The following is a 69,960-nucleotide window of genomic DNA, read 5'->3' as shown; positions in this document are numbered from 1 at the left end:
GGCCGGCCCCCCCTGCACCCCCCACGCTACGCCACTGACCAAAGGTGTCATGGGCTTTGAAGACACTCGAACTCAGGACGCAAGGGAGAAACGTGCTAAGAGGAAGACGCACTTGTCAAATCCACACCGTGATCAACTCCTGTCCGGAAACCTATGTCCCCACTGTGAAAGGACGTGTGGATCCAGAATTGGCCTCCGCAGTCACTTACGGACTCATTGTTAAAACTGTGTTTATGGAAGACAATCTTACTTGGCCTCGAGTGATCACCAAAGAAGAAAGAAGCTTCAAGCACCAGTGATGAGAGTGTGCCCAGAGCTGGAGCAAACAGTAATGTGTACACAATTGCAGTTTTACAACCACATTGGACAATCCACCATCCCAACAGGTGCACTGAGGTGGGTGGGAAGGTTAGCAGAATGGGGGGGTGGCTGCATTTTTCCAGCAACAGAATGCTGAAAGGAAAATGCTTTTTTTTGCATAACAACGAAGGCAAAGACATTTGGACCACCTTGCAGCAACAGAATAACTATGACACATTTCTCATGCTATAAAACGATCAATACGAAAACTCATATATTGTGCACCTGGGAAATGTCCTTCTGTGAGTTCACACATTCAATTTGATCATGACTGATGTATGGGATGCAGTTGTGGCAAGTTGGATATTGTCTGTGACAAGAGTCTCTCTGTCTGGGTAAAAATGAAGGATACATGCTTTATTTAAACAGTAGTGATGAATGATGCAACTTTCTACACATCTTTACCATACTGTGATTCCATCCCACCCCATAAGAAATCTTCATTAGGAATGTATGTATATTCTTGCATTATAAGGTAACTCCAGCAGAAGAACACACACACACACACACACACACACACACACACACACACACACGAGAAACAGGTGTTGCGTTGGGGCTGCCAATCAATGATTGGTTAATCATCTGCATTTTTAAACCAACTAATTGATTAAAACTTAATTTGCACATTAAAAATACTTGGATACAGGTGCCTTTTTTGAGATATTGTGTAAGAGAACATACAATGTAATAGATTATTAATTTTGTGAGTTGGGAAGTCAATTAATCAATGAATGATTAATTAATCGACTAAATCTCATATAATTAATCAATTATCATTATAATAATAATTAATCTATTGATTAAATTTGCACAGGGGCTAAAACCAATATTTCTGAAGCACCTTTTTATTTTTACAACACAAGCGGTGTAGCAGAAATAGTCCTTGAAGATCCATTTCCTCTGTTAAGATGGGGCTTGCCACCTGCAGTTTCATAAATGTGTGTATTGCAGTGAGATTAATCAGGGGCACTTTCTTAGTCCTTTAAAAGGTTTGCTCATCAGTAAATCGACCGATCATAAACAGTTGATCATAACACCTAAAGATAAAAATATGCGATAGAATATTTACATCCCACAATTTATCTGCACTGCAATTATTTCATAACAAGCAAAGTCGGATTCGTCAAGACCAGGGTGTTATGGGGGAGCAGTCCATTCTGTTCCTGTGAATTTGCATAAATGTGCTTTAAGACATACCTACTGTCTGGATAGGCAGGTGTGGGTGACGGCAGAGGGAAAGCAATGCTCTGTTTATTTGTGGATGTGGGTGCACATTTAAATGCATGCGTAAGAAGAGTCAAGATGCAGCCCCAGAGAGTTAAATCAGAGATTTAGACCTGAAAAAAACACACTGTGCACCCCCCCCAAAAAAAAAAACACATTTCCCCAAAAGAACAGTGTACAGTGATTTACCAGGGACAGGCACTAGAAAATAGAGACTATCTTTGGTAAATAGTTATGCTATATCCCTCTCACAGATCAATCCTATGTAGGTCATTCTTAGGGGAATATGCATAGGATTGCACCCTCAGAGATCTAGACTATGAGAGAGGGCTGTGAAACCTGAAGAACTCTACTGCACGTGAAAACAACTGTCTTGTAGTAGTTCAAAGACTGATTCATTAATTGTAGCAGGGACTTCCATAGGCAGGAGTCTATTTCTGCCGGTCTGAGAACTGGACAGTGAAGTCATTGCAGATGATGTGTGCAAAAGTGCAGCCAACACTATGACAAATGAAGGATACAGTACAGTGGTACCTCAGGTTAAGAAGTTGATTTGTTCCGGAGGTCCATTCTTAACCTGAAGCTGTTCTTAACCTGAGGTACCACTTTAGCTAATCGGGCCTCCCGCTGCTGCTGCGTGATTTCTGTTCTCATCCTGAAGCAAAGTTCTTAACCCGAGGTACTATTTCTGGGTTAGCTGAGTCTGTAACCTGAAGCGTCTGTAACCTGAGGTACCACTGTATAAGGAGATGCTGGGAACTTGATCTCCTTATGTTCAGACCATTATTATGTATGTCTTCTTTGCAAAGAAACGCCATAAGAGGTTGGGACGCGGGTGGCGCTCTGGGTAAAACCTCAGCACCTAGGACTTGCCGATCGTCAGGTCGGCAGTTCAAATCCCGGCGGCGGGGTGAGCTCCCGTCGTTCGGTCCCAGCACCTGCCAACCTAGCAGTTCGAAAGCACCCCCGGGTGCAAGTAGATAAATAGGGACCGCTTACTAGCGGGAAGGTAAACAGCCTTTCCGTGTGCTGCGCTGGCTCGCCAGATGCAGCTTGTCATGCTGGCCACGTGACCCGGAAGTGTCTGCGGACAGCACTGGCCCCCGGCCTCTTAAGTGAGATGGGCGCACAAGCCTAGAGTCGGACACGACTGGCCCATACGGGCAGGGGTACCTTTACCCTTTACCTTTACCATAAGAGGTCACCAAGATGGCCTGTTTGGACTTTCTAAAGACAGTGATTCTTCCTTCGTTTTTGTATTAAAATTTCTTTAAACAGCTGCCTAGATTTTTGGACTCTACTTTGGAGTAGTTAATGGGGTGCGCCTGCACTTCCAAGCTGACTGGCTCACCTCTGATCAAACCATGGAGAATTAGGCTATTGATGGCCACTAGCCATGGTGGTTGTGTTCTGCCTCCAGTGTTGGAAAGCAGTATGCCAGGTGTTAACCCATGGACTGCAAGAAGATCAAACCTCTCCATTCTTAAGGAAATCAGCCCTGAGTGCTCACTGGAAGGACAGATCCTGAAGCTGAGGCTCCAATATTTTGACCACCTCATGAGAAGAGAAGACTCCCTGGAAAAGACCCTGATGTTGGGAAAGATGGAGGGCACGAGGAGAAGGGGAAGACAGAGGACGAGATGGTGGGACAGTGTTCTCGAAGCTAGCAGCATGAGTTTGACCAAACTGCGGGAGGCAGTGGAAGACAGGAGGGCCTGGCGTTCTCTGGTCCAGGGGGTCACGAAGAGTCGGACATGACTAAACGACTAAACAACAACAACATGCCAGGTGTTGGGAATCACAGCTGGGGAGATGTTCTGGTGCTCTGTTCCTGCTTTCTGGGTTTCCTGCAAACAGGAAGCTTTCATTCATCTTGCACGAGACCTTTGCAGAATCAGATTTCCTCCCTGCACGCAGAAATTGGGATTCCCCTTATACCACTCACATACTGCTAAGAATCATGCTTTTAACTGCACAGCACAGAGGAAAGGAAGGTCAGCTGCTGTAGCAGAACATTCGGGAATAGCTTGGTTGGTAGAGCGTGAGGCTCTTAATCTCAGGGTTGTGGGTTTGAGCCCCGCGTTGGGAGAAAGATTCTTGCATTGTGGGGGGTTGGACTAGATGATCCTCGTGGTCGCTTCCAGCTCTATGATTCTACACAGGTAGTTCCTGTGGGAGGAGAGCTGTGCACCAATGCCTCCTTGGGACAAGGATTCAAGTCCCTCTGGCAGCAAAACACATCTGAGGAGCAGAAGGAGCCCTTTGCAAGGCAGAGAAAGAGATGCATTTGGTTAAGCAACAAGGGAAGCCTCAATTGCAGTCTTACTACAACCAGCTCCATTAACTCTCTTAGCTTTATGTTGGGTTTACCTAGGACCCCCGGTTTGAGTATCTATTACTCAACTGGAGGGGGCACTACAAATTGTGGGGTTCGCGCTACAAAACCCTACAAAACGACTAGGAAACATTGGCATAGGTTTGGAGTGAATTGGACAACATTGGATTTCTGGGTGTTAATTACAAATCCTGATTTGATGCATCAATTACTCAGTTTGGAAAGCCCTACAAAACATAGTGTTTGCCCAACGATGCTCTACAAAACGACTACAAAACCCTACAAAAGTTATGGAGGGGATCCCAAGTGTTGGAGTTCGTAGCACGAGTATGGGAAACATAAAGGTAAAAGTAAAGGTCCCCTGACAGTTAAGTCCAGTCGTGAACAACTCTGGGATTGCGGCAGTCATCTCGCTTTACTGGCCGAGGGAGCCGATGTTTGTCCGCATACAGTTTTTCCAGGTCATGTGGCCAGCATGACTAAGCTGCTTCTGGTGAAACCAGAGCAGCGCACAGAAACACCGTTTACCTTTCCACCGGAGCGGTACCTATTTATCTACTTGCACTTTGACGTGCTTTCGAACTGCTAGGTTGGTGGGAGCAGGGACCGAGCAACGGGAGTTCACCCCACCGCGGGGATTCGAACCGCCAACCTTCCGATCTTCAAGCCCTATTCTCAGTGGTTTAGACCACAGCGCCACCCGCATCCCAATGGGAAACATAGAAGGCAGCTTTGAACCCCAAGGGTATCTCGTGGGGCATTTGTTCTCCACCAGCAGCCAGACCCAGCCCTATATCTCAGAACCAAGAGTCCCATGCCGTGCTAGCCCAGTGGGGTGGGGAGAAATCCCTAGATAACAAAGAACAATAGGCAAAGAACAATACCAGATAAGAAAGTAGAAGCTTTTATTGAACAGAGAGGGAGATAGCTCTCAAAGCAGGACAGATTAACAGGTTTGCCCAAGAGTTGCCTGTCCCCTAGATGTGGTCCCCATGCCCTTTCTCAATCAACCTCCCTTCTCCTGTTAGGCAAGAGAATATAGGCAGGACTGCTGAACCCTTTCCTAGCGGGTGTTACAGGGGACTTGTGCAGTAACCTGTCTGCTCCTTGGAGCTGGACTGTGCTCCTGCAAAGCAAAAAGGATCATGAGCTTATGGGAAGCAGTAGCAATGGTTGGAGTAAAGTGCCTGGCATTTGGCAACAGAAATGGTGCCTGCATGTGAAGGTGGCCCCTAGTCCTCTTTTCTGTGTGCAGGACACAGCTACTAGTTGTAGAAGGAAGGCGTGGTACAGGAGCTATCATACACAGCACTCCTACTCCTTTGCCCATTTGCAGAGGTTGCTTCATTCTAGAGCACCCTCCACTCTGGGAGGCAAGCTGCGAGTTGTTCGTGAGTGCTTTTGTACGGAGTCCCAAAGCAGATAACTTGTAAGACTTCTGAGAAAGCAACGGTTAGCTATTTGCTCTTCCTATAATTGTCCTGGGGCTTTGTGCAAAGTGCTCCTTTCTTGTGCAAAGGGCTCTTTCTCCATTAGTTCCCATCACCCAAATCTTCCCCTGGTGTACTCTAGGTGTGCAAAACATGAGGTCAGATGTAGCCCCATCAAGCACACTCTTTCATTTAACTAATGAGCTCCCTGGCAGGGTTTTATATGCTGATGTGTTGCGTTAGGATGAATCCTGCATTTCATTGCAAAGCAGGAAGATGTGAGGGGGCAGCTTATTTTTGCTTCCCAATTGGTTCAGCAGGACTGCTTTGGCTTACATCACCTTTTTTTCTGCTAGCGCGATGGCAAGAGAGCATGGTCAGAGAGACGTGAAGGCTGCATGTACTTGTTTATTTTTTTATTTTTTTTAAAAAAAAGCTGTTTTCATTAAAGCTTGAAAAAGAATGGCAGGTTAAGTTGACGGACTATGCCGAAATGGCAAAAATGACCGGAAGAATTAGAAATCAGGAAGACCAAAACTTTAATAAGGAATGGGGAAAATATTTAATTTACCTTAAAAATCATTGTAAACAATTAAAATTATTAGGGTGAATTGCCTGCTTGGTGTACAGATGGGGACTGTTGCTCTTTGTTTAGATAGCGTGCTAGACAGTGCTGGGGAGGACCCAGTAGCTGTGGTGCAAATTGGCACCAAAGATATGGGAAAATGTGGTTGTGAGGTCCCGAAAGCCAGATTTAGGCTGCTGAAAGCTGGGACATCCAAGGTAGCTTCCTCTGAAATGCTACTGGTTCCAGGCACTGGGTTGGTCAGCCAGGAGCAGCTTTGTGGTCTCAATATGCGGATGAGACAGTGGTATTGGGAGGTAGGGTTTGGATTTGTTAGGTGCCAGAGCACAATCTGGGGTAAGCCAGGCCTGTAGAAAAGGGATAGGCGCCAATCGAACTAGGATGGAACCAGATTGTGGACCAGGCATCCCCAAACTTGGCCCTCCAGCTGTTTTGGAACTACAACTCCCATCATCCCTAGCTAACAGGACCAGTAGTCAGGGATGATGGGAATTGCAGTCCCAAAACAGCTGGAGGGTCGAGTTCGGGGGTGCCTCTTGTAGACCCTTGGAAAGGGGGCAGAACAGCTTTTAAACTGAGCCGGGGGCGGGAAGAACACTGGCAGCAGCTGAGGAGAATCCAGTTCGGAACAAAACTCCCCTCTCCTTGGATGAAGATGATAAAATTGAAGAAAATTTAAATGGGGGACATGTTAAACGGTCAGGGGCACAGGACAGCAATTCAGAGAGGTCGACACATCACAAGTTAAAATAGTAAAGGTAAAGGTACCCCTGACCGTTTAGTCCAATCGCAGACGACTCTGAAGTTGCACGCTCATCTTGCTCTATAGGCCAAGGGAGCCAGCATTTGTCCGCAGACAGCTTCCGGGTCATGTGGCCAGCATGACTCAGCCGCTTCTGGCGAACCACAGCAGCGCACGGAAATGCTGTTTACCTTCCCGCCGGAGCGGTACCTATTTATCTACTTGCACTTGGACGTGCTTTCATACTGCTAGGTTGGCAGGAGCAGGGACTGAGGAACGGGAGCTCATCCCGTCGCGGGGATTCAAACCGCCAACCTTCTGATCGGCAAGCCCTAGGCTCTGTGGTTTAGACCACAGCCCCACCTGCGTCCCTCAAATTAAAATAAGACTGTATAAAGCCATTATACCAGGGCTGGTGCAACCATTAAGTGGTGTGAGGGTGCCACCTCAAGCAGCAGAAGCCCTAATCAATCAATCAATCAATCAATCACCTCCACTGGTGGAGAAGCTGTGCCAGCATCAGTAATGATTTCGGGCAAGATCTTGCCAAAATCACCTGAGATATTGTGGAGCGCAAGAGAGCTGTCCTGAAATCATTTCTTGACTGAAATTGGTGCCACCACTGCTTCTCTGCTGGTGGCGAAGGCAATGTGGTGGGCAGCACAGGTGGTGTGGCAGCGGCAGGGCGGCACTTCCTGTTTCACCTTGAGCAGTGAAATGGGACATGCCGCCCGATTGTAATTCTGTGAGGGATAAACTACAGTTCCCAGAAATCTCTGAGTGAACGAATGAGATTCAGATGCTCTTTTATGGTGTGGAGTAAAATCTGCAACAAGCTGCTATTTTTATAATGAAACCAGTTTCTCAAGAACTGGCTTTCAGGAGCAGAAAATATGCAATAGATGCGGTATGTATATGTACCATTTAGCAAAAAAACAACAACCAAGTAGTCACTTTCCTTTCATGCTAGGATAAAATGTCATGCGTACACAGCTTTTATTTTTTGAATGAATCGAGTTCCTCAGTAAGTGCTTTTCAGGAGGAGCAAAAGTAGGCAATCAAACAGGGCTCCTTTTGGAGGAAGGGCTGGACATAAATGTTATGCTAAATAAATAGTGTGTAAGCTACATGGGGGGGGGGGGAGAAGCAAATACTCAGCCTTGAATGAGTCCAGAATAAAACATTGTGTATACATTGTGTATACAGAGTGTCTGTGTGAAAACTGATGTATAGGGACCTGGCAATGGGAGTTGTATCCAATGAGGGGTGGATTTCAAGCGTGGATTTCATGCTCTTTATTCAGCTCATAGTAGTGAGGAATGAAAGTTCCCCCAAAATATCTGATTTATATACATTATTTACACAATGGGCCGCATGTGATTGGCTAATTCTGGGATTCTTCTGCAGGCCAATCAGGTTGCGGATTCACTTCCACCTGAAGCTGGATTGGGTGGCTCCTGCAGACCAATCATATTGCTGCATTCTGAATCCTATTGTTCTAGGACCAATCAGACTGCTGCCTTTTGGATCCTATTCAACTCAGTACACAACAAATACAGTGACTACTTCCTTCTTCCTTCACTTGGGGCATGTGCAGGGAGGAAAAGGCATGGATAACCTAATCAAAGAGGGCGCTTTTAGAACACGTATCAAGTGAGCACACCCACCTTTGTGCATGCCAGAAGCTGGAATCAATAGAGATTGAAAGCAGCATGTTGAGAATGAGCATGAACAATTACGTTGGAGAAAAACTATCTTTTTGTGCTATAAACCCGTGAGTGTGAGCCTAGACCATGCGTAGGCAACCTAAGGCCCAGGGGCCGGATCCGGCCTAATCGCCTTCTCAATCCGGCCCGCGGACTGTCCGGGAATCAGCGTGTTTTTACATGAGTAGAATGTGTGCTTTTATTTAAAACGCATCTCTGGGTTATTCATGGGGCATAGGAATTCATTCTTTGTTTTTCTCCTTTCAAAATATAGTCCGGCCCCCCACAAGGTCTGAGGGACATTAGACCGGCCCCCTGCTGAAAAAGTTTGCTGACCCCTGCCCTAGACAATATCTGCTACTCCCTGACACACCCCTCATGCCATACTTTCCCTATCCTTCTAACGTTGTCGTTCCATCAGTGACAGGGATACAGCAGCATGTTGGGTCCCTAGTGGGAGGCATGACGGCAAGATTATTATTTTTTTGTATATAATTTTTTATTAGTTTAACGTATCATTTTCAACAGTAATTAAACATACTTTTACATCTTATTCAAATTTTTGACTTCCATCAATCATGTTGGCAAGATCTAAACAAATCCTAGGAAACCTAAACGAATCCTAAACCTCTCCCATCAGCATAACTTAAGCGTACAAATAAAATTAGATGTGCAAATTTACAGTTAGGATAGCAGCTTGAAAACATGCAGTCCAAAACTCTGGAGATCTCAGGAGAAAACAGAGGTTTTTGTCATTTTTACACAGGCAATAGTGTGCATATATAACAGGTAGTCTGTTATAGTAAATACATAGCCGTAATAGTGAAGCTGTCTCTGATCTCATAAACACCTTTGGTATTAATGGAATTCTCAAGCTCCAAGTGATATCAAGATTATGGCCTTATTTATATAGATGTTTTGATTTGCGCTTGTAAAGTTTGTTACAGGAGGGCGACCTTGTCTCTGATACTTGGCAATTCCTCTCCCTTTCCTTCCCTTGCCCTCTGTGTACGTTGTGTTTAAATGTAGCATGCTGCTTACATTGATTCTTATGTCTGTGAGCCATGACAAATGTAATGAATGGAAATTCCCTTTTTCTAAGAGATTTTCACAACGATTTTTCTAAGAGACACCCACAGTTACTACTGAATTGTCTGTTGTTGTTGGGTTTTTTTAAAAAAAATACAGTTTTTTTCTGTTTTCACTGCCATATCTCTGTTTTTATGTTGCATTTCTGTATACCGCTGCTTAGAAATGTTAAAGCGTTAAGCAGTTTGGAAATGCTTTTTAATAAATAAATAAAATAATAAATACGCATCTTATGAGATGCGTATATTGCCGGTAGTTTGTGTATTCAAAAAGAAAAACATTGTCAATCATAATAACGGAGGAAGAAAAACGTGCACCGTTAAATTAGGGGATGGACGGATGCAATCGTCATAGATGCAATTCACTAAGCCCTGCTGCTAAACGGTCTCCATTTATTTCAATGCAGCTTGCACAGCAATAGAGGAAACATTGGCGAGTCGCTTGCTCCCTGTGCATATTAAGGACCACATTAGGATAAGGAATATTATGGCGAATGGTCAGTATGCTGATAGCATTACGGAGCATCCGCCAGACCTTTTTTAAATCGCAGAACTGCACAATTGCAGGGAAGATCCCTTTATGGAATGTGGGTTCAGACGCGGCTTTTCCTGCATCATCAGGTGGTTGGACTAGATGACCGTGGAGGTCCCTTCCAGTTCTATGAATCTATGAGATTTTTACTGGTAACTGAGAACAAGTGAGATGGTGTCATGTGTAAAAAGGATGCTACAGTAGCATTATGAGATAGGCCCGTCGCAACTTTTAACATCATGATCCGCATTCCCAAACTGAAGTGCTCTGAATTTTCAGAGGGCGGTCGAAAAAGAGGCAAGACTATTTGCTAAGGAGAAGTTTGCGCATGAATCGATCCCCAAAGTTTGCATTGGTGAGCCGGTTTGCGCCTCAGAAGGTTACCTTCTTCTGCCTACCTGGGAATGCCAGGTCACCTCAATAACCCTGGTGCTGTGCGAATGGCAGAGAGGGGAAGGCTGCCTTGGAGGCCTTGCAGCCAGACCTGTCAGGGTCGGACTTCCCAACGCCTGTGCATGGAAGATTATGGGATGTGCAGCGTCTGCATCATCTGAAGGAAGAACAGAGAACCCTGGCAGGCTTGGCGAGAGTATTATGGGATGTGCCATTGGCCCTGTGCCCCCAGTGGTTATTATGGTCTGTGCACTTTGAAGGCGGGGGCGTTGTGGGGAAGTGGGGCGCATTGGGAACAGGCGCGCCAAATGCTTTCTTAGGGGGCAGCTGGAAGGAGACCCCTGGAGGGGCGTTGGGCGCTGCGCACTCTTTTAGCAGGGCTCCTTCCCTTCTGTTTGGGGAGGAATAGTGCGCCGGTGATTATTATGGGCTGTGTGAAGGCAGGCGGGAGGGGGGGCGGGAGGGAGGGAGTGGAGAGAAGATGCAGTAAGTGCAAGCATTGTCGGCTGTGGCTAAGAGTTGCTGACAGTATTATGGGATGTCTCGCTGGACGAGGACTATTATGGGATGCTTGCCTGAGGAGGGGGGGAGGGGGGAAAGAGGTGGAAGCGGCTGGTATTATGGGATGTCTCTGGTGCGGACTATTATGGGATGCCAGGGGGGGCTTCTGGTGGAATATTTCAGGGAGGAGTGCGCCTGCTCTGGGATGCCAGACTTGGCAACAGTGGAGTGTGTGTGATTATTATGGGATATGTCAGGGAGTGAGTGAGTGATGGGGGGGGGGGAGATTGTTGTGGGTTGGCTGGAAGAGCCAGGGAAGGAGATGAGGCTAAGGTAGTGACTATTATGGGATGCTCAGGGCAGGGACACAGCGCCTGTGGGAGGAAAGTGGAGGGAGGAGGAGGGGGGGTGAGTGAGCAAGGAGAGAATGTGATTATTATGGGATACCTCGGGTGGGGGGAAGGGTGGCTACTGTGGTATGTATGAGTAAGGGCGAGTATTATGGGATGTTTCCGCATGGTGTGTGTGTGTGGGGGGGAGAGCGGATTACTGGACGGTGCCCCGCAAGGACTATTATGGGATGCTTTGGTGAGGGCGATTATTATGGGATGCAGGGCTGGGCTCCCGAGTTTTGTGGACAGGGGAGTATTATGGGATGGCTCGGTCGAGGGGTGGCCTGTGTGTGTGTGTGTGTTACTGAGGTGACGGGGGTGGGACCCGTCGCCAAGGCGCCGTGTGGTGGCGGGGGGGGGCCGGGCAAGGGAGCGGGATTATTATGGGATGGAGGCGGGAGCGCTGAGGAGGGGAGGGGCTTGGCCGGGGCTTTTTTTTCCCCCTTTAAGAGGCGGCGCTGGAGCCGGAGCCATTTTCCCTTCAGCGGCGTCGAGAAATAAGAAGCCGGGGCGCCCGGAGTCGGGTGAGGGGCAGAAGCCCAGAGAGGGGGGGGCGGCGGGGGGCTTCTTTTTTGTGGGGTGGGGGGAAGAAGGAGGGGAAAGCGCCCTTGATATTGGGGGGGGGGACGACGAGGCAGGAGAGGCGCCGGATTTCCCGGCTGCACCGCCGCCCTGCAACCCGGGCGACCCGCCGCCGCCTGAGGGAAGCGGAGCGACCTCCCCCCCCTTCGCCAAACGCCCCCCTCTCTCCCCCCCCTCACACAACTCCCCCCCACAGCCTCTCACGGTGGGGGGGTGGGGGTGGGGAAGAAGGGGGTGGGGTGCCCTCGTCTTCCTTCTTGGGGGCGGGCTGGAGAATATTAGCCCCCCCCCAGACACGTGTTAGGGGGGGGTGCCTTGTATGTGGGGATATTATCTCTTCAGTTTCCCCCCCCCAACCCGTGGCAAGAGGAACACCCCCCCCCGTCCCAAACCTTCCTTGCCATAGCGCCCCCCCCCACACACCCTCAACCTTCAATAACTGCTTTTCTCAGCCAGCCCCCCCCAAAATAAATGTTCTGGTTTGGGTCTTTTATTTTATTTTAGTTTTCCCCCCCCCGCCCCCCCAGTTTGGGTCTTTCCCTCTCCCCCCCCCCCATAGCTAGGAGGAGTGGGACGGGTCCGACAAGTTTCTAAAGCCGCCTTTTTGTTTTACAGCCTCTGGTCCCAAAACTTTAATTCCCTTAGCCTGTTTATGTCAGAAGGAAAACGGGGGAGTTAAGCTTTTTTATTTTATTTTTCTCAAGCCCAACTGCCCATCAGGGGACGCCAGGACGTCCATTCTCGGCCAGAGAAGAACGAGTGGGCTTTGTAAAAAAAATAAAATAAAAAAATCAGCCCCTCATTTCTTTTAGCATTTCCATTGCAAGTGAGTGGGCGTTTTTCCCCCCTTCTTTTTTTTTTGTCCAGGAGCTGAAACAAACTCTCTGGGTGGTGGTGATGGCGGCTTTGAATTATGGTAGCTTTGACCACAGAGGCGCCACCAAGAGGCATTTCTTGACCCATGGGAGGTGGGTCGCTCCAGGCTTTTGTTTCCCACCCCCAGGTTTGGTCTGTCCAAAATACAGGTGGAACCAAACTGGGAAACCCCAAGTCGGTGGTGCCTGTCAAGATCCTCATAACAAGGAGACGGTGACTCGGATTAATTTGGCATTGGCCTGAAGGTCTTCTGAGATGAGGGCTTGGACCAAGCTGATCTGGCCCTCCCTGCCGCTGCCACCTTTCTCCAGAGATCCAGAGGCTGGTTTTTTGGCTGTTTCTTATAAAAAGGCTGCGACTTTTAAGCTTTCTTTTCCTTCTCTCTCCCTTATAGCCCGTTGCTGGCCTTAGCAGTAAGGAGGCGCCGAGATAGCAGGAGCTTCTTGAGCCCTCGGATTGTCCTCCGAAACAGAGGACATGGCGTCGGGTATAGGATCCCCATCGCCATGCTCGGCGGGCAGCGACGAGGAGGAGATGGAGATCCTTCTGAACAACAGCATCCATCAACACCAAGGTACACATATCAGCTAGCAGAAGAGCGTTGACTCCCTTAGTTTTGGGGGTGCTATGGTGGCTTTTTCGTGAACTAAGGAACAAAAAGAGTTTTCTCCTGTTTTGCATGCTTTAGACCAGTAATGACAAGGTCATTACTTCCTGCTTAATCCATGCCCTTGCTTAATGGGGTTTTTGGGGGGGGAGGGGAGGCATCTTGCCCTGTGCTTCTGATAACTCTGCTACAGAGACAAGATGGGAGAACTTGATAGTTTGGATCGGAGGCTGAGGGAAATTTAAAAAATTGTTCTGAACTTCTTTTCACCGGGGCTGCAAGATTAATCATTGACTGCTATAGCTGCTAATGTTTTAGATGTCTTATTTGGTTGCCTCTTTCCATGGCTTCCTGCTGAGTCCTCTGCCTGCTGCCTGGAGAGGGCTTCTTGTAGATCCCGCTCAATCATTCCGAATATACTCTGAATACGTAGCTTGTCATGCTAGCTTTGCTTTTGAATGAACATGAATGGTGGCTGCGAAAAGATAGGGCTCAGGTGAAAGTTCTGTTTACTAGGAACTTCTCTGTGTGTGATAGAAAGTATCTCATTCCTTGTTATTGTGTCCCTTTTCCTAAAGGTGTGATGGAGTTCATTGTGGGGAGGGCTTGTGGGGGAGGGGGGAACCTTTCAAGTGGATTGACTGAAGTGAGGGTGGATGACAGGTTCTTACGCACATTTCAAACTGCTTTGAAGGGAAATACGAAGTGGAAGGCTTTCTTTCTCTTGCCCACTTGAGAGCTCAACTATGTCTTGTGTCCAAAAAGGATCTGTGCCCTGGGCTGTTGCATGACCCACTTTCCTGCCTAGCCACACCCTGTGGAGCTTACTTCACAGCTGCTCACCTTAGTCCTGCATTTTGGGTTGAATGTGGCCTGCACCATGTGGCGGGGACATGGGAGCAATGCGTTTTGTTGTGTATCTTTTTGCCTTGGTACCTTTCAGAAGAATTGTAGTTTAGCTCAGTTGTATGGAGTGGCCACCTATTGATTTGGGTTGAGTGCAAGAATATCCCTAGGAAGAGGGTGAAAGCCTCCTGGGCTTTTAGCGCTTGGCCCAGCTGGGAGTTCAGGGGGGCAGACATGGATTGGGTGTTTCTGAGCTCACAGGCCAAAGAGGGAGTCCGCTCTCTTTTACCATTGCTGGATGCTAGAAGGCCTAGAGAAGAGGTGCAGATGATGCTTGAGGAGCGGAGCCTGCCTGAAGTTCACAGGGAGGGAGAAAGTCTTGCTGAAGGAAAATACTTCTGGCACAGGATACATTCGCTGGTTTGGGAAAGCAGGGCTCCACCCTGTGCCGTTTCCCCTCTGCTCCTTGTCCTTTGGTTGCAGCAACTGCTGTGACCTGTAGCTTCCCCCATCCTGCCCAGTGCCTGTGGTTAGGAGGCCATTTTCCCTTGGAGGGAGAGCTTGTGACTCTGGCTGCGTGTAATGGGCGGGGGTGGCTGCTGAGGGGGGAGGGGAGGGAGAATGGCTGGTTACTGTGGATCTTGTCACAAAGGAAGCTGCCGGCTGGCTGTGCCCCTCTGGGCTGTTGGGGGTTGGAGAACAGATGGGAGTGTGGTCTGTCGGGTTAAGGAGTAACATGTTTCTCTCTGTGTGTGTGTACGCGTGCTCGTGCTTGTGCATGCATGCGCGTGCACCCACATGAGAGGGGGAGAGGGAAGAGTTAAAGCTTGCATTTGCATAGCGAGGAGGTGGAGTTGTGAGAGGGGCTGGTACCTGAGTTAGTACCTGGTGATTGTTAGTACTCAGAACCTCCATTTCAGTCTAGGTAGGATGGGAGAGTTGAAGCAGCGTCCCCGTTGAGTTTGCTGTTAGCTTTGAAGGTTTCTTCAGGGGGATTTTGAGGCAAGTGGGAGAGAATGTTTGTTGTACCCTGATCATTCTCTAGCAGGTGTATCTTCAGAAGCTCTTGCTTGCAGTCTCATATTTTTAATTTGAAACAACATGGTAAGGGATGAAGGGGCAGTGCTTTGCTATTCAGTTTCATTAAAAGCCAGCACTGTTCCTAGTCTGTATTTTGCTCTGGTGCTGGACTAAACAAATGTCTTCCATATGGAATAACTTCACTAAGCAAGAGGTAGAGGAAGATGCATGAAGACCCTTAGTCTTTGTTGGTGCATTGGAAGAATCTTGAGGCAGGTGGCACCATCCTCATTCACTAGGTGAGACCTAAGATGGGTTGAATGCCCCTGGGCAAAGGACCCCCTCCCTCTCTTTGAGTTGCATTAGGTTTGTGAGGATACAGGAGAAAGCTAGTATAGGAAGAGCTTCCAATTTCTTTCAATGAAGCCTCCCTGTATACGATTTTTGGGAGGAGATCAGAGATGCCTTGTTCTCTTTAATCTGTTAACACCAGTTTTGGACTAGTACTCCAGTCTGCAGTTACTTCAGTGCAATAGCAGGAGGTTGGAACACTGGAATCACACCCATGGGAAAGACAATGGGGCAGTGAAAGGTAGTTCAGAAAGGGGCCCAGTTTTTTTTTTAAAAAGTGAGTGACCCAATTGCATATGGTCTAACTTGGGAGTGTGGGAAAGCAACAATGGACCAAGTACAAGTGGGGTGTAGTCTGTGGCAATGTGAAGGAACACCTAGGCATTGGAAAATGATTAGTTACCCCTGCTGCCTTCATAATTTCCCTCAGAGCCAGAAGAGGAGCCAGAGGAAGAGCTGTTATCAGAGGCGGAACTGCCAAAAATCAAGAAGAAGAAGAAACCCAAGAAGCTGAAGGAACCTAAAGTGCCCAAGCTTAGTAAGCGCCAGAAAAAAGAGGTAAGAAATAGAGTAGGACTTGTGGCTGAGAGGGGGGATGAGGGAGAGAAAAGCAGCTTAATGTACAGATGGGTCTGCATGTTGATTACATTACAGTCTTGCTTCCGTTTAGAAAGAATATTTTTTGGGTGCTGATTTATGTGCTTTAATTCTTCCCTCCCCCTCCAGCTTGGAGACAGTTCTGGTGAAGGAAATGAATTTGTGGAGGAGGAGGAGGAGGTGCTGCTGCGCTCCGACAGTGAGGGAAGTGACTATACCCCTGGGAAGAAGAAGAAGAAGAAACTTGGGGCTAAGAAGGAAAAGAAGAGCAAAGCCAAGCGCAAGGAGGAGGAAGAAGAGGAGGATGAAGATGATGACTCCAAGGTGAGAAGATCCAGAATGGCTCATTAAATCACATGAACACGTGATTCCACTGCTGCTCCCCTTGCTTATCTTACTTGTTTTTGTACTTTAGGTTTGGGAGGGAAGGGTGGGCACAACACAAGGTGCTGCTAAAAGAGGGTGATGTTTTCCTTCTTGGGGGTCTGAGGGAATTCTCTGTCCTGCTTTTGTAGGGTAGGTGTGTGTGTCTTGGGTTCTTCGTCCTTTTGGCCTAGTCCTCTATATAATTTCCTGCTGATCCTGCCTTTCTTTGACAAGCTTCCTGCTCATGGCAGGAAAGTGTCTCCTTGTTGAAACTAGTATCTTTTTAACTAGCAACTTTTCCCTGTCTCTTTCCCCAGGAACCTAAGTCTTCTGCCCAGCTTCTAGAGGATTGGGGCATGGAGGATATTGATCATGTTTTCACAGAGGAGGATTATCGCACTCTTACCAATTACAAGGCTTTTAGCCAATTTGTCAGGTGCGTCATTCAGTCTTTTCATATCTTGGGAATGCAGGGCAAGAAAGACTTAATAATCCAGCAGACGGTGTGATATTGAAGTGTATTATCTGTAAGTCTCTGGTTTAGTTTTTTGTTGAATGGCAAATAGGCATGCTACTTTTTCTGTGCCTTGACACCTCATCTAAAGCAGGGGATAATACTACTTGGCTTACAAGGCAGTTGTAAGAATTATTGAGATAATTTATGTGAATTTGCATGAATGTTTTTATATAGAAAATGCTATATAAATTATCACAGTGTTCCAGGCTTGGGCACTTGGTGTTACAGAATTGTTGGATTACTGTAGGAAATGGGTTAGGCTGCAATCCTAACCCTCATTGGATTCAATATGGCTTACTTCTGAATACGCATGTTTAGATTTGCATGCTAACTATTACCCATAGAAGGATGGAAGACAAAAATGGAGAGCCTAAGTAATTAGTCTCAAAAATCTTCGGTTTGTGGCAGAGTTGGGGACTTAGGAACATACCTAGCTTTTCTAGGAATACTAGAAAATATTCTTCTCCCATGTGTTAGTTGGCTTCAGGGGCAATGGGAGGGGCTAACAGTCTTAAGAATAGGTTGTAAAGTTTGAGCTTCCCAAAGTCCAGACCATCCAGCAGTTCTCTTTTCTTTTTCTTCCCCCATGTAGGCCACTTATTGCTGCTAAGAATCCCAAAATTGCTGTCTCAAAAATGATGATGGTGCTTGGGGCCAAGTGGAGAGAGTTTAGCACAAACAACCCCTTTAAAGGGAGCTCTGGGGCATCTGTGGCAGCTGCGGCAGCTGCTGCTGTGGCTGTGGTGGAGAGCATGGTGGCTAATGTGGATACAGTTGTTCCTCAGCCCCCAGTTGAAGTCCCGCTTCGGAAGGCTAAGACCAAGGAAGGCAAAGGTGAGGTGACCATATGGGGACTGTTGTGATCATGAGTGGTGGGGAGGTAAGGGTTCATAATCTCTGTACCTTCTTCTAGTAACTTTGAGCAACTGTACTGCAGGGCACCCATTAATTCACTTCTGGAAATCTCTCATAAGATTTTACATTTCCCTTTAAAGCACAGCTCAGCTGGGATCTAGGTACCACTTAATAATGGGGTGGTGATGGTCTGTTTTCTAGGTCCCAATGCCCGAAAAAAACCCAAGGCTAGTCCTCGCGTTCCTGAGATCAAAAAACCCAAAACCAAGAAGGTGGCACCCTTGAAAATCAAACTGGGAGGATTTGGCTCCAAGCGTAAAAGATCATCTGTGAGTTTTTCTTTTTCTGGTAAGAGGGTGGGACTTTTCTCTTGGCCACATTGTCTCTTGCAGGATATGGGTGTGTGGGTTTGTGTGGGGCAGCCTCAATAGCACTGGGTCACAAAGTCAGTTTTCACATTCCTTTACATTATTTATTTTTGTACCTCCAGAGTGAGGATGATGACCTGGATGTTGAGTCAGACTTTGATGATGCAAGCATCAACAGCTACTCTGTGTCAGATGGCTCTACCAGTCGCAGCAGCCGCAGCCGCAAGAAACTAAAAGCAGGAAAGAGGAAAAAGAAAGGTACTGAGCTCTGCTTGGCTCATACGGGAGCTGTGTGGAAAGTGTGTGCTCGGGGCAGGGATTTCATGATTGCAAGTGTCTGGAGGGTGGTTGGGGACCATTGGTATAAAATATTTGCTATTGCGTACCTAGGGAAGAAGTCAAACTCTGCAGACTTAAAAGATTGAGGGATTTCCGACGGGACAAGACACGCTGTGAGGAAAACTTAAAGTTTGTGTTACGTCTTTTTATGGTACACCCATAGCCATTTTCCTGCTCTGACCCTTGGGATACAATAGTGATATCCAGGCTGTGCTCTCTAAATAATAAATCTTTGCTATTTAGATACTGCTCTGTGACATGATGTTGGAGTATCCTCCTTGTTGCTTGAACCTGCTGCTTGCTTAATTGTTTAAAAGCTTTCTCCACTATCTTGCTCTGCTAGGAGAAGAGGATTCTGCTGCAACTGTTGATGGCTACGAAACGGACCACCAAGACTACTGTGAGGTGTGCCAACAGGGGGGAGAGATCATCCTGTGTGACACTTGCCCTCGTGCCTATCACATGGTTTGTCTGGATCCAGATATGGAGAAAGCGCCAGAGGGCAAGTGGAGTTGCCCGCACTGTGTGAGTTTTGGGTTCTATGACGCAGCTAGAGGCCTGGGAATGCAGGGTTAGGAAGACCACTTGAGGGACTTAAAGCATCTTGGTCTAACGGATTCCCTCCCCTATAGGAGAAAGAGGGTATCCAATGGGAGGCTAAAGAAGATAATTCTGAGGGGGAAGAGGCCATGGAGGATGCTGTGGGAGATGCAGAGGAGGAGGATGATCACCACATGGAGTTCTGCCGTGTCTGCAAAGATGGAGGAGAGCTGCTCTGCTGCGATGCCTGCCCTTCTTCTTACCACATCCACTGTTTGAATCCACCTTTGCCAGAGATTCCAAATGGAGAATGGCTTTGTCCGCGTTGTACTGTGAGTTCCTGTGCTCTTCCACAAATGGGAAATGCAAGCTGAGTTTGTGGGAGTCCCCTGAGTGAGATAGCATTTGAATCAAGATGGCTCACGCTGAAATCCTGCTCTAAAAAGCATTTGAGCACATTTTTGGATCCTACTCTACAGGCAGATTAATTTTTTGTGGTTAAAAAGTGAGCTAGCACTATGTTCATCTGCTGCCATAGGAATCAGTTTTTGCCAAGTATTTAAGAACAAAGTTAGGTCCTTGTGTGTAAAGGGAGAGTCTAGATTAGCATCTTGTAATAGGTCCAGGGTCTGGGTTCAGTGGTTGACCCCTAAATATTAGAAACAACATAAAAACCAGTAAGCTTGTCATACTCCCTCCATAAATGTATGAGGATCTTTCTCTTACAAAATCATAGAATTGTAGAGTTCAGTACCAGCAAAACACTACATTCAGCATTGCCTCCTGGACTCTGGCCAAAATGTTCTTTATAGGAAGCCTCACGTGACTTTTAGACCAAGCATCTTCATCTGTTATGTCTAGGTTGTATTCCCACGCCTGGTGCAATCCACCTGCATTTCTCATCTTGCAGCCAATCTACAATTTATAAAGAAAATAATTGGAACCTTTGTAGTTCAGTCAGTAGGACAGGAGACTCTTATTGTCACAGTCATGGGTTCAAGCCCCATGTTGGGCAACGTATTCCTGCACTGCATATGTCTGGGGAAACTAGATGACCCTTGTGGTCCCTTACAACTCTATGATGACTCTATGATTCTAAATATGAAGCAGATTGGATACAAAAGCTGTGGTGGGGACTGATTTCTAATCCCATGGTCCATCTTCTCCAGTGTCCATCTCTGAAGGGTAAGGTGCAGAAGATCTTGACTTGGAAGTGGGGGCAGCCTCCACCAGCCACGCCGGTGCCACGACCGGCTGATGCAGACCCAAATGCCCCTTCTCCGAAGCCCCTGGAGGGAAGACCCGAGCGACAGTTCTTTGTCAAGTGGCAGGGCATGTCCTACTGGCATTGTTCTTGGGTGTCTGAACTACAGGTAAGCAAAAGGCATCTTTACTAGAAGCAGAGCAAAGACATTGGCTAACCCCATGTGTCAGGACGGTGTGTAACTGCATCTGTTTGTACCTCAGCTGGAGCTGCATTGCCAGGTCCTGTTTCGCAATTACCAGCGTAAAAATGATATGGATGAACCTCCTGCAGGAGATTTTATGGGAGAAGAAGAGAAGAGCCGTAAGCGTAAGAACAAGGACCCAAAGTTTGCCGAGATGGAGGAGCGTTTTTACCGCTATGGAATCAAGCCAGAATGGATGATGATCCATCGGATTCTCAACCACAGGTGAGGAAAGAGGTTGAGATTGCCTCAGTCTCTGAAACATGAATGGTTGGACATTCCTGAGTTGAAAGCGACCCTAAAAGGTCCTGAAACACTCAAAAAGGAGAAATTCAGTTCCATTTGTCTCTAGCCAAATGAATGTAAAGACACACCTTGCCTTATATATTGTCTTTCCACACTCACACAAACATGTAAAGAATAATATAAAATCAGCAACACCAATCAAGATAAAATCAGTAAGAATCAAGAAATCCTAACACACAATTCAGCCTCCTTTTCTGTGCCTACTCTGGTTCCCCTCATTAACTGTATTTTGGGGGGGGGACAAGAACAATATATGCAGTTTTCATCCTTTACTACTTTACACAGACTGTGATATTCATTTAATCTCTCTTTCCTTTAGCATTGATAAGAAGGGGAATGTTCACTACCTTATCAAATGGAGGGATCTACCATATGACCAGGCTTCTTGGGAGAATGAGGAAGCAGAGGTACAGGATTACGATATCTACAAGGCGGCATACTGGAACCACAGGTGAGCATGGATTTCATTCTTTGATAAATGGGTCAGATGAGAGAAAAGCCCAGCTGAGTTGGTAATGTGAATTGAAGCATAGCTATCCTAAGATCTCTGTAGCTTTCTCTCTGAAAGGAGAAGGATACTCTAGTCAGCCCTGGGGTGCTTCATCTGGAAGAGTTTCTTCTTCTTTGCATCTGCTGTGTTGGAAGTACAGAGTCTATACAACCTGTGTGCCTCTTTTCTTGCACAGGGAATTGATGAGGGGTGAAGAAGGAAGACCTGGAAAAAAGATAAAGAAAGTGAAGTTGCGGAAATTAGAGAGGCCCCCAGAAACACCAACAGTGGATGTGAGTTAATGGCTTTGAGGGGTGTGGGAGGGAGACGCAAGAAGGGGGAAGGACATGGTGGGTCCTGCAGTTTGTATGTTCAAGGTCGAAGACCGTATGTTCTGTAGCTGGAGCGAAAACTACGTATCTGTAATGCTTTTGATCACCAAAGCAATCCTTTGTAATTTTTATGCATTCTGTGGAATCTTGGTCCTGGACCAGTTTTGATGGTGTTAAGTTGCAGAAGCATAGGAGCCAGCTGCTAGGGAATGAGGTCTCTTCGCCCCTCCCCAAATACAATATTTGAGCCCCCCCCTCCCAAGTTGATGGGCAGTGCCACTCAAATGGTGTGTGCTGTGTCTTGTGATCGATTATTTTATTCAAGTTGGCACCCCGAGAGTAGCTCAGGCCAAAGACAGTGAGGTGGAGCAGTTTGCCTTTTTTTGCCATGGGTGGAAGAGGGATAAATGCAGGCACACAATCTAGTTCACCAACCTTCTGTAAAGAGGGAATATACTGCTGTACAAAGACAAAGTAATATTCACCAGAGCAAAGGATCTTGTCTACTGAGCTACCATCCTCTCCTGCTACTAATTTTTTTGTGTAGTATCAGAAGTCCACTAGGTGCTATACTAGGGTCTCCATATTCCAAAGAGCAAAAACCTGGACACTCACCCACCACCATTGGGGCACACCACCACCACCACCGTTGCACATCTCCATCAGCCAGAGAGAGAGAGAGAGAGAGAGAGAGAGAGAGAGAGAGAGACTGGGTGGAAGGGAAGGAGAGAGAGGGTGCAATGTTGGAGGGGACTGGAGAGGGAGGCAGCTGGCGTGAGCCAGCCCTGCGCTGAAAAAGAAATTTTGCCGAGTTTCAAAAATTCCCCCTGGACACCCATTTTCAGGAATGGGATCCCGGATATGTCTGGGAAAACCAGGACGTACGGCAGTCTTATGCTATACAGAACTCACACCATTCCTGCCTGAGGAAATTACTCTTGACTTTTCAAAGGAAGCAACAAGCTTCCTTTTTGCATTGTGTTCCTTGTTCGTCCTTAGTTCTTGCCTGCTTTGCCTATATCCTGTTCTTCCCAATTTTCACTAGTAGAGGTTTGAATAAAATATAGGTTACCCTTGATGTGGTCTTAGAGTTTGGATTTGATATCCCGCTTTATCACTACCCGAAGGAGTCTCAAAGCGGCTAACATTCTCCTTTCCCTTCCTCCCCCACAACAAACACTCTGTGAGGTGAGTGGGGCTGAGAGACTTCAGAGAAGTGTGACTGGCCCAAGGTCACCCAGCAGCTGCGTGTGGAGGAGCGGGGAATTGAACCCGGTTCACCAGATTATGAGTCCACCGCTCTTAACCACTACACCACACTTAATATGCTTTGCACCTCCGCATGAAACGGTATGCATGTATGAGGTACGTAGCTTAAAAGCTGCACAAAGCTGGTGTGCAAATGGCCTGTTTTAATGTTTATACATACATTGAGCACGTAGAACCCTGCTTAGATAAGGTGTTGTTGTTTTTTAAAAATTTTTAAACATGTGCCATGCAGTCAGTTTAAAACTTAGTGTTGAGCCCTAGGCTGAGATATCACATGTTATCCAATTGGGCAAGACTCCGCTTTCTCTAATAGCAGCAGTAGCAGAAACTGAACATTTTCTCCATCTCTGCAGCCAACCGTGAAGTATGATAGACAGCCTGATTACTTGGATGTGACTGGAGGAACCCTGCATCCTTATCAGCTTGAGGGTCTGAACTGGCTGCGTTTCTCGTGGGCTCAGGGCACAGACACCATTCTGGCAGATGAAATGGGTCTGGGAAAGACTGTCCAGACAGCTGTGTTTCTGTATTCTCTTTACAAAGAGGTGAGGTTCCAGAAGACCTTGACATGCGCACATATATATCTTTATTCCAGAAGTCAGTTTCCTGGTGTCTTAACATCAGATTTATCTGATTATAGGGACACTCTAAAGGACCTTTCTTGGTGAGCGCTCCATTGTCCACCATCATCAACTGGGAGAGAGAATTTGAGATGTGGGCCCCAGACATGTATGTGGTGACTTACGTGGGGGACAAAGACAGCCGGGCCATTATCCGTGAAAATGAATTTTCCTTTGAAGATAATGCTATTCGTGGGGGAAAGAAGGCCTTCAAGATGAAGGTATTACAGCAAACTAATCGGAGTTAGTGTCTCTCTTGACAACTTTGTAATGTTGCAGGTTCCTGAGTGAAGCATTGAATGCCAAGTAATCTCAAATGATGGAAAGCTAGGTTTTTGTGAGTGTGGGTCTGGCCTGTGGTTATACCTTTCTTGCTATTTGTTTCCCTAATGTGCAACTTCTAATCCTTGCAGAAAGAGGCATCTGTGAAATTCCATGTATTGCTCACTTCTTATGAGTTGATCACTATTGATATGGCCATTCTAGGCTCCATTGACTGGGCCTGCCTTGTAGTGGATGAAGCGCACAGACTGAAGAATAACCAGTCAAAGGTAGGGAGAAATTTATCCTGGATCTGTAAACTCTTTATTCCTTTTCCCATGTTTTATGACTCGTTAGAGGGGCTTGCCAAGATTAGACACTGCTCTCTCTTTCTAAACTGAATGTTAACAAACTTTTAAGAAGGCTTGTCACAAGCAGCATTTTTACGCTGTGTGTATATATGTGTGTGCACCTATGTATGAGGAAACTATTAACCCTCAAGAACTGCTTTTGTTTGCTGTGCAGCAGCTTCTAATTTTGTGCACTATGATTAAGGATTGTTCTTGTTTTAAAAGAGGGATGAACAGTGCCTTATTTGAACATGCTTGTTTTTTTTAAAAACTTCACGTTAGTCTCATATTTGTTATTTTCTGTGTTGTATTGGAACAGTCTGATGCTCCTCAGGCTGGCCTCTGCATAGTCCTTTAATTGTTGATAGGTTATTGTAGTTCTACAAAAGCTGAGAACTTGCTTAGAGATTACACGATCGGTGTCTAGTTGCCTTCTGTATGTTTGGAAATATGTTGTGAATTTGGCTGACTTTCTGTCTTTCCTTTTCTTGCTGTGCCCTTCACACTTCCTTCAGTTTTTCCGGGTGTTGAATGGCTACTCTCTTCAGCACAAGCTGCTACTCACAGGGACACCCCTGCAGAACAATTTGGAGGAACTTTTCCACCTGCTTAATTTCTTGACGCCAGAAAGATTTCAGTAAGTCCTGCCGTGTGCACTCAAGCACAGCTTACCTGTTGGGTTGCTGTTCCCATGCTTCTTGTTGTTGTTTTGTTTTATTTCTCCTGACTGTCTGTCTGACTTCCCTCATAGCAACCTAGAAGGCTTCCTGGAAGAGTTTGCAGACATTGCCAAGGAGGATCAGATCAAAAAACTTCACGATATGCTGGGCCCACACATGCTGAGGCGCCTCAAGGCCGATGTCTTCAAGAACATGCCTTCTAAGACAGAGCTTATTGTCAGAGTGGAATTAAGTCCTATGCAGAAGTGAGTGTGGGAGGATAGCCCTTTACTCCTTTAGCTGAGTATCTTGACATTAACAAGGTTTAGCCTGTGCTTCAGGGTGCTGGGATTCTAATATGCTCACTTTCCTGTTCTTGGTTTTTCTCTCATGCTGATCGGCTGCATAAAGTAGACTTGTACTGGCTGTTTTTCTGAGTACAAGGTGGGAGAATGGGAGGGGAGCTGTGCTTCAACAGATAGTTCTGAGGTAGAAGCGAAGTGTTTGCAGCAGGCCTAAGAAATAAGTAATCAGCAATGTGAATATTCATATTTTTACAGAAAGTACTACAAATATATCCTGACAAGGAACTTTGAAGCCCTGAATGCCCGGGGTGGTGGCAACCAAGTTTCTCTACTCAATGTGGTTATGGATCTGAAGAAATGCTGCAATCATCCCTATCTCTTTCCTGTAGCTGCCATGGTAGGTTCTGTCTCCCAGAATTTCCCTTTCAAGTGCTCTATACACTTCGCTCTTAATTGTCTAAGCACTGGGGAATGGGCCTGTTGTTTTATCTCCCTTTCCTGCTTAAACCTTCATCCTGATCTTAAATATTGTCATATGTATTGGTTTTATGAAGCACAACTATCATTTGAGGGCATGGTTGTGAGCAGCAGTGGCCACATCATTAGCTTTTGAATGTAGTAGTTGGAGGGAAGTTTATAACTTGATGATCATCTCAAAAGAATGAGAATTGGCACGGAGCAGGAAATTTATTAAGTAATAGGCCATCTGTTTCTTGCTATGCTGCCTTTTGTGTGGAAATAATAGGGCAGCTGCAAAAAATAGGGAGAATTGCTAGAGAGGCATAGGTAAGAAAAATGAAGTGGAAGGAATACATAAGACTGCTGGAGTCCCTACAGGGTAAGCTAAGCTGTTTGACACTTGTGAATCATTAATGGCCAGGACCAACAATTTGAAGAATACTTTCCCTCCCTTCTTCACCCCCCCTTTTCAATTTTTCATGCAGGAAGCACCAAAGATGCCCAACGGCATGTATGATGGTAGTGCCCTAATCCGGGCCTCTGGGAAGCTGCTTCTTCTCCAGAAGATGTTGAAGAACCTCAAGGAGGGAGGTCACAGGGTGCTGATCTTCTCTCAGGTAACCAAGAGCTATTGTGTATTGGGGGAAATTTTCCAGATGGTGATGGGTTAGCTGAATGCATTTTGTACGTTTTTACTCCAACTCGTTTCTTTGTCTTTCCCCCCCTGAAGATGACTAAAATGTTGGATCTGTTGGAAGACTTCTTGGAACACGAAGGATACAAGTATGAGAGAATTGATGGTGGGATCACAGGAAATATGCGTCAGGAAGCCATTGATCGCTTCAACGGTATGTTATGAGACAGAGTACATAATGGCAGGCACAGTTACTCTTGGCAGGAGCCAGGGTTCCCCTCTCATACTTTGCTGAAAATGTCAATTCACCCTTTACAACAACTAGCAGGGCAGCTGTGTTACTCTTTGAGCTGTCACAAGACCTCTTTGCTGTAACAGGCTAACACATTTGTTAGCATATAAGCGTTCATGGACTACAGTCCACCACCACCTGATAAAGCGGACTGTAGTCCATGAAAGCTTACACCATAACAAATCAATTAGCCTTTAAGGTGACACAGGATTCTTTGTGATTACGCTTTATAGTATCCCTGCTCTATTTGGAGAATGGTGAACATGAAGGTCTGGATGATCCAAGTATCTGACAGTTTCTCGTCTCATTTATCTCTAGCTCCTGGTGCTCCACAGTTCTGTTTTCTGCTTTCCACCAGAGCTGGGGGGCTTGGCATCAACCTAGCCACTGCTGACACAGTGATAATCTATGACTCTGACTGGAATCCACACAATGATATTCAGGTGAGTTTGAGCAGCAAAATAAAAATCTCTCTCCCCCCCCCCCCAACCCTCCATTGCAACAGTGAGGAGGAATCTGGAACCAGCCACTTGCATTTTAGAGTAACTATAGCTTACTGGGGTTAATCTCAGCCAAGCTAGCGAAAACAGCTAGTTCATAAACTGATTTGAAACTGGTTTGTTTCAACTAACCATACTTAAGAGTTACTGCAGTTTGTCAGCAGCAAGGCCACCTATTCTCGATTGTAAACATGGCATTCCCCTTCCAGAACACCCAAGTTGAAGGTAAATCAAGGGATGTATTCTGATACATTCCATGGGTGTATAAAGGACAACCATTGGGAGCAACTGGCATGATTATTGCCCAGGAGTGTGACAGGACTTGGTGTTTCATAGAATTGTAGAGTTGGAAGGGACCCTGAGGATCATCTAGTCCAATTCTCTTCAATGTAGGGATATGCAGCTGTCCCATATGGGGATTGAACCTGCAATCTCAGCGTTTTCAACACTCTAACCAACTGAGCTATCCAGGTTCAAATAAGGGATAAAAAGAATGCAAGTATAAAGGAAGGTGCAAGGGGATATTTTTTGGAAATGGCTAAAGAACAGGGAGGAATCAGAAGGAACTGAAGTTATACAAAGGCTAGCAAGCAGGAAAGCTGAGCAGAATATGCTGTATATAGCTTGGGATTGACTTTAATGCTGTTAAAAGAGTCAACTGGGAAACCGTGTGATGAATAAAATCCTGAGCTTTTTTGAAAGTACTCTGAAGTAAAAGCACACTCTATTGGTCCCCATTAAAAAGAAGAAAAAGTTACAAGGGGGTTGGATGGCTATATCAGCTGCATTTAGTGTAAAGCGAAAGTAAAACCTTTCAGACTCCTGCTATTCTACAGGAGGTGTGAAAGCCCAAAACCTGCCTAGGATCATTCTTGTAATTCTAAGCTGTGGTTTGAAATGGCTTGGAAGGCATACTAATGTGGCAGTGGGCAACGGGATAGGACTGCTTTAGGAAGGCAAGGAAATGGAAGGACCCAAAGACAGCAAAAGGGGGGAGTTTAATGAATGAAGACTGAAAAAGTACCTTTTTCTCTCAGGCCTTCAGCCGTGCTCACAGAATTGGACAAAACAGGAAGGTGATGATATATCGCTTTGTCACACGAGCGTCTGTGGAAGAACGGATCACGCAAGTGGCCAAGAAGAAAATGATGTTGACCCATTTGGTTGTGAGGCCAGGGTTAGGCTCCAAGACTGGTTCTATGTCTAAACAGGAACTGGATGACATCCTCAAGTTCGGTACTGAGGAGCTTTTCAAAGACGAAGCCACTGAAAGTGGCAAGAATCTACGTAATGTGACACAATGTGAGTGAAGTGATTAACTTTCCTTTAGTTAGGGCTTTTGCTCTGTCCCCTTTCAGCTATCCAACAACTCCTTGATTACAGCAAGACTGTCCTTCCCCCCCCCTCCTCCAGGTGATATCAAGGAAAACGAGGATGGCAGTGTCATCCATTATGACGATAAGGCAATTGAACGCCTGCTGGACCGGAACCAGGATGAGACGGAGGATGCTGAGCTTCAGGGCATGAATGAGTACCTGAGCTCCTTCAAGGTGGCCCAGTATGTGGTGCGTGAAGAGGAAATGGGGGTAAGTGAGAATTGACCGCCTGCTTTCTGATTCATTTGATTCTTGATGCAAAGGCATTCACTGCTGGTGGCTAGAGGATGGAATTCTGGAGCAAGCATGGGTTTGAAACTTCCATCCTAAACCTCCTTACTAGGGTGAAAGCATTACTTGAAGGCATTGGGATTTCTGAGTAAGTATGCTGAGGATTGCCTCTTCATTTTTCTAATTTTCCTATGTTAGGAGGAAGAGGAGGTTGAACGGGAGATTATCAAACAAGAGGAGTCTGTGGATCCAGACTATTGGGAAAAGCTGCTTCGTCACCATTATGAGCAGCAGCAGGAAGACCTGGCCAGGAATCTGGGCAAGGGCAAACGCATCCGCAAGCAGGTCAACTACAACGATGGCTCGCAGGAAGACCGAGGTAGTTGTGCGTGCGTGAGATCGGAGGAAGCGGCTTTATAAAAACAATGGTTGGGTTTTTCCCAGGCAACTTACTTTGGGCATTCTGTTCTTTTTCCAGATTGGCAGGATGACCAGTCAGATAATCAGTCTGATTACTCTGTAGCCTCTGAGGAAGGTGATGAAGATTTTGATGAGAGGTCGGAAGGTATGTTGAGGAGTTGTGCATTTGGACTCCCTGATTCTGGGAAAGCGCAATAAGGAGATGCTCTGAGTGAGAGTGGGGTAGAGTGTCAGGGCAGAACTAGAGAGACCACCCACTCGGCCATGAAGCTCTCTGGATGACCTTTGACCAATTGTGACCTCTCACCCTCACAAACTTTAGAGGGCTGCTGGGATTTAATAATTGTTAGGGTGCGTTGAGAAACATCCTGCCTTGAGCTCCTTGGAGCAAAGGCCAGGTATAAATTGAATAAGCGAAACAAATTGGAAGCTCTTTATATGATTGCTATGCTTTTCCTTGCATACCAAACTCCATCTGATTCAATATACTGTCTTAAACTGGTACTTCTCCCTTTTTCTGTCTTGCCAGCTGCTCGCCGGCCTAGTCGGAAAGGCCTGAGGAATGACAAAGACAAGCCCCTGCCCCCACTCCTTGCTCGTGTGGGAGGCAACATTGAGGTAATTCTTAAGAGTTTTATACTCCCAAAATTCTGAGAGTTTTATACTGAGGGTTTGGCATAGAAATCTTCCAAATTAACAAAATCAGATCCTTTGTGGAACACTTGAGCCTCTGTGCTTGGGGAGGGGGGGGCTGCTACTGCTGCATTTAAGCTTTTTCTCTCTCTTTCTCCTGTTCAGGTTCTGGGCTTCAATGCTCGCCAGCGGAAGGCCTTCCTCAATGCCATCATGCGCTATGGGATGCCACCTCAGGATGCCTTTACTACCCAGTGGCTGGTGCGCGACCTCCGTGGGAAGTCAGAAAAGGAGTTTAAGTGAGTCTGGCGTGCTGGTTGGAGGAGGCATAACTTGCAATGCCCAAGAAAGAGTGGAATTAGGGGAACAAGCTTTGCTTAGCCATGTCTGGGCTGGGGAGTGATGGAATTTGACAAACAGTCTCTGGAAACCAAGCTAGTTTGAGTGGAATAGGGGAGATTGCTGGTCGAGAACTTGCACACACTTTAATTGTGAGTCTTGCTGGGGCATTACTTGCATCGAGGGTTTATGCTGTCATGATGCTACCAGTCTTTTTAACGCTCCCTTCCCTCCTTCAGGGCCTACGTCTCTCTCTTCATGCGCCACTTGTGTGAGCCAGGAGCGGACGGTGCAGAAACGTTTGCTGATGGTGTCCCACGCGAGGGCCTCTCCCGACAGCACGTCCTCACACGAATAGGAGTCATGTCTCTCATACGCAAGAAGGTGGGTATTAAAACAATTTTTTAAGAGACCTCTAGATGGCCCTTAGCCTCTTATATGCATTGGATGGACTAGTTGGTGACTAGTTTCTATTTTTGGAGTTCAGAAGGACACTGATGCATTTCATTGGTTTTGACTTGGAACGACTAAAATGTGTTTTCCATGTTCCCATCCCATTAGGTGCAAGAGTTTGAGCATGTGAATGGACGCTGGAGTATGCCAGAGCTAGCAGAGATAGAGGAGAACAAGAAGCTTTTGCAGCCCAGCTCACCTTCCCCCAAGACCCCAACTCCCTCTACGCCAGGAGACACGCAGCCTAATACCCCTGCCCCTGTTCCTCCACCTGGTGAGAGCCCTGCGTTTGTGTTTTTGTTAAAAGAGCCCCGTCCAGCCTTCAACGCTGCTCCTCTTTCCAGCTGTGACAGAGGACTTGGGGCGGACGTAGATCAAACCAACTCTTAATTTAGGAGGGCTTCCTGGAGCTAAGGCTAGCCCTCAAAGGCACAAGAGGACATTGCTGTGGATTGTCTGCATGGGAGGAAGGCCATTCCAGGGGATCAGAGTATAGAGACTTTCTGAGTCCCAAGTGGTGTGTGCTGAAAGCTGCTTCTGCTTTCTCCCCTACTGATTTATAGAGGAGGTATTGAAAGCAGAAGAGGGGGTCACTACCAAGGATCAAGGGGAGCCCACAGAACCTGAGAAGGAGACTAGTCCCACTGTTGCTGCTGCTTCCACTGCTGAGAATGAAGCCCCGGTTGAGGTGAGCTTCAAGGGTTTTCTTCATGTTGCTGCTAAATAAATGCATTTCTTCTTCTGATCTTTGGAATACTCTGCTGATGACTGAGGTTCTTCAGCTTACAAGTGCTGTTATCCCCTGGCCCTCTTGTCTTTGGGAGACGGGGAGGGAAATGTGGCTTTTAATCAGTTACTCCTCCGCCCCTACTTCAGGATTCTGAAGAGAGACATCTATTTTGAAAGATAAATGCTTTGTTTTTAAAAATGCAAAACTTCGTAAAGCAGTGAACAGTGTCCATGGCTGGGAGAGAGCCGTTTGTTCTTGTGGCTGAATGTGCTGTGAAACCTGACCACAGGGGTTGGTATATTTTCTTGCACTCCACTGAGTAAGATTCTCACCCCTCTTTCTTTCTTTCTCTTGCCTACTCAGCAGGCTCCTCCTGCAACAGAGACCCCCGCACAGGAGGCTAAATCCCCTGTGAATGCTGTGGAAACCGAAGAGAAGAAACCAGAAGACGTAGAAGTGAAAGAGGAGCCAATGGAAACGGAAAGCAAAGGTATGGCTGTTAATTCATAGATGCATGTGCAAGACATATGGCATTCCAGAGCACAGGGGGCTCTCTGGTGTTGATGACAAGGAGAGTTCACAGGGCTACCAAGATTAACCTGGTTGGGACTGAATTAGCCACTGCTTAAACCAGGATGGATGCATTCAGTTCTTCAAACCTTCCTCTCCTGCAGCTGACATAGAGAAGGTGGAAGAGAAGACGCCTGCGGAGTCAAACCCTGAGCCTCCAACAATTAACCTTGAGGAGAAGGGTGAGCATTCTAGGCATGGCTGGTATGGCCTTGGCTGTGCATACTGTTGTTGCGGAGATCCGGGGACTAACCAGCAAGTTCTTTCCCCCCCTAAACAGAGGAAAAGAAAGAAGACGACAAGAAGGATGTCGTGATGCTGCAGAACGGGGAGACACTTAAAGAGCCTTCTGAAGACCGGCACAAGAAAGCCATGAAGCAGCGGTTCATGTTCAACATTGCAGACGGCGGCTTCACTGGTACTGGCAGGCCGAGGGTGCAGCTGTTGACTGTGGGGAAGCGAGGTCTCACTCGGTTATGAGAAAATAATTTTCTGACATTGTTTCCTCTTGCAGAGTTGCACTCCCTGTGGCAGAACGAAGAGCGAGCAGCTACCGTTACCAAGAAGACCTATGAGATCTGGCACCGGCGCCACGACTACTGGCTCCTGGCAGGAATCATAAAGTATCCTTTCTCCAGCCCTAGACTTTGTGTGTGGCCCCGTGCAAAGGGCTTCAGTGGGTCCTAAGCTGCCATTGCAGCTTTGCCTGTGTTCGTCCACTGCATCTGCTGCTTCCTATTCATGTTCCATCCTTCTTCCAAGATAAGCAGCACAGTACATTGAGTTACCTCACTTTAGCCTTGCAATATTTTTACTCGGTAGGTTAAGATGGGAGCAACTTCCCCACATTTTGCGTGCTGTGGTTGTTTAACTGAACAGGATTTGAACCCAGGTTTTCACATATCTGAACCCGGCTCTCCCAGAATGAATGCATTCTGCACGTTGCAATAATACATACCAACGTATGTATGCGCACTCAGTTGCTTGCATTAGGATACTGTACTGTTTGCCACTTGGCTTCTGAAGGATGTTCAGGTTTCCTGCTTAGCCCTGCTGCAATTGCTGCTGTTCCTGTGTCATTCTCATCATCTATTAAGGCAATCTGCCTGCTCTGTCTGGCAAGCTCCACTTTGCCATTGTATAGTAGCTTCATCCAAACAGAGAACTGCTCTCTGGTGCAGGCAGGCTATGCTCCAGCAAATTTTGCAGCAGTGGTTTGGCAGGAGGAGCAGTAGGAGGAAGAAAGCTGACCTAAGGAGGTGAGCAGCTAGGAGGGTGATTGCACTAGCACCTGCTTCGTAAATCTGGAGCTATGGGAGCCTGGTACATGTCTTGCATCTTTTGAAAAATCTAGGGGACTTCTTCCTATTTAAAAAAGAACACTTTCTCAATACTGAATCTTAATGCCTCAAGAACCGCCTCTCCCCAAATGAAATAACCCAGCCCCTGTGATTATTATCTGAGGCTCTTTGTGTGGCTCCTCCAAGAGAGGTCTGGAGGGCAGCAATACGAGAATGGCCTTTTCTGTGGTGGCTTCACCTGTTTGTGGAATAATCTCTCTAGGGAAGCTCGCTTGGTACCTTCGTTACATATCTTTAGGCATCAGGCAAAAACCTTCCTCTTCTCCCAGGCCTTTGGCTAATTAAAGACTCAGGCCTTATAAACTCCAGGGGGGGTTGTTTGTATGGTATGTATTTTTGTGTTTTTATATTGTACACTTGCCCTGTGGTCTTCAGAGATATAATAAATAATAATATCACCACTAAGGCACTCGATGAGTGTTGAAAGCAATGCCAATTGCCGGAACAGTGCATTTCCAAAATTATTTTTTCTGAGCTTGGTCAACTTCAGCCACGGTTACGCTCGCTGGCAAGATATCCAGAACGATCCTCGTTACGCCATCCTCAATGAGCCTTTCAAGGGTGAAATGAACAGGGGCAACTTCCTGGAGATAAAGAACAAATTTTTGGCCAGGAGGTTTAAGGTGAGAAGCTATGAATTAAATGCTATATATCAGTGGTGGCTTGAGTTTTTTCCATTGAGCAAAGTAAATTGTTTTCCTCTAGGCTTTCTAAGAAAAGAGTACTCTGTAGATACATGTGGGTTTGAATTAAACATTGTGAAAGTCATGGCATTTAAACAGAAGCAAAACTGAATGGAGATCCTCCTGAGCTGCTCTTATGGAGACAGTCTCTCTCACAAACTCACACCAATATATATTTTACACAAGATAAGTAAGCTTTTTAAAATATGCAGGCCTGTTTGCCATAGCACCTTTCTTAAACAAACAAACAAAATACCTGTTGAGAGGCTGAGTGGCTTCATGCTATATGCACCTGGTACAACTGGAGCAACACACTGAACTATAGATCCCAGTAGCACACTGGTAATTCTGCTGCTAGCCTTTAGCTACAAGTCTCTCCAAACTTGTGCATTCTGTTTCAGGTTTTGTTGCAGATGTCAAAGGGGTGAATCTGCTCTTATCTTCTTGACCTAATTATACCAGTACAAGGCTGTACTATAGCTGGCATAGGCACTAGGTTCTTTGCATACAGTATTAGCTACTGAACCCATGATTTTGTTTTGGTTTAAAGAATGAATTGTGTGGCAGTACAATAATAATAATAATAATAATAATAATAATAATTTATTATTTGTACCCCGCCCATCTGGCTGGGTTTCCCCAGCCACTCTGGGCGGCTTCCACAGAAACCAAAAAACACTAAAATATCATACATTAAAAGCTTCCCTGAATAGGGCCGCCTTAAGATGTCTTCTGAATGTCAGGTAGTTGTCCATCACCTTGACATCCGATGGGAGGGCATTCCACAGGGCGGGCGCCACCACCGAAAAGGCCCTCTGCCTGGTTCCCTGTAGCTTCGCTTCTCGCAATGAGGGAACCGCCAGAAGGCCCTCGGAGCTGGACCTCAGCGTCCGGGCAGAACGATGGGGGTGGAGACGCTCCTTCAGGTATACTGGGCCGAAGCCGTTTAGGGCTTTAAAGGTCAACACCAACACTTTGAATTGTGCTCGGAAACGTACTGGGAGCCAATGTAGGTCTTTCAAGACCAGTGTTATGTGGTCTCGGCTATGCAACCATTCCTCATAGGCTTGCAATAAACTTTGTGGTGGTATGCCATTTCTGAGGGAGTTTAGCGTATGCATAGATTTCTCCTTATGGCAACACTATTGATCTTTCTAGTACTGTGCGTAAGCATGTCGAGACAAGAGTCAGCAATTGGCATAGACCCTGCAGAGGAAGGTGCGTGGCTCAAGTGAGAAAAGGCCTCCCTTGTTCTGGGAGGGAGCCTCGCAGCAGTTTGAAGAGTTGGACTCAGGATCCTGTGTTTTTTTAATTCTTTTGCAGCTGCTGGAGCAGGCACTTGTGATCGAAGAACAGCTAAGGAGAGCTGCCTACCTGAACATGTCAGAAGATCCATCCCATCCCTCCATGGCCCTGAACACCCGTTTTGCTGAGGTGGAGTGCCTAGCTGAGAGCCACCAGCATCTATCCAAGGAGTCTATGGCTGGAAACAAACCAGCCAACGCGGTGCTTCACAAAGGTGAGGCGTCGGCAGGAGATCACATGGAGTGAGGGCAGACTTCTGTTGTGTGCCACTGGCCCCTTCCCCCCCGCCCCACCTCATCCCGCCTCCCTCCACCCCCCCAGTGCTTGTGTCTTTCTAAATGTGCAACTTCTCTTTCTCTTCTAGGGGAGGAGGGCAGCTAGTGTTGGGGGGGAAACCCTCCTCCAGGTTCAGAAGGCAAACTCCAGTTTTAAAATGAGGAAGAGGGGCTTTAATTCCCTTACATCCCCAAATGATTTTGGGTTTGGGGAGGCTCCAGCAGAACCTGGTTGTCTTGCAGTCACAAAGCAACGAAAAGCAAGATGACTTAACTTTGCTGCAGGAAGCAAGAGATGGGTCAGGGTTTATAGGTCAGATCCCACTGGTTCTGAAGGGGAATGTTTTGGCCTGGCCAATGAGAACATGTTTGGACTGGTGCCATCATGTGATTGCAGCCGAACATTGCTGCACCACAGGCTTCTCTCCTTCACATCCATTACCTGATGGAGAGGATGCAGTGGGAGGCAGTATAGCCTCCCTTCAACAAAAGGGCACAAAAACAGTTGTGGAAATACAGGAAGGCCAGGTAGCAACCTCCAAGGAAGGCCCCCTACTGCACAGCCTACTCTCTGGGAAAGATGCTTCCATTGCCTGAGGCAACCATCCTTTTTCTTCCTCCTCCCCATTAAAGGGGAGACCATTCCCCCCAACACACACACCTTTATGCAGTGGATCAAAGTGTTCTTTTACTAAAAAGAAGTGCACTCTTGAGAGAGTGTTTAGGAGCAGGAATCCCTCATTCCATGGTAGAAGTGATACTACTCATTTTTCTCATACCTGCTCCAGGGGCAGAAGTGCCACTCCCTGAAGAGGTAGAAGGTGCAGTACATCTTGGGAGCACATTCTTTTATTATTGCCCATGGGGATAGGCACTATTTATACGACCAGAAAGGAGAGAGCTTCTCTCAGCTGCTGAAGACATCCCACAAGAGTGGACTCTTTCCCAGGTTGGACCCCCCTACAATGATCTTGCTTCCAAGGCAGTGCTCTTCTGAAGCAGATGAGTTGTTGATAGACCAGCAGAACCACAAGTCTGGATCTCCCCTGTCAGAATGTGGGGTTCCTCGGCTATGGTGCTAAGATAATCTTGCACGGAGTTCATTATCACTAGCACCACCTTTTCACGAGTCTCTGTGATTCTAGATAAGGATGGCTTGGAGAGATAAATGCTGCCTTCAGTGGGAGTGTCTCTTGGTGATTCATCTTTGGACCCTTACATAACTAGGTAACAGATTCATGGCCTCCAAAAGGGCTGCCTTGAAGAACTCTTGCTAAGGTGTAAATTCAAAGTCTAAGGCCTCTGGAGGCAGTCTTTAGGAGAAAGTAAAGCTTCATAGTGCACAAATCGATCTTCCAAACCACGTTGTTATTTTTATGTCTTAAAATGGGCACAATAGCAGGTCTAAAGAAATCCAAAATGGGTTGCAGCTCTGGAAGGAAGTCCAAACTTAGGCTATCTATTGTGCCCCACCCCTTTTCCTGCAAGAGCCTGATGGCTGGAAGCCACTTGAAGGAATTCATGGACATCTGAACAACCATCACCAATGGATAATGAAATTAATCTCCAGAAGCTATGCTTTAAGATTCACCAAGATGCCAAGACACAGATTTTAGGGAGGAACTCCTATATATCCAACAGTACCTTCAAAACATCACTGGATTTCCAAAGTGCTGGAAATCAAGGCCAAAAACCCGTTTCTGTCTCAGAAAGGGGAAATGGTTTTTTTTTTTACACTCCTGAAGAAAAATGGTGAAACACACTGACTATGCTGGATACTAAAGCATGGCAAGCAGTTCCTGGACAAGTTTCATACGCTCCTTTCTTTGTCTGAGGCCGTGTAGCCCTGCTCAGTGTCATCCTGGCCCACTTTCTCATCCTTAAGAGCAGACATGCAGGTGCTTTCGTTTCAGCTGCAGGAACCAATAATAACAAATTTTATGCCAAACCCTTTGGTCTTCACCAGGATCCCAGTGGTCTTAACATGGAAGGATGACCTACTTATCTGTTCTCCATCTCTCTGGCATTGCCCCCAAGGTGTGGCAACGACCTTCTCAACACTACAAAGACGTTGATTCTTAATCAGCTGCGTGAAAATCTCATTAGATTGATCTTTTGCTTCTCCACTAGGGAATGTGAATATCCTCATGGATTGAGTCTCTCTCCCAGTAGGCAGACTTCTGCAAGCATGCTAGTAACACTCTTCCACTACTGTCCCAAATCACATCTCTGCTGTCTGCCCAAGCCCTCAGGGACCAATTTCATACACCTCTTAACTCCTGTGGGGCTAGGGTTTTGCTACAGACCTTTGTCTGTCATGGAATACATGTTATGCCTGCAGGACTTTTGAGTACTCCGTAGACAACACACTGTCCATTAAGCAGCAGAGGTCTTACCTGTCTCAACCAAGAATACTTCTTAGGGCAAGAAAGTGCCTACAGCTTCCTTGGCATACTGGAAAGTGTCAACCTAGCGAACTCTTCAGCAACTTGCAGGTTTGCAAGACTGTTTTTGCTCCTTCTGTAAAGGGGTACTGTTTCCTCTCCATCCTTCAGGGAGAGCTCTCCTCTTAAGAGAGATGCAAAAATTACCACATGGGTTTCGATGCCTGACTTTACCAGACACTGTTAAGACACATTTTGCCTAAGTTGAGATGGTCTTTGAGTGAGAGATTTCCATATATGGCTGCATATCCTCTGGAAGTGACAGAGTACAGTAGTTTCCAGTTTCCAGACAGGTACCTCTCTTTTTAGCAACCTAATGCTACCTGCCCTCTCCTCCCCACCCCAAGGTTGAGAAGAGGAAATTCTGTACTTCCCTGTGAATTTCTGTTCTCCTCAAGGAAAAGAGGGCAGCTAGGTCCATTCTGCGGTGCTATTCCACCTTGTAGACTCCCAAATGCAACATGCTTCTGAGATGACTGAAGCCACCCCTTATGTCGTGCGCTCTCCATATAGATGTAGAGAACTGTATCAGATTTCAGCTGTTGGTTATATAGCTAGTTTCTAGCTGGGCCTAGGTGCATTCTCAGTGTGGGGAGTAGTTGGGGGGGGTTGTCCTGCCTCCTTGAATCCAAAATTGGAGCCTGCCTTCCTGTCCTCAGAGGAGAGGCTTTCTCCAAAGACTAGCTGCCCCCCTCCCCTTACGGAGACCAAATTCACAGGTAAGTCTAGAACTTCCTTTTTTCTTCCAGTTCTGAAGCAGCTGGAGGAGTTGCTGAGCGACATGAAGGCCGATGTGACGCGGCTGCCCGCCACAATTGCCCGCATTCCTCCAGTGGCTGTGCGTCTCCAGATGTCGGAGCGCAACATCCTCAGCCGCTTGGCAAACCGTAGCAGTGAGCCTCCTCCGCCACCGCCGCCCCAGCAGGTAAGCATCCGGACCTGCTACCTTTCCCTTTCCACCCTAACCCTGGCCACGAACCGGGGGGAGGGGGCCCTTGGCGACTGCCCCGGGTTGGGTGGGTTCTGCAGGAAATACCAGGAAAAACACAGCACTTAAGAACCTCTTGTTCCTCTCTCTTTTTTTCTGCCCTAGGTGGCTCAGCAGCAGTGAAACGCTTGCCCAGTGCTGACAACCCAGTGATTCAGCTGAAGTGACATACACACACCCTTGTTTGAATTCTGACCCCCTTCCCCCCCTCTGCCTGGCACTCCTGATCAGATGATGTCTTCCCTGCATGGGGGATGTGGCTGGAGAGAGGAGGAAGTGCAATTCTCCATAAGCTGCCAGTTGCACTTGGATTGCACTTGGGTGTGATAAGGGGACATTGGACGGACTCTGTACATAGTGACTGCTGGAGGCTGCAGCGCCACATCTGTTACACAGACCTGGCTGCGACGCGCACCACCTTGGCCCACACTTCCTTGATTTTAATTTTATTTTGAGTTTGTTTACCAAGACGAGTGCAAGCAAAAGTCAGGACAGACACAGCTACCTCCATCAAGATCCTTTTAATACAAAAACTGACTGGACTTGTCCTCTGAAACAGCTGGAAAAAAGACAAAAAAATCTTGATAAAAGTTGAAAATAAAGGTTTCCTTGTATTTTATTTGGCTCTGTCAAAGTATTTGGGAGCTATGGGGTTTTCCTCTACATTTCAATTCACTTTCTGCCAGGAGAGCCTACTCATACAAGCAGCCAGGGGCAGTGTAATTTTTATAGCTTTAAAGTGAGCAAAGCAAATCCCAGACTGGTCCAAGTACTTACAGATGACCCTGCAGTTTGACTGGTGTTGAGCCCTCCCAAAAGGTCTCATCAAAATATTTTGATACATGGTCTTGCCCTATCCCAACATAGCATGAAAGACTACCGTATTTTTCGCTCTATAAGACGCACCAGACCACAAGACACACCTAGTTTTTGGAGGAGGAAAACAAGAAAAAATATATTCTGAATCTCAGAAGCCAAGAAGAGCAAGAGGGATCGCTGCACAGTGAAAGCAGCAATCCCTCTTGCTGTTCTGGCTTCTGGGATAGCTGCGCAGCCTGCATTCGCTCCATAAGACGCACACACATTTCCCCTTTTTAGGAGGGAGAAAGTGAGTCTTATAGAGCAAAAACTACGGTAATCAGAAATGGAAATCAGAATGTTAAGATATGCCTACTTCATAACCTAAAGCATAGCCTACATAAGATGTAATAGTAGTAGCAAATTAAAGATAAATTTAGCCAAATGTTTAATATCTGAATATTCCTAGGTGGACCATGACATTGAGGCAGCCTGTAACTGACATCTATCAAATCTGAACTTGATGGGATGGCTGAATTCCAAGCAAATTACAAACAGCCCCTATAAATTAAGTCTACATTACCAAATGTATATTAAGTTATTGAACTGCCTACGACCTATTTTGTTGTCATGCACATATAATGCTTGGTATGAGCTGCAAGTTAAATGCAAACCTGCAACTTGCAAGAAAATAAAATAAGGAAGAAGCCCAAAACGAACTGATGCTCCTGGAATGTGGAGGTCTGCCTCTACACATACAAAAATGGGGGGGGCAGTAGAACAGCCCCCTCCCACAGTTCAAGGCCACCTGCTTGCACTAGAAAGCATTCCAGTATCAGCAGAGGCGAATATGGCACACCAGTAAATGATGAAGTTGGCAAACCTAACTAGATCCTTCATTAAGGATACACATTTTGCACCAAAATCTGAATGCATACAGGGACTGGACACTCTTGAGCAGGAACAGCTCACCCATGAGACAAGGTAAGGTGACCAGCTCAGGTAGCAGGTTCCACAGGGGCAGCAGATCCTGATGTAGATATTCTATTTCCCCCTTGTTCCATGTAGTTCTTCTCTCACCCTTCTTCCCTGGCAGGGAGGGTGGCACTATTTTGTGGTTCACCTCCGTTGCCAAAATGTCCTGGGCCGGTCCTGCTTTTGAGGAAACGAAAGTCAGGACCGGTGGCCGTTTCCAGACAAAATCCCCTATTCTGGATTCCCTTCATCTATGGTAGGGGTCAGCAAACCTTTTCAGCAGGGGGCTGGACCACTGTCCCTCAGACCTTGGGGGCTGGACTATATTGGGGGGGGGATGAATTCCTATGTCCCACAAATAACCCAGAGATGCATTTTAAATAAAAGGACACATTCTACTCATGTAAAAACACGCCGATTCTGGGGCCGGATCCGGCCCCTGGGCCTTAGTTTGCCTACCCATGATCTATGGGGACAACGGCAAGCTGCTCAGCTGCCTAGATTGTAAATCAAGGGGGACACAAGTGCATTTCTTGAACTGCCAGTTTCAGTCACAAACTTTCTTATGGGATGAAGGGACAGCAAGGGCTGCCTACTGAAATCAGCTGGAAAAAGCCAGGATTTTACTGGGTCTGTGATTGTGTAGTAACTTACAACCCAGCAAGAAAAGTGAGTAGCAAAGGTTCCCATGTTTTCCAACCCAGTGGGTCTTAAATTCGTGTCAAAAAGTGGTTTCGCTTAATTTTTAATATGGAGCTTTCAAATTTGCCTGCAAGCCAATGCAGCCCAGCGGAGAAGAGAGTGACTTAGGACAGTCCTCCAATATGGCCAGCGAATAAAACTGCATATCTGATGCAGTAATAAGGTTTGATTTACCACTAAAAATCCCTTATACTTAACACCTTTCAGCTTGCGACAGAAGTCAAAGTACAGTAAGCCCACAACTGATACACATTTAACCTGCGCATTCAGTTTAGGCACTTGGCACAAAATATATAAAAATTAAAAAGGGGGCGGGTGTCCGGGGGGAAAGCAATGTGTTTTGACTATATGCAATTGTGTCTTTAGGCGCAGCCCCCAGAATGCAACACCTGCGTAAATTGAGGGCTTAAACTGCTGCCTCAGTCCGCTCCCGGCCCAGACTCAGAACAAAACCTCGTACTCCGATTGCCTTGTGGGCCAACACCTTATTAATTTCTGATGATCGTCTTCCAAAGCAACTACTCTATTCCAAACTTAAAAATGGAAAGCGTAATGCTGGTGGTCAACAAAAGAGGTTCAAAGACTGTCTCAAGGCAAATCTTTAAAAATGTAGTATAAACACTGACAACTGGGAAACACTGGCCTGCGAGCGCTTCAGTTGGAGAACAGCCTTTACCAAAGGTGTCATGGACTTTGAAGATGCTCAAACTCAGGATGAAAGGGAGAAAACATGCCAAGTGGAAGGCACGCTTGGCAAATCCACACCGTGATCAACTCCTGCCTGGAAGCCAATGTCCCCACTGTGGAAGGACGTGTGGATCCAGAATTGGCCTCCACAGTCACTTACAGACTCACTGTTAAAACTGTGAAAGCTCATACCAAGAACTAACTTAGTTGGTCTTTAAGGTGCTACTGGAAGGAATTTTTTTATGTTAAAACTGTGTTTATGGAAGACAATCTTACTTGGCTACGAGTGATCGCCAAAGAAGAAGGATTTCATTTATATCCCACCTTTTTCTCCAGGGAGCTCAAGATGGCATACACAATTTCCTTGGTCATCATTTTAACCTACATAACATTGACCCTGCGAGGTAGGATAGCACACCTGGGATAGCTCAGTCGGTACAGAATGAGGCTCTCAGGGGCCTGGGTTCGAGCTTCACGTTGGGCAAAAGATTCCTGCACTGCAGGGGATTTATTTCCAGGTGACCCTCGCGGTCCCTTCTAACTACGATTCTATGATTGCGTTAGGCAGGCAGGCGGCGGCTCCCCAAGGTCATGGCCGAGTGAGGGAATGACAGAATTTCTCGTTTTTTGACAGAATTACAAGCCTGGTAGGTGAAGGGAACTCAGTGGATATAGCCTACCTTGATTTCAGTAAGGCATTTGACAAGGTGCCCCATGATATTCTTGTAAAGAAGCTGGTAAAATGCGGTCTTGACTATGCTACCACTCAGTGGATTTGTAACTGGCTGACTGACCGAACCCAAAGGGTGCTCATCAATGGTTCCTCTTCATCCTGGAGAAGAGTGACTAGTGGGGTGCCACAGGGTTCTGCCTTGGGCCCGGTCTTATTCAACATCTTTATCAACGACTTGGATGATGGACTCAAGGGCATCCTGATCAAATTTGCAGATGACACCAAACTGGGAGGGGTGGCTAACACCCCAGAGGACAGGATCACACTTCAAAACGACCTTGACAGATTAGGGAACTGGGCAAAAACAAACAAGATGAATTTTAACAGGGAGAAATGTAAAGTATTGCACTTGGGCAAAAAAAATGAGAGGCACAAATACAAGATGGGGGACACCTGGCTTGAGAGCAGTACATGTGAAAAGGATCTAGGAGTCTTGGTTGACCACAAACTTGACATGAGCCAACAGTGTGACGCGGCAGCTAAAAAAGCCAATGCAATTCTGGGCTGCATCAATAGGAGTATAGCATCTAGATCAAGGGAAGTAATAGTGCCACTGTATTCTGCTCTGGTCAGACCTCACCTGGAGTACTGTGTCCAGTTCTGGGCACCACAATTCAAGAAGGACACTGACAAACTGGAACGTGTCCAGAGGAGGGCAACCAAAATGGTCAAAGGCCTGGAAACGATGCCTTATGAGGAACGGCTAAGGGAGCTGGGCATGTTTAGCCTGGAGAAGAGGAGGTTAAGGGGTGATATGATAGCCATGTTCAAATATATAAAAGGATGTCACATAGAGGAGGGAGAAAGGTTGCTTTCTGCTGCTCCAGAGAAGCGGACACGGAGCAATGGATCCAAACTACAAGAAAGAAGATTCCACCTAAACATTAGGAAGAACTTCCTGACAGTAAGAGCTGTTTGACAGTGGAATTTGCTGCCAAGGAGTGTGGTGGAGTCTCCTACTTTGGAGGTCTTTAAGCAGAGGCTTGACAACCATATGTCAGGAGTGCTCTGATGGTGTTTCCTGCTTGGCAGGTGGTTGGACTCGATGGCCCTTGTGGTCTCTTCCAACTCTATGATTCTATGATTCTAAGTTGATGGGCATGACTAATTTATGTGTATTCATTGCAATGGCCCACTCTGAATAAGAATCCTGCTTGCGAGCTATGATAAATTGGGCACAAGATATTGGTCATAACATTATGTTTGCTGACTGGGAACAGTTGTGGACCACCGGTATGAAATTTACGGCATGTAATGCCTTAAAGGAAAATATTATGAAAATGATTTATAGGTGGTACATGACCCCAGTCAAGCTTGCAAAATTTACCACTTGCCTGATAATAAATGCTGGAAATGTAAAGAAACTGAAGGTACTTTTTTTCAACTTTGGTGGACATGCCCAAAGATTAAGGCTTTCTGGGAAATGATATATAATGAAATGAAAAAGGTACTTAAATGCACTTTCCCTAAGAAACCAGAGGCCTTTCTCTTGGGCATTGTCGGTCAATTGGTGCCAAAGAAAGACAGAACTTTTTTTATGTATGCTACAACAGCAGCAAGAATACTCATCGCAAAGTATTGGAAGACACAAGATCTACCCACCCTGGAAGAATGGCAGATGAAAGTGATGGACTACATGGGACTGGTTGAAATGACTGGCAGAATCCGAGACCAGGGAGAAGAGATGGTGAAAGAAGACTGGAAGAAATTTAAAATTTATCTTAAGAAATGCTGTAAAATTAATGAGTGCTAAAATGTTATGGTTATAAAAAGTAAGTGGATTACAGCTGTGGATTACAGCTGTAAAGATTAAGTAAAAGGGAAGAAAAGGAAATAATTAGACAACTAGATAAAATTAAGGGGGAGGATTTGCTGAAATAAATCTAGGAATTGGAACGCAGAAAGGGGAGGTATGGGGAGGTTGGTGAAATAAGATTTAAGAAAAAAAAGGATTAAAAAAAGGATAAAAAAGGATAAAAAAGGTGTTTCCTGCTTGGCAGGGGGTTGGACTCGATGGCCCTTGTGGTCTCTTCCAACTCTATGATTCTATGATTCTATGCGAACCCTGGTCTCGTCCGACACTGATCACACTTTGTCTTCCAAGCTAAAATCAAAAGTGCATGTTTCCCCATGAATGAAAACCTGCGCTTGTAGCAACTGCTGCACTTTCCTGAGTTACGCGCTGCTGCCCCCAGTAACAAATCAAGGTCATGAAATGAAATGAAATGAAATCCTGGGTTTATTCTCCCCTGGGTTCCACGGGCAGCCCTCACTTCCGCCTCGCGGGAGGAAAGATAAGGGAAAGTCCGCCTCCCGAAAGCCCACCCACTTGGCCGCGAATGCTGAATGAAACAAAGGCTCGGCCGGCTGGCGAGGCTGGCCAATCAGCGCCCGCCGGCGGGGCGGAAGGAAGGAAGTGCGCGCGGCTGAGCCTGGGAAAAGGGGGCAGCCCACGTGGAGGAAGAGGGAAGCCATGGGGCGCAAGCTGGACCCGACCCGCAAGGTGAAGCGAGGCCCGGGGCGCAAGGCGCGCAAGCAGCGCGGAGCCGAGGAGGAGATCGCTCGTTTCCTGCCGCCTGGTAAAATTGCGACACCCCCCCCTCTCCCCACACACTTTGGGTTCGGCCCTGCGGGGTGGATCGTGGGCAGAGTATCGGCGCGGGTGGATCGCCACCGGAGAGTGCACGTGCTGTAGAAACCTCAGTCCGCGTGCATTTTGGATCGCGCGAAGAAAGCGCGCATTTGTTGTCTGTATAGCGGGGGATCTGGGGTTAAGCTGTCCGGTCGGCGCCTGCGAAAGCAGGATGCCGCGCATCGACGGGCCGTCGATCCTATGATATAGAATCATAGGCTTTCAGAGTTGGTAGGGACCGCGAGGATCACCCAGCGTTTCTCAAACGTGAGTCGCCAAGTGTTGTTGGACTACAACTCCCATCAACCCCAGCAAGCAGGACCAGCGGTCAGGGATGACGGGAGTTGTAGTCCAACAACAGCTGGCGACCCACGTTTGAGAAATACAGTGGTACCTCGGGTTAAGAACTTTGCTTCAGGATGAGAACAGAAATCGTGCTCCGGCGGTGCAGCGGCAGCAGGAGGCCCCATTAGCTAAAGTGGTGCTTCAGGTTAAGAACAGTTTCAGGTTAAGAACGGACCTCCGGAACGAATTAAGTACTTAACCCGAGGTACCACTGTACTGATCTTGTCCAACCAACCCTCTTTAGTGTGGGAATGTGCACCCGCACGGGGCTCCAACTAACAGCATTATCAGCACCACACTCCAACCAATTGAGCTAAGCAATCCTTATGGTTCTGCCTTGCTTAAGCGCATGAGGACGTCCCTTGGGGTGCTGCAATGGAATTCTGTTAGCTGCTGCAGTGGATGTACAATGATACCTCAAGTTACAGACGCTTCAGGTTGTGTGATTTTTGGGTTGCGCACTGCGCTGAACCCAGAAGTACTGGAACGGGTTACTTCCAGGTTTCGGCGCATGCGGCGAATCACATCTGTGCACGCGTGGGTTGCAAACGTGCCTCCCGCACGGATCATATTCACAACCCAAGCGTCCACTGTTTTCTGCTTTTAATTTTTGAAACTTGCATAGTTTCTGTAGGGTATTCCATGGGTCTCCTGATTTGCACTGAAACTGGTGTTTCATGTCGAGTTCAGCATCTTCTGAGCTGCATCTCTTGTTTTTAGTATGTATAAGCCTATAACCTGTTTTGCTTCTGGAAAAGGACTTTGTGTAGGCTTTGTTCACAAGAAGACTTGTTGGGGGATGGCTGGATTCATCTTGCCTCTTCTGTTGAAATGTTCCCTCCATGGCTTTTCTGACATAGTGTTATAGGGCTGGGTAGCCAATGTGGTCCCTCGGTATGTGGTTGGACTACAGCTTCCATAGCCACCAACACACATACTTTACATACTGGCTGACATTTCTCCAACCCTTCTTTATTCCTGCTTGTGCCAAACGATGGTTTGGTCTTCTGAGAACGAGCCTTGGGCTCCCTTGCTCTCTTCCCCTTGTGCGTTGTCCAGTATCTCCTTGTTTTGTCCACGCAGGCAAACCATGGTTTGCACTTGTCTGCAAATGTGGGTTGCAAACCAGGGTTTGATTCTGCTTGGTAAGCCAATGTAAACTATGGTTCATCTGTCTGAACAAAATAGGGAAGGGTGCTTTGCTGCAAACAGGAATGTGGAGTAATTGATTGCTGTGTGCAAGGAGAGAAAGGAATTCGCATCTCATGGGTCTGCAAAGCTAAGGTTACCAGATTTTGTTCAATGAATCCAGGGACACTTTAAATACATACATAAATACTATATTCAAAATAAAAAAAATCCTTCCAGTAGCACCTTAAAGACCAACTAAGTTAGTTCTTGGTATGAGCTTTCGTGTGCATGCACACTTCTTCAGATACACACTATAAATACTATATGTTCAGGACGTTGATGCTGCAGTGATGGCGGTGGCAGATGGGCGGCTGCCGCCTTGACCTCAACCGCCACGTTTCCCCTTCCTCCGAGGCTTCTATCTCCTTTCTCCATAAGCCTGGGCAGCCTCTGAGTTGTTGGATCTTCGCTGGTGGTGGTGGGGAAGCAGTGCGCGGTGCGTCAGGCATGGAAGGCGGAGAAGGAGGGCCGAGAGCGGTGGTGGCGGCGAGGCTCGGACAGCGTGATGCCTCCCTTCCCATCGGAGCAGCCCCAATCCCACTCGTGTGCAAGCAGGAGGGGGCGGGGATCCCTCAGCTGGGAAGGGAGGCTTCCTGTTGCCTAACTGAGAGATCCCTGCCCCCTCCTGCTTGCACGCAAGCTCTGATAGACAGCAAGCTCTGATAGACAGCGTGAAGCCTCCCTTTACAGCTGAGAGATCCCTGCACGCTCCTGCTTGCACGCAAGTAGGCATTGGGAGGCTGCTCTGATAGGCAGCATGAAGCCTCCCTTCGCAGCGTAGTTGCTGGGGTCAGGGAAGGTGGAAGCAGCCCGGAAGCTGCATCTTAGAGTCCCTGCACCACCATCATATGGGGACTTCCCAGCAGCTCCTGAAGCCAGCCAGAACCAACTGCTCCGGGCTGCTGAGACTGCCGCTGCTGCATTTCCCGGGGACATTAGATGAAATCCAGAGATGGAATTTGTCCAGGGACTTACTCGCAAATCCAGGGACCTTCCCCGGGAAACGGGGACATCTGGTAACCCATGATCTTTCCATAATACCCAAACCATGGTTTGGGACAGCCTTGTATGTAAGCCCTTGGCTGGTAGCCATGGATGACAAGGAATTGTGTGCAGGTGAGTGGGTGAATTGATGGAGAATTGCTCTGCCCCAGTGCAGAAACATGTCAGGCAGCTGTTGTAGGAGAGATGGAACTCTCTGTCCCTCTCCCACCAATCCCTAGCTGGCTACTAAAAAAACGTGCGGTCTATTAACATTTGAGAGCTTATTTCACGAATCTGGACTGGCATTGCATCTGGGAAAACCGTAGCAGCTAGCTTTCCTTTCTTGCCCCGTCCCAAGGAGAAAGGGGTAAAGAGAGAAGATCAGTGCAGAAAAACAGCTTTGACTCTTCCTTCGCCCTGTGAGATTCCTATCCCCTTCTCCTTTCTCTGGGTGTTGGTGGTGGTTTCAAAACTCTCAGCAGGCAGAGATCTCTCGCTGGGGGTAATGGCATTGCGGCCTGGCAGCTCTACCTCCCAGGTTGAGATTTTGTCCTATTTGAAATCACATTGAATGGAGTCAGGAGGCCTTGATGCTTTCTTCGCCTTGCTTGCTATACAGTGGTGCCTCGCAAGACAAAAAGAATCCGTTCTGTGATTCTCTTCGTCTAGCGGTTTTTTCGTCTTGCGAAGCAAGCCCATTGACGGATTAGCGTATTAGCGGCTTTTAGCGACTTATCTGCTGATCGGATCAGCTGATAAGCGGCTTAGCGGCTTAGAAAAAGGGGGGAAAGGGGAAAAAACCAGCAAGCCCATAGGAAATTCGTTTTGCGAAGCACCTCCAAAACGGAAAACACTTTCGTCTAGCGAGTTTTCCATCTTGCGAGGCATTCGTCTTGCGGGGCACCACTGTATTGTTATATCAGCCTTCTCATAATTTTTTATTGTTCTTTTTCTCCTTCTCAACCTCCAGATTCCTCTGACGGTGCAAAGAAGCTTTCCAGTCATGCTCGACGAAGGTTGGTAGTGAAGGCGGCTTTATTCAGAATGATGCTTTGCTCTTATTTTTCAATAACTCAGGAGAACAAAATTTTTGCTGCGTTGACACCTGCAGTTGTTCTAACCCGATTTCGACATGCTGATTTCATATCTGAAGTTGGTTTTGTTCTGTAAGCTCTAGTTTTTTTGCAATTCGTGTTTTTCACTTTTCACCATAATCTTTATTTTTCACAATGCAAGAATTCAATATTTTTATTAAACACATAGCCAAAGTAGTACAATATGAGTATAAATGTAAGTGGCTCATATAGCATTGAACATGACATGTATATCTATGTACAGTTGGAGGTACGCAAAAAAATGGGGAAGAATTTTTTTTCATTTGCTTTTGCACTGCTTTTTTCCACTGTTCTTATATGTTCTTTCAATTCTGATTTAAAATCTGAAATCAATTTTCATGTGCATGCTATAGTTATTCAATTTCCAACTTATTTACACATTTTTGTCTACTTGAAGAATATAAATATTTAGGTTACAAAACTATAAAAATAAATAAAATTTAAGTTTTCAAAACAATAATTACCATGTGTTTAGGGTAGATCAACGCGTCAGTGTCTACTTATTCCCAGTGTAAATATGACATATCGGCAAAAGTTGGAAATGGCAAGATAACTATAGCATGTACACAAAAATCGATTTCAGATTTGAAATCAGCATTGAAAGAACATATAAGAACAGTTGAAAAATCTCATACAACAGAAAATGGAGGGGGGAAAATGTTCCCCAGTTTAATGACTGTCCACCAAGGAGAGAGACTTTAATTCTTTGCTTTTCCTGTGTTAATTGATTCATTAATGACATATAGCGTTAACTGATTGCATGAACCATATCTATCGACATGGATTTTATTAATGTTATCTGCTTTCTGAAGAAAATGATGTTAGAATGCACATTGTAAACTAGTGTGCCTGCCACTCATTGCTAGGCCATCTTTGATGAGATTTGCCAGTAACCGTGTGGTTTGTTTTAGGCGTGGCTCACATGGGAGGTTTGCTTCCACAAGGCTATGTGGGTTGAATCCTAAGGATTTGATTCTTATACTCAAGCAGCCCAGGTTAGAATTAGAAATGGAGGAACATAATTGGCAACAGATTGCCAAGCCTTGTGTTTTAATGTTGATTGTAGTGCGTCTGGCTATGGTTAACTCTACTTTTATATTCTTAGGAACTAAATAGTTGTGCTAGCAGGAACCAGCACAGAGTCCTGCTATTGCAACAGGATTAAAAAAAAAATCTTCTGAATTGTACTTGCTACCATTTTTTAAAATATAGGCACATTCATCTTACCGTATATATTTTTCTTTTCCTCTAGAAAACATGATACCGAAATGACTTGAAAAAAGTAAATGTGTCTTTAAATCTAACTCTTACTGAATTCTTGGCTAAAACTTTACTTAGTGTACATTGATTTATTTTGCTCTCTTAGCCATGCTTGTTTTTAGCTCATTCTCGTTTTATTTTAGAGCTGCAAAGAGACGAATCAAATCTACAAAGCCCCAGGCTGATGCAGAAGGCCCTGATCTCCAGACAGGTGAGGGGGCATCAAATTCATTTTTGTTCATCACTTTGAAGAGGCTGTTGTTGCTCTTCAGTGCCTAGTGCAGATGGATGTAAAGAGGAGCTACAGCAGGCTTCCTCAACCTCGCCCCTCCAGATGTTTTGAGACTACAATTCCCATCATCCCTGACCACTGGTCCTGCTAGCTAGGGATCATGGGAGTTGTAGGCCAAAAACATCTGGAGGGCCGAGGTTGAGGGAGCCTGAGCTACAGGTTGGTGGTTGAGTGTTTCCTTCCTTGTGAAAACGGGCGGGGGTGATTCCCTGCAGATATTGGTGTCAATTCCAGCAGGATTTCTGTACTCCCCACAACCTCCAGCTGCGCCCATTCCCCACACCCTGTTCTTTTATGGGTGGTCTCTTGAGCCTCAGGAACAACTTTCCAAGGTGTGCAATAGACTCCATCTTCATCTGTTCTGCCTCTGCTGGGATTTGGGGGTGCTCTCTCTTATAATCCAAAAAGGTAACAGTGTTGGTCTGTATTTGGCAGTATCCCTAGAATTCAGGCACCTTAAAAATCAGCAGATGTATTGCGTCACGAGCTGTCATAGATAATAGCAAACTTTCGTCAGATGCTAGAAGATTTTGAGTCCAGGGCAGCCTCCTGTCTTTATGTCTGCTTCTGATGTCTCAAAGGAGGGAAGAAGACAGGATTCCTTCTTGATTCCACATGCTGTAACAGTCAGGAGATTACAAACAAAACCCCCTCACAATTATGCACCTCTCCCCCCCCAAAAAAAAAATTCTTTATGTATCTTGCTCTGTTTTCAACCCAAAAAAGAAGCACTTATTCCCTGAACTCTCAACCACAGGTTGAAGCTTGCTCTTACTCCCATCTATTAACTGACAAAAGTCCTAGTTGATAGAAGTACAAATTTAAAGTACTTACACCGCATCGATGGCAACTTGTGCTCTGGGAGGTGGACCTGATCTTTGAGCTCAGCTCTTTATTCTTGTGGCAGGATTGCTTGCTGCGGCATGCGACCGACCTGCCCACATCGTCTTTCGCTTCCATTCGTTTTTAATGTGTGACATTTTAATGTATTTTTAATCTTTGTTGGAAGCCGCCCAGAGTGGCTGGGGAAACCCTGCCAGATGGGCGAGGTACAAATAATAAATTATTATTATTATTATTATTCTGCAAAAATGTTGTTTTTGTAAACATGGGGTTTTTTTAATTCCTTTAAAGACATGGCGCCATATTTTTGTGCTCCCAGTATGTTTCCAAGCACAGTTCAAAGTGTTGGTGCTGACCTTTAAAGCCCTAAACAGCCTCTGATATGTAAAATATGAGATTCTAGAATTTATTTGATACTTACCAAAGGAATGGGGGGAAGTCTGAGGCTCGGCAGAGCCTAGTTTAAATATGTAACTTATATACGTAATATATGAATGTATGTATGCTTACTAAAAATTAATAAAAATTATTCTGCAAAAAAAAAAGAGCCCTAAACAGCCTCGGCCCAGTATACCTGAAGGAGCGTCTCCACCCCCATCGTTCTACCCGGACACTGAGGTCCAGCGCCGAGGGCCTTCTGGCGGTTCCCTCATTGCGAGAAGTGAGGTTACAGGGAACCAGGCAGAGGGCCTTCTCGGTAGTGGCGCCCGCCCTGTGGAACGCCCTCCCACCAGATGTCAGAGAAAAATAACTACCAAACTTTTAGAAGACATCTAAAGGCAGCCCTGTTTAGGGAAGCTTTTAATGTTTAATAGGTTATTGTATTTTAGTGTTTTGTTGGAAGCCGCCCAGAGTGGCCGAGGAAACCCAGCCAGATGGGTGGGGTATAAATAATAAATTATTATTATTATTATTTCTAAGGACTTCAGGTTCTCACATGTCTTTGATTCTTCGCCGTTTTAACCTTGCGTTTCATATTTTGCATTACCTGTTGGCCTTCCTCTAAAATGCCTCCATACTTGGTTTGAGCTAGATGCCTTGAATACTTGGATTTTTCTCGGGAAACCGAAGTACGAAGCACTCTTTAGAACAGGTACAACTACCGCTGCTTCAGAACATTTCTTCTTCAAGACTCGTTCTAAATAGTTCCTTCTGGTCCTGCTTTGCAGAGACGCCTTTGTTGAAGGGGGCAAATGGAAGAGCGGCCGCACAAGATGGCCGCCAGCGTGGCTTTAGCGATGCCAACGCTTCTTGGCTGACTCCTTCGGCCTCAGGAAAAAAGAGACCGAGACCCGAAGAGAGTGATGGAGAGGACCGTGAAGCACTTGATGAGAGCGGCGGAGATGATGGAAGCGAGGAGGAGATGGTGGACGACTACGGAGATCTGTCTTCTGATGACGAAGAGGAGGTAAGGATTCCTCGACCTTCCATTATAAATGGGTGAAAATAATTCTTACTGTTGGGTGGGAAAGAGTTTGCGTTGTATAACTCAGCTGTGACTTGGTAAATCTCCCATCTGAATCTTCAGTCTACCGTGAGGTTTTAAAAATAAATGGTAAGTAACTTAAACTGATGGAATATGCGCAGCTTGCAGATCTAACGTGTAGAATAAGAGAACGAGAAGAACATTCGTTTAAAGAAGATTGGAGAATGTTTACTGAATATATGGGGGGAATTGTGTACACTTGGAAACGTTGGCATCATTAAGACAAATTCAACAGTGTAAATAAGTTTTGGTGGAAGTAATAATGGAATACTGAATGGTTTACATAAAATAGGCAGGGATTTATGATATGTAAAATGAACCACAGAAAGAGAAGAAGGAAAGTCATTGATACTTTAAGGTTGTATAGATGAATATTCTAAATTGTAAGAGCAAAAGAGAGTGTAAGTGTCTTTAAAAAGGAAAGGGGAAAAATATTTCAGTAAGAAATGTGCATATTGTGCCACTTTCCTCACCCTTGCAACTGCAGGAATGTTTGTGGCATTGCAAGTAGGTGAATGAGTCATTTGGCTCTTAACCTGCTGCTTCTCTGCTGCAAACAGATTTTTGCATCGCCTGCAGCTATTGATGCTTCTGGCTCTGCCAGTGAATGTGTTTCCCACCCCCTAGAATTCAGACAAGGTTACCTTCCGTAAAATAATGGACTGAAAAGAATTGCCAGTGCAGGCAGTGGAAAACCTTTCTGCTTATGAAAATCTCTTGTTAGCATACTCCTCCGAAAATCTTCAGTACTTCATCGTTCTTAAAATATTTATACAAATGCTATATATTTATATATATAAAAAAATTATAGGGGTTTCATTTTCACCCTCTGCACATTGCACCAGTGAGGCTGAGTTGTTGATTCCTGGGGCCGGATGTCAGGCACCAATGTTCAAGGCCATGTTAAGGAGGAATGTGTGTATCTTGCCTGGGAGGAAGCAAGATCTGCTTTTCTCAGGCAAAGTGTTACTCAAGAGGTACCAGAAGGTAATGTTTGAAAACCAATGAACGACAATTATCGATAGGTAGAAGAGGATTTACTCTACTCGGCTATTTTGAAGACAGGTTATAACAATGTATAAAAACCATCTTGAAATTGGTAATTGAACAGGTGATGTGTAGGGAGAAGGGGTAAATGTATTTCAAAAGGATAGTTGGAAAAGTTGTTTATTTGGGAGCACCAAAATGAGGGAGGAAAATAGAGGGGACACCTGGGGGGGGTGGGTGGGAAGTCCACTTTTAAATTTGTGTTAATTTGGTGGCAATTTGTTTAAAATTATGGAATGTCAATAAAAATAATTGGAAATGAAATATGAATACAAACCAGCATAAACAGATGTGTGAATCTGGAAGATAACAATCCGTGTGTCTACTTACAATGAACAGTGTCGACTTCTCCACTATGCAATTCCTGTTGTGGATCTGTGTTATTGATGTGTGAGGTGTATATCTGACATTTGATTAAGCTGCTGCTCTCTCTCTCTCTCCTTCTCGTGTGTGTGTCTTTTTTAAAAATTTAAATTCAGCTCTTGCCTATAGAACAAGCTGCCCAGAAAGAGAAGCTGGAGGGGTGAGTAAACCAAGAGATTTAGATTTTGTGGGCCGACGAACCCTTCACCCTTTTAGAGCAGGAATTTGCCAGCATGTCATTGGACTCCCATCAGCCCTCAGCCAATGTGACTAATTCTCAGGGGCGATGGGACGTATAGTCTAGCAATATCTGGAAGGCACAAAATGGAGGCCAATATGTTGCAGTGGTCAGTGTTAGAAACTCAGATGTATAATCTATAAATGCCAATTGGCACCTTAAACCTAGGCTGCAGTCACCACAATGGAATGTCTAGGCACTGTTTCCCCCCACACACCCCATTGGACTTACGATGATGATTCATTCCATTTTTATATCACTTTATATTGTCAAAAACAAATCTCAAAACAGTTTACAACACATTAGGTAAAAGGTAAAGGGACCCCTGACCATTAGGTCCAGTCGTGACCGACTCTGGGGTTGCGGTGCTCATCTCGCTTTATTGGCCGAGGGAGCCGGCATACAGCTTCCAGGTCATGTGGCCAGCATGACTAAGCTGCTTCTGGCGAACCAGAGCAGTGCACAGAAACGCCATTTACCTTCCCACCAGAGTGGTACCTAATTATCTACTTGCACTTTGACGTGCTTTGGTTGGGTGACCTTGGAGCCAGTCACAGCCTCTTAACCTACCTGACAGGGTCGTTGTAGAGATTAACTGAGGAGCGGGGAGATCTATGTACTTCTTGGAGAAGACAGTGGGATATAAGTGCAATAAGTAACCTCTTCTGCGTACTTGCTTAAGAAAGCTAGAGGGACCAGCTTGGATGGAGATGTCAGTCACCAGCACGGGATCCAGAGATCTCCACGTGGTCACAATTGGACTGGCGCCTGGCTAATTTTCAACACTGGTAGCGGTTAGAGCAGGAGTTGGCAAGGCCTACCTTGCCTGGGCCAGGTCACTGCCGCGGAGCCGCCTCCATAGGCCAAACTGCAGGTGCGCATGATTTCCGGTGTCTGCACCTGCGCAGGCACGATTTACAGCGCCACGGAAGTGAGCTGCTGTGCTGCACTGGTTTAGCACAGCACAGGGACTCACTGAGCGGGCCGCTCGGTTCGGGAGCAGCTTGGCAGCCGATAAAACGATTCCTGTGGGCCACTTGTGGCCCATGGGCCTTAGGTTGCTGACCCCTGGGTGAGAGTGTCGAACTAGGACCTGGCAGGCCAGGGTACAAATCCCCACTCAGTATATTCTCAGTGCCTCTCAGCCTAATCTACCTCACAGGGTTGTTGTGGGGATTAAATGAGGAGGGGAGATCCTTAGCGGAAAAGTGGGGTCTAAAATAAAAGACTGAACAACATTGGCCACCCCTGTATAGGGGTATGCACTCTGACGAGCGGTAAATATCTCCTGCTGAAATGCTTCCCTTTCTTGGATGCAGCCTGGCCTTCAGCGACGATGACAGTGGCAGTGAGGATGAGACGTCGCCGCGGAAACGGGAGGCAGCGCAGGATCAAAGCAAGAACACAAACCTGCAGCTCAACGTGGACACAGAGGAGAACTTTGTGCTTCCCAGCGGGCAGGAGATAGAGAAAGAAGATATCCTTCCTCTTGGTTGGAGATGGGGGCGCCTACATGTCTTTGGGGCGAGGGGGGAGATGTGCCGTGTTGCCCTCGGCTGGCCGCCTTAGGTTTCCTTGCACGCCTTTTCCTCTGTGACCCCTTGGGCCTCTCCTTGGCATGGCAGCGTGTGGTTGCGATGCGGCACGGGAGCTTACCTTTCTCAGGCCAAAGACCACGTTGGCCCAGCGGTTGTCACATGTCAAAGTGGGCATGGCCAATCTTTTTTTAAAAAATAAGGACAGATTTCGGGGGTCTTGTAGGGTTGTGTTGCAAAAATATTTTGGCACCACAGCAGGAGCCCTTTGGGAGTGCTCAATTAAAACACGGTTACATTTTTTTAAACGGAGAAATTGTGGGGGGGCCTTGGCATCCTAAATTATTATTATTATTATTGAATTTATATACCGCCCTATTCCCAGATGTCTCAGGGCGATTCACAGAACAACATCAAAATATAAAACCACAAACTATATAATAATTTTAAAAATGGCATCAAAATCTCACAGTGAGGAGAAGTCAGTAAAAGAAAAAATTCCTTATTTTTGTGATCAGTTAAGAATGGTGGGAGGCTTGGAGAACAGCCCCCCAGGAAACCATTTGGTATAACAGCAGGAAAGCTTTGAGAGCAGCAAGTTTTTGGGGGTTTTTCAAATGACGGGCCCCACATGCAAGCTAAGCACCCACATTGTAATGGGAATGAGTGTCTGAGGAATCTCCTGGTTCAGATATCTAGCGCCTTCCCTTTGGTTTGAAACTTTTCGTTCGCAGTAACGGAGTGGTACCGTATTTTTCGCTCTATAAGACGCACCAGACCACAAGACGCACCTAGTTTTGGGAGGAGGAAAACAAGAAAAAAACTATTCTGAATCTCAGAAGCCAGAACAGCAAGAGGGATCGCTGCACAGTGAAAGCAGCAATCCCTCTTGCTGTTCTGGCTTCTGGGATAGCTGCGCAGCCTGCATTCGCTCCATAAGATGCACACACATTTCCCCTTACTTTTTAGGAGGGAAAAAGTGAGTCTTATAGGGCAAAAAATACGGTAATTCCGGCTTGCTTTTACAGGGCTGTTTCAAGGAATGCCAACATGTGTGCAGGTCCTTGAATTCTTAGCTGCTCCAAAGTGTTGCGAGGATCCACTTTTACACTCCAGAGTAGACAGTATGGGATCAGTACTGTGTAAATGTAGCGTTTCTGTATGTAACAGCGTGTTTTTGTAATATCTCGCCTGAAGTTGTCTGTTTCTGCTTCTTTACGGTACACTGCTTGGAGATGTTTTTAAATCTATTAAGCAATCTGGAAATTAAATCATCAAATCAAAAATCTGGTGGGCCCCCTGGGTGGTCTGACTTGGGATCAGGCCTCAATCCCTGTCTCTTCTGTTGCTCCTTAACATCCTAATCACCTGCGCAGCCCCCTGACCTGCAGCTCATTCACCAGCGCATAAAGGACAACATAGAGGTGCTTCAGGATTTCAGCGCGAAGCGAGAGAAGGGGCACTCACGGCAGGAATATCTCGCCCTTCTGCGCCGGGACCTTGCTGCTTACTACTCTTACAGCGACTTCCTGATCGAGAAGTTGATGGAGCTTTTCCCACTCTCTGAGGTACTTTCCATTATTGTTATCCTAACCAGTTTTCTGCCTGGATAATTTCTTTCTAGGGACGCGGGTGGCGCTGTGGGTTAAACCACAGAGCCTAGGACTTGCCGATCAGAAGGTCGGCGGTTCAAATCCCTGCGACGGGGTGAGCTCCCGTTGCTCGGTCCCTGCTCCTGCCAACCTAGCAGTTCGAAAGCACATCAAAGTGCAAGTAGATAAATAGGTACCACTCCGGCGGGAAAGTAAATGGCGTTTCTGTGCGCTGCTCTGGTTCCCCAGAAGCGGCTTAGTCATGCTGGCCACATGAGCCGGAAGTTGTACGCTGGCTCCCTCGGCCAGTACAGCAAGATGAGTGTGGCAACCCCAGAGTCGGTCACAACTGGACCTAATGGTCAGGGGCATCTTTACCTTTACCTTTAATTTCTTTCTGGGGATAACCCAGTTTTGGAGCCCACATGTTGCTGGGCTCCAGCTTCTTCCAGACCCAAGGCAGCATGGCCCAATGGTCAGAGTGATGGGGGGCCAGGTCAGGGAAGGTTGCACTGAACTGTGGTTAAGTAGCACGACACCTGAATTTGATCCTTGATGGCAAGGCTGAATTGTTTAGGCAAGTAGCTTCGAAACATTCTCACGGCTCTTCCACTGTCTGAAGGCTGTATTCACTGCTGAGAAGACTTAAAGCTTGCGGGATCTCCCCCCCCCCAAAAAAAACTAACTAACTAACTAAAATCTCCAAGGTCCACTGACCGGCAGTTTGTGGGAATAAGGTACAAGTTGAGTGTGAGTGTGAAAGGAGAATGGGAGAAGAAACTGCAGGAGATGAGTAAAAATAATTTTGAGAGCGTGAAAGGAGAAGAAACTACAGGAGATGGCTAAAACAACTTTTGAGAGGCCTGTGGGAATGGGGAGGAGCAAATATAAAAGTAAAAGCCACCTTCACTTGGAGGCATCAGGATTTGCCGGGGAGGGGGAAGGCTGAATCACAACACCTCTAGAGTAAATGTAGCTTGAAAAAAGGTGAGCTGTAGAAGTCATTACCTCAAGGGAAAAGCTGTGACAAATAATTCAGCCATTTCCAAAAATGGATTAGAAAATTATGTCAGTAACTGCCAAGTGATTATGCCAGACACTCTCTTCATCAGCCATCATCTTGTGACTGGCTGTGCTCTTGCACCGTCGTTTTGCTACTGGTGGGCCAAAAGTTTTCAGAAGCCTTCTTTGAGCCCTTGGGACAATATGTTTGAGAATGAGGTGGTGTTGTTACGTTTACAGTGGTACCTCAGGTTACAAACACTTCGGGTTACAGACTCTGCTAACCCGGAAATAGCACCTCGGGTTAAGAACTTTGCCCCAGGATGAGAACAGAAATCGTGCGATGGTGGCAGCGAGAGGCCCTATTAACCTCAGGTTAAGAACAGTTTCAGGTTAAGGACAGACCTCTGGAAGGAATTAAGTTTGTAACCAGAGGTAGCACTGTATATCCTACCTTCCCTCGAAGGTTCATCCCATTTCATCCTCACAACAGACCTACGAGGAGGAGGTCAGGCCGAGAGGCAGTGACTAGTCCCAAATCACCCAGTGAGCTTCATGGCTAAGTAAGAGATTTGAACCCTGGTCTCCAACACCCTAACCACTAGAACAGAACACTGTACATCTTTTCACTTTTATTGACCTGCCTTCTCAGGCAATAGGGCTCAGTTGGCAGGTGATCGTAAGACAGACCAAAGAAATAAAAATTATTTTTTTAAAAAAAAGATATTCTCCTCCCCCCCCCACAACTCTATGGCATTCATTGCCTCAAGATGTGGTGACAGCCACTCTCTTAACTTTCTTTCTTTTTTAATACCGATTTATGGAGAATAAATAAGTCTATTTTCTTTCTCCTCCTGTGTTGAGGCTGCATTTTAGTATTTTAATGTTTCAATATTTTAATGTTGTATTCTAATCTTGTTTTTAAGTTGTATTCATTCAGTTTGTTTTTATTATTGCTTGTTAGCTGCCCTGAGCCCGGCCTTGGCTGGGGCGGGTGGGGTATAAATAAAAATTATTATTAGTATTATTATTATTATTGGTGGCTGCTAGTCGCAATGGTTTGATAGAACTGTTACGGAAAAGGAGCAATGCAGCAGCGAGCTGCAGCTGGCTGGAAAGCAAAACAGGATGGGAATGTTTGGGACTGTACCGTGAGAACAAAGGGGCAGTCTATTCACTGTACTGAGCACCGGATGTTAGCTCAGAGTGTCATTTGACCTGTACAGGAAGTACAGGAGGTGGAGTTAGTCTCTCTGCTGTTGGAGTTTAGAGAGAGCAGACGCGTTTCTCTGTAATGCTGCAAAGACAGAAATAAAGGCATGTAAATACATTTCTGTCCATCTCTTTCCCCTCCCTGGGGGGAGCAGGGAGCAGGGAAGAGTGGTGTGTTCTTCTCACACTTGAGGAGGATCGCCGATCGTGACCTAGCCTGTATCCTGCCGGGAAACGCAGACAGGGAGGTCAACAAGGAGATCAAGCCGGGTGCCTGGAAAGTGGCCAGTTCCTCTGATAAGGCTTGATATCCGACAAGAACTTCCAAAGCCGGTGGCAGCAAAAACCAATCCCTGGGGAGCACGGCAGAGAGAATGGTGTTTCACGCCTGTCCTACTTGTGGGATTTTTCTCACAGGCCCTTGGTTAGCCGCTCTCGGAATACGATTGCTCATAGGTAGCTCTCATGCCTTATTTTGGTCTTTCTGTCTCCACCCCTTCCCACATTTAGCTGGTTGATTTCTTGGAGTCCAACGAGGTTCCTCGGCCGGTAACCCTTCGCACCAACACGCTGAAGACACGACGGCGCGACCTGGCTCAGGTGTGTAGCTGGCGGAGAGCTCCCCACCCTCAGGTGAACCCTGGTTGACAAAACCTCACTCTGCTTCTTTCCCCTTCATCCCACAGGCTCTGATAAACCGTGGGGTGAATCTTGACCCCTTAGGAAAGTGGTCCAAAACTGGGCTTGTTGTGTACGACTCCTCTGTGCCTATAGGTGAGTAGAAGGCTGGGTTACCTTTCTCTTCACACACACACCCCTCCCAAAAAAACAGTAACACCGCCACATTTCTCAGCAGCTGGTTTCTCATGGCTTTGCTTCTTCTCCCTTCGCTCCCAGGCGCCACCCCAGAATACTTGGCTGGGCAGTACATGCTGCAAGGAGCATGCAGCCTTCTCCCCGTCATGGCTCTGGCCCCCCAGGAGAACGAGCGCGTCTTGGACATGTGCTGTGCCCCAGGAGGCAAGACCAGCTATATAGGTACTGGTGGAGGATTGGGACCGGACGGGGTGGGGGGAGAGAGGGGTCTGTTCTGCCATCTTGTTGCCTCCCAGTGGACCACAAATCACAAGAGTGCTGCTCTTCTCTGCCGGCTAAGAGGCCGTCTCGCTGAAGGAAACTTCATCTGGAGCCTGGGCTTGGGGGAAACTAGGCCACAACACAGCGGAACCTCAACTGGGCACTTTGGGAGCCCCCCACCCACATTTTTCCACTGAGGGGAGAGGTAATCTATTTCTGCTTAGATGCACCAGGGCTAAATCTGACCCTGAGGTCATCCTCTGAGACTCTTCTTCATTTGCTTCCTTCACGAGAGGTCCTGATGGTGGCAACACAAGGGTGGGCCTTTTCTGCAGTGCTCCCCATTTGTGACATGCTTTCATGGAAGTCTCGCCTGGTGCCTTCATACATCTTTAGGCACCAGGCAAAAACGTTCCTTTTCAACCAGGCCTTGGGCTGACTGGCACCCGATGTCCTTTTAAATGTGTTGTGGGAAGGGGGAACTATTGGTTTTGGTTTTGTTCTTATTTTTTATTATATATTTTTGTCTTTTTTATGTTGTCTTTTTTTGTTGTGAACCAGCTTGAGCGCTACGAAAGAGGGGTGGTATACAAATTTAATAAATAAATAAATACTAAGCCCTAAGAGAGCCAGTGTGGTGTAGTAGTTAAGAGCGGTAGACTCATAATCTGGTGAACCGGGTTCGCGTCTCCGCTCCTCCACATGCAGCTGCTGGGTGACCTTGGGTCAGTCACACTTCCCTGAAGTCTCTCAGTCCCACTCACCTCACAGAGTGTTTGTTGTGGGGGAGGAAGGGAAAGGAGAATGTGAGCCGCTTTGAGACTCCTGAAGGGGAGTGATAAAGCGGGATATCAAATCCAAACTCTCCTTCTTCTTGTGCTGATGCCATGGCTGTGTCCCAAGAGACACCTGCTGCAAGTTGACCTCTGTTTTTGGAGAACCTAATCCCACCTGCTGACCTTTGCTGTGTTTTTGGGTCACTGGGAGATGACAAGAATGGCTCCTTTGACGATTTTGAGCTTATCTGCAGACTCTTCTACAGGGGCCCGCAATTTGCCCTACTTCTTGTTTTCCTGAGTTGTTGATTTGGGAATTTAGCTGTTTGTGGGGTGCAATTCATATTCCTTTTTCAGCTGACCGTCTAGCTTAGGGTAAGAGATTGAAATAAGGGAGGGCGTGGAAATTGCCTCCCATTCTTAGCGCTCAAGGGAGTCATTCTCCAAAGACCTTGCCTCTCCTCCTAGTGGAGGGGCGCCCAGAAAATCCACATGTAAGTCCAAACTTTGATAGGTACGGAGCTGCCTAAGGAGAGAGGGCCTCGAGGACAAGATGTCTGGGAGAATTTTTTCAGGGCTGGAGGGAGACCTGTTATTTCTTTGCAAGCGCTAACCCATTTGCGTTCTGCTTTGGCAGCCCAGCTGATGAAGAACACGGGTGTGATCCTGGCCAATGACAGCAATGCCGAGCGTCTGCGCAGTGTGGTCGGCAATCTTCACCGCTTGGGCGTCACAAACGCTGTTGTGAGCAACTGTGACGGGCGCCAGTTCCCCAAGGTATATCTGGTTGCGCAGGAGGTGGGTTGAGGGCATTGGGTTTTGTTTTGGTTTTTGATGGCTCTGACCTTTCTTGACCCAGTGGATCCCTGGCCGGGAGGGTCCACTTTGTGAGGAAGTGGGTACAGATGCTGCCTTGGGGCAGGATTCCACCGGTGCAGACGGAGACAAGGCAAGAGTGACAGTCCCTCAAATTGAGTTGTCTGTCACCTCCTTTCTGTGCTGAGCGGAGAAGGAATCCCCAGGTGATGGGCAGGGACAGTTGCCGCTGTTGTTTCTTCTGCTGACCTGGAAGGTTTTAAGATACCCATTTGGTGTCCAGGTGGCCAGCCCAAGAGAGGGAGAGACCATGTAGAACTGAGGGAGAAACGTCCTCCTGAATGCATTTTTTCTTTCCCAAGGTACTAGGTGGCTTTGACAGAGTCCTGCTTGATGCTCCTTGCAGTGGAACAGGTGTTATTGCAAAAGACCCCACGGTTAAAACCAATAAGGTGAGTTGGGCCTTAATCGCTGCAGTGGGGCATTGGGAGGGGTCTGTCAGGCGCTCGTCTTACACTCGAGTAGGACCCTGGCAGAGACACGTGCCTGACTGGCATGTTCCATCCCTCCTGGTCAATCGTTCAGGAGCTTCAAAAGCTTTCTTCTGCCCAAATATCACAGCGACTGATGCCGACCGACATCGGCACACTTAGGGATCCTCAGAGTTTGCGCATCATGCTTAACAGACCTCAGCAACTCAGCGTTTTGGCTAATCTACTTTATTTACATATAAACACACACGGAGCACTGCAACATGGCTCCCTCTCTCTCTAGCATCAGACAGCAAAGAGAAAAAGAACAAAGGACAATAGTCCCACTTCACGGAACACAGTAACACAAACATCCTGTCTCCGTCACTTCCCACTTCGTGGATTCAAAACATACACCATCATGTGATAGACAACAATCCCATGACTGCAATCACGGAGCAGGAATTCTAACAGGGTCTTCATCATTGTGCAGAAAAAGAGGGACTTGGAGCTGCACATCTGCTTCATTTTATTTCTTACCAAAACCTCTTGGAGGATATTTTGGGGGAAGTGAGAGAGGTGTGTTGATGGCAACAATTATACCACAGATTACTAAAGGTACAAGAAGTGCAAGAGGATGCCAGCGTGCCTGATGAATAAAGTCAAGGAAGCAAAAAAAAGGCTAGAAGGCCTTCGTTTTTAAAAGGGTGGCAGTGTGGCCCAACGAGAATGAAATTAAGTATAAGCTCTGGCAAAACAAATGTTACGGCGACAACCAGGCAGGCAGCGAACAGTTTGACCATTGTATAGCTAAGTGAAAGGATTATAATTAATTTTATAATGAATGATTTTAGAGTGTTGTTTGTGCTGTACGTTTGTACTGTTTTATTGTTGTTAGCCGCCCTGAGCCCGGCTTTGGCTCGGGAGGGCGGGATATAAATAAAATTTATTATTATTATTATAGCACGAGATGAGGGAGCTTACAGAGAAGCTGAATTGTTTATTTCTGCCTGCCTACACTTCAAAAGATGCTTGGCAGTTGCCACACCTGAACCAGTTTTGTGGGGAGGTGAACCTGAAGAACGAAGTCAAACAGAATGCAGTTTTAGGGCTAATGGGCATATTCTTAAAATTTAACCAATTGCCAGGATCCAGGTGGCTTAAACCTAATAGTTTTTGAAAGAACTCACGATGTACATCGTAATGACACAGGAAGGCGCTTATACCCAATCACAGCGTTGGTGTGGTCTTTGCCAAAGGCTCTCCCAGGCCTGAGGCCTGCTAAATAAGATTCTTCTAGCGCCTGAACCCTCTGAAGCATTCTGCATGCCAAGCATGAGTTCTGGCACTTGAGGCTCCTCCCCAAACTCTGGATTAAGGAAATATTCTTATCTCATTATACATGACTAAGCCATTTTTCACCTTCTCACCCCTTGCCTTTTCCTGTAAGACCTATTACAGTCGTTAAGAGTCGTCAACAGGCTCATCTCAGCTACCTGCCAATCTCCCATTCCCACCACCCTTCTGAGTAATACCCCTCCCCACCTTCTCACTATATAGAAGGATCTGGCAACTTCTGTTTCAGTGTATCTGAAGAAGTGTGCATGCACACGAAAGCTCATACCAAGAACTAACTTAGTTGGTCTTTAAGGTGCTACTGGAAGGAATTTTTTTATTTTGACAATGGCAGACCAACATGGCTACCTATCTGTATCTGGATTAAGGAGTGACAGAAAGTGCCTTCTAATCTCACCTCTGCCATGAATTTGCTGGGTTGCATTCAGCAAGTCGTGTCTCATCCTTAGCACCTCAGCGCCACCTACAAATGGGAATCACAGCGGTAGGAGGTTTCTTCAAGGGCTGTTGGGAAATGTAAACCAATGGTGGGAAGTGGGTGTCCCTCTTAGGTGCATTGGAGAGTCCAATTCCCACCTTGACAATTGGGACTGATGGGAATCTGAGTTCAGCACCATCTGCAGAGCCTCATATTCCCCATCCCTGGTATAAACAATGTGCTGCTACACGAACATTTCATCTGACTATTACCGATGTGCGTCTGCCTTGCTCTTTCAGGATGAGAAGGACATTTTGCGCTGTGCCCACCTGCAGAAGGAACTGCTGCTCAGCGCTATTGACTCGGTTAATGCCGCCTCAGAAACGGGGGGCTACATCGTGTATTGTACGTGTTCAGTCATGGTGAGTCTTCCCCCTGTTTAGTCTTCGCTGCCCCTTTCCAGTAGGAAGCTTTAAGGACGCGGGTGGCGCTGTCGTCTAAACCCCTGAGCCTCTTGGGCTTGCTAATCAGAAAGTTGAATGTTCAAATCCCCGCAACTGAGCTCCCGTTGCTCTGTCCCAGCTCCTGCCAGCCTAGCAGTTCAAAAGCACGCCAGTGCAAGTAGATAAGTAGGTACCACTTTGGCGGGAAGGTAAATGGCGTTTCTGTGCACTCTGGTTTCTGTCACGGTGTCCTGTTGTGCCAGAAGCAGTTTAGTCATGCTGGCCACATGACCCGGAAAGCTGTCTGTGGACAAATGCCAGCTCCCTCAACCTGAAAGCAAGAAGAGCGTCGCAACCCCATAGTCGCCTTTGACTGGACTTAACTGTCCAGGGGTCCTTTACCTTTACGTTTTTAAGGAATCTGACCGTCCATTGTCTGTGTTTGACAGGTAGAGGAAAACGAGTGGGTGGTTGATTATGCCCTGAAGAAACGCAATGTCCGCCTGGTGCCGACAGGCCTGGACTTTGGCAAGGAAGGATTTACCAGGTGTGTCTCTCTAATCCTAAAGCTGGAATGCAAGAGCAGCTCATGATTCTCATTGCTCTCGGCAACTCACAACGTGCAATCTTTGTGTTCCCCTTGACACTCAGGTTTAGGGAGCGCCGTTTCCACCCTACCTTGAAATCCACTCGCCGCTTCTACCCTCACACCCACAACATGGATGGCTTCTTTGTCGCCAAACTCAAGAAGTTCTCCAATGCCATTCCCAAGCCTCCAAAAGGTAACTGGAGGGTTTGCCTCAGCGACCTTTGTTTTCTTGCCAAACAAATGCTCCCACAATTCTGTGTCCTGGAAACCGTTTCTTGGCTGCCAGTTATGGAATTTTGCTGAACTGTTCACTGCAACACTCTGATCCTGTTGAGCTTTAGTCAAGCGGTAATACTTTTGTTTTGAAGCGGTGGGGTTGTGGCATCTAGCATATATTTTTAGGTTTTTGGTTCTGCTTTAAATATAACCTGGAACAGAGAGAAAAAAATGTGAGTGCTGGTGCTTGTGGAAGACGTTCTTATTTTCCCAGCAGCCTGTTTTTGCTCTTAATTGGTCTGCATCTTTTGGTTGGGTAGGATGTATCCTTTTTTAGGTTATTGCAGGATGAGCATTTTTAGTTAATAATGGTTTTTTATGTGTTTTAGTTTAGTATTGTAGGCTTGTTTCTCAGGAAGGAAGGAAGGAAGGAAGGAAGGAAGGAAGGAAGGAAGGAAGGAAGGAAGGAAGGAATACATTCCAGACTTTGTGCTCTATCAGCGTTTTGCAGTATTTAGCTGCTGATATATCACAATGTTGAGAACCCGATATTGCCCAGCCCTGATACATTCTGTATACACCAAGCAGCATACGTCACTTGGGCTAGAACTTCCCATCGCTTCACCTGACCAGATCATCATCATCATCATTTATTACTTATACCCCTTCCATCTGGTTGGGTTTCCCCAGCCACTCTAGGCAGCTCCCAACCGAATATTAAAAACACAATACAGCATTAAACATTAAAAACTTCCCCAAACAGGGCTGCTTTCAGGTGTCTTTTAAACGTAAGATAGTTGCTTATTGCCTTGACATCTGATGGGAGGGCGTTCCACAGGGCAGGCGCCACCACCGAGAAAGCCCTCCGCCTGGTGCCCTGTAACCTCACTTCTCGCAGTGAGGGAACCACCAGAAGGCCCTCGGAGCTGGACCTCCGTGTCTGGGCCAGAACGATGGCATTGGAGACGCTCCTTCAGGTATACAGGACCGATGAGGGCATAAGTGGCAAACACCCAAATCTTACAGATAGTTCCCCTTTCTGAGCTCAGAGCCCATTACCCCAAGCCCACAGATAAGGATAATGTCAAAGCAAGCCTATTAGCTTATAGCAAAGGAAGTGAATATAAACATGATGAGCTCATTGCTACAACTCCTAACAATTAATTGGGGGGGGGGGTTATCTTGCCTACCAAGATGGCATTTGCGGAGCTTCCAGAACCCTGGGTTCAACACAATGCTCTCCCTTTTCTTTGTGGTCCTTTCCTTGTTCCCGCCCTGCTCTCTCTTTGCCTGCTTGCTCCAGTGTTGCTGCCATTGTTCTGGTCTAACGCTTGCTTCTGTTTCCAGACGAAGAGCCGAGCGGGGAGCCAACCACGCAGACAGCAAAAGAGGGATCTGTTGTAGCACCAGCTGAGCCGCCGGCTAAAGCGGCGAAACGCGTCGAGTCGAAGGCCGTTAAGAAGCAGCCTGCAAAACGGGGACTTTCTGCCAAGGCACAGCCTGCGAAAGGAGAGTTGAAAGGGGATGAGCAGAAGAAGCAGCTTTTGGTCTCACGGCAAGGCTCCTTCCAGAAGCGGTCCAGGCCCTTGAAGGCTTCTCGGCCCTCTCCGGGAGCTGCGAAAGCTCGGCCATCCCCCAGCAAGAAGCGCAAGGTGCACCGAAACCATCAGTAGGGAGGAAATTGCATTGCTTGGTGCTTTTCTGACAGCTGCCAGACAACGCTAGTAAGACTGGCGGAGATCCTCCCCAAGGCACTTTGCCCTGGCAAGACCTGTGCCTGGTTGGCGTTCGGGCACTCTCCTCTGCACACTGGGGCTTACGTAAAATATTTAATTTTCTTTTAGCCCTCTTAGAAGGGCAGAAACTGTCTGAATTTGTCAGTCATTAAAAGATTTTCTACCTGGCCGTGTGGCATGTCAGGTGTAGGATTTTATTTCAAGTCTCAGTATGGTTTTTATTTTCATTTTTTTCCACAGCTGAAAGTAAATACGGTTGGATCTAAACTAAAAGGGGGAAGGGAATTTGGTGGGGGAAGGAGACAGTGGGGAGAAACAGAGAGTGGCAAGGAATAGGCTCTGGCAGAGGCCACTGGGCATGTACTTCGTGCAAACAAGCACGGATCCCAAATCTTGGAGTGCTTATTCTTTTTGTGCTGCCTGGTGACGGTAGCCTTTTCGTATGTTGTAAGAATAGGCACGTCTTCTGACTACTGAGCTGTTATGGGGAGAGATACTCCCCTTCCAGTGTTGCAACACTCGTCTTTTGACCAATAGGGCAAACAAAAGTCCAGTTACATTGCCCCTTCATCAAGGCCCAGAGACTTGTGTTGTAATGGAGCACCTGAGAATTTTAAGTCTGCCCCCCCCCACTTGTCCATCACTAAGTAGCTCCATAACTGAAGATCCGAGCCAAACCTTGCAGAAGCCAAAGCAGTTTGCCATCGGTTCAAGTGTATAGGGAAGTCCAGCTTTCTGGTCTAGGCCTCCCATGGGTCATTCACATGAGATTTGCCATTGCCCTCTTGTAGAGGGTGGGTTTTGTATAGTTCACCAAGGCCATCAGGTCCTCCCACACTGGGTTCCAGAGTGGCTTGCTTAAAGTAGAGATGGGTGATGTAGAGTGGGGCACCCCACACCATCTAGCTCAGTCTGGGTAGCCCATTCATTTTCATCACATGAACCTTGCCCCACGGACTCAGAGGAGTGTCCACTGTTCCAAGTTGGACTGTGTTTTCTTGATAATATGTGTAAGAGTCCGGTTGTCCAGTGCTACCAGTATCCTTGAGAAGGAGAATTCCCAGATAAGTTAGTTCAGTGGGACACAATTGGAAATTCTTATAATGAGCATGGATGGGCAGCACATCAAGAAGCACAAATTTTGATTTAAATCAGCTGACACTTCTTGTTGGCATCTGTCTGTCTCAAGAGATGATGGTAGGCAACTCGGGGGGGGGTGAAGTCAAACCACTGTTAGCTGCACAGAGTGTGTATCGAAGTTGTGGGCTGCTCAAATGACAAGACCCCACGCTGGTGGGGTCCAAAGGAAAGCAGAGCAATGCGTTTGACACCAGTTTGGCTGCAGGAGTTGCTGGAAGGAGGCGGACAAGACACCATCCAACCGTCTTAGGGACTCCACTCCAGATTTGTGTTGGGTTTACTCCTGATGAGGTGCAAAATGATAACTATAATAAAAGCTATATTTATATGGACATCTACTGAGAAGATCTGGGTGGTGCTGTGGTCTAAACCACTGAGCCTCTGGGCTCGCCAATCAGAAGGTCAGTGGTTCGAATTCCTGCGAGCTCCCATTGCTCGGTCCCTGCTCCTGCCAACCTAGTAGTTTGAAAGCACGTCAAGTGCAAGTAGATAAATAGGTACCACTCTGGCGGGAAGGTAAATGGCATTTCTGTGCGCTGCTCTGGTTCGCCAGAAGCGGCTTAGTCATGCTGGCCACGTGACCCGGAAGCTGTACGCTGGCTCCCTCGGCCAATAAAGTGAGATGAGCGCTGCAACCCCAGAGTCGGTCACGACTGGACCTAACAGTCAGGGGTCCCTTTACCTTTACTGAGAAGATCCATTAAAAGGCAACTGTACCAAAAGAAATTATTGTGGGAAAAAATAATAATGGGGCACCCAATTTTGTCCTTTGCGCCAGATTAGCAAAGTCTGCCTGCAAAACACACAGAGAGAGAGAGTGCTACAGCTATGTTAAAGGTCTTTCACCCCTACTTTTGGAAGGCTGGGGTAACTTTGTAGAGCATGAAGCCCTTATAATCTCAGGGTTGTGGGTTTGAGCCCCACACTGGGCACTGCAGGGGGTTGGAATAGATGACCCTCGTGGTCCCTTCCAACTCTACAATTCTGTGTTTCTAATGGCGC

At 46.7% G+C, this 69,960-nt stretch overlaps 2 protein-coding genes across 4 annotated transcripts; both read left to right on the top strand.

Annotated features, from left to right (window-relative positions):
- Positions 1-11,670: 11,670 nt before the first annotated feature.
- CHD4 (chromodomain helicase DNA binding protein 4) lies at positions 11,671-39,508 on the top strand. Of its 3 annotated transcripts, none has more exons than XM_081176053.1 (40): positions 11,671-11,816; positions 13,145-13,324; positions 16,005-16,132; positions 16,301-16,495; positions 16,855-16,973; positions 17,647-17,888; positions 18,111-18,238; positions 18,400-18,535; positions 18,960-19,021; positions 19,249-19,488; positions 20,326-20,529; positions 20,624-20,829; positions 21,230-21,361; positions 21,597-21,693; positions 23,355-23,546; positions 23,642-23,842; positions 24,035-24,172; positions 24,748-24,869; positions 24,984-25,157; positions 25,452-25,593; positions 26,141-26,272; positions 26,386-26,503; positions 26,900-27,024; positions 28,119-28,383; positions 28,495-28,667; positions 28,887-29,070; positions 29,167-29,253; positions 29,638-29,726; positions 29,907-30,040; positions 30,320-30,464; positions 30,642-30,807; positions 31,097-31,221; positions 31,627-31,753; positions 31,938-32,015; positions 32,114-32,251; positions 32,348-32,456; positions 33,685-33,817; positions 35,201-35,396; positions 38,651-38,826; positions 38,995-39,508. In XM_081176053.1, the coding sequence occupies exons 2-40, from the start codon at positions 13,228-13,230 to the stop codon at positions 39,010-39,012; spliced, it is 5,673 nt and encodes a 1,890-aa protein (XP_081032179.1). In that variant the 5' UTR covers positions 11,671-11,816; positions 13,145-13,227; the 3' UTR covers positions 39,013-39,508. The 3 variants fall into 3 exon arrangements, with proteins under 3 accessions (XP_081032179.1, XP_081032178.1, XP_081032177.1); XM_081176052.1 differs by having other exon boundaries at positions 18,960-19,141; positions 28,887-29,067; XM_081176051.1 differs by having other exon boundaries at positions 18,960-19,141.
- Positions 39,509-45,218: 5,710 nt separating this feature from the next.
- Positions 45,219-67,987, top strand: NOP2 (NOP2 nucleolar protein). Its single transcript, XM_081176609.1, has 16 exons — positions 45,219-45,363; positions 48,907-48,952; positions 50,455-50,522; positions 52,616-52,854; positions 54,459-54,502; positions 55,900-56,057; positions 57,484-57,683; positions 60,432-60,521; positions 60,608-60,695; positions 60,819-60,959; positions 62,412-62,551; positions 62,953-63,042; positions 65,134-65,260; positions 65,731-65,824; positions 65,929-66,059; positions 67,430-67,987. The coding sequence occupies exons 1-16, from the start codon at positions 45,258-45,260 to the stop codon at positions 67,753-67,755; spliced, it is 2,088 nt and encodes a 695-aa protein (XP_081032735.1). The 5' UTR covers positions 45,219-45,257; the 3' UTR covers positions 67,756-67,987.
- Positions 67,988-69,960: the final 1,973 nt, after the last annotated feature.

The sequence above is a fragment of the Podarcis bocagei genome (assembly GCF_964188305.1).
Source record: "Podarcis bocagei genome assembly, chromosome: 17".
NCBI lineage: Eukaryota > Metazoa > Chordata > Lepidosauria > Squamata > Lacertidae > Podarcis > Podarcis bocagei.
This window is presented reverse-complemented; position numbering and strand designations above follow the sequence as displayed.

Excerpts from the sequence above, each read along its gene's own strand:
- CHD4 (XM_081176051.1), top strand. The coding sequence starts at position 13,228 with ATGGCGTCGGGTATAGGATCCCCATCGCCATGCTCGGCGGGCAGCGAC. Across the intron at positions 29,254-29,637 it reads TTTTGATGAGAGGTCGGAAG|CTGCTCGCCGGCCTAGTCGG; the intron begins GTATGTTGAGGA and ends CTGTCTTGCCAG. Across the intron at positions 32,457-33,684 it reads CTCCTGGCAGGAATCATAAA|CCACGGTTACGCTCGCTGGC; the intron begins GTATCCTTTCTC and ends GGTCAACTTCAG.
- NOP2 (XM_081176609.1), top strand. The coding sequence starts at position 45,258 with ATGGGGCGCAAGCTGGACCCGACCCGCAAGGTGAAGCGAGGCCCGGGG. Across the intron at positions 60,522-60,607 it reads GACGGCGCGACCTGGCTCAG|GCTCTGATAAACCGTGGGGT; the intron begins GTGTGTAGCTGG and ends TTCATCCCACAG. Across the intron at positions 66,060-67,429 it reads CATTCCCAAGCCTCCAAAAG|ACGAAGAGCCGAGCGGGGAG; the intron begins GTAACTGGAGGG and ends TTCTGTTTCCAG.